This window comes from Dasypus novemcinctus, chromosome 19, assembly GCF_030445035.2.
Source record: "Dasypus novemcinctus isolate mDasNov1 chromosome 19, mDasNov1.1.hap2, whole genome shotgun sequence".
NCBI lineage: Eukaryota > Metazoa > Chordata > Mammalia > Cingulata > Dasypodidae > Dasypus > Dasypus novemcinctus.
This window is the reverse complement of record NC_080691.1, coordinates 61684609-61756697: the sequence shown is the minus strand read 5'-3', so window position 1 is coordinate 61756697 and position 72089 is coordinate 61684609. Positions and strand designations below refer to the sequence as shown.

General features: G+C 38.0%; 1 pseudogene; it reads left to right on the top strand.

Moving 5' to 3' along the window:
• Positions 1-43125: 43125 nt before the first annotated feature.
• On the top strand, positions 43126-70688 carry LOC101437643 (polycomb protein EED pseudogene; annotated as a pseudogene).
• The last annotated feature ends 1401 nt before the right edge of the window (positions 70689-72089 follow it).

Below are 72089 nucleotides of genomic sequence, written 5' to 3'. Positions count from 1 at the left end.
TGGTCTATAGAAATCATCTATTTCTTCTTTCCTTAAGGTAGACTGCTTATGTGTTCCTAGGAATATGTTCACTTCCTCTAAATTGTCCTTCTTGTTGTAATATAACTTTTCTTTCTTTTTATTTTACTTTTTTGGTTTACATTGTGGTTTATATTTTAGACTTACACATTTTTAAATTTTTTTGTTTCCTTATGTTTTACATTATGGTTTGCATGTTAGCTTATAGACTTTTATACACTTTTCATGTAAGTCAATATGTCCTATATCCATCATTACATTATTTGGTGGAGCAATTCCATTGCCTCCAAGTTGCCCTGACTCCATCTATTCTACACTTCTCTCCCCTCGCCCCTCAGGGCCCACAGTGACAATCAATATTCACAACTTGAGGAGCCAGATTTACAGATACTTGCAACAATGCTGAGGGCTTGACATACCAGATTGCCCTAACCCATTGGGAGCCACCAATTTTGTAAAGAGACACAATTCCCTCTGTTTGAGAATATCAGGTATCCCCAAGATGTGGGTACACATTCATACTCATTGTATGGGTCTCCACCCAATGATATAACACACTGTGACAAAATGAGCACTCATACACTCCCTAGAAGCCTGCATGCTCCCCTTAAGCACTTTAAACAATTAATCCTCCCTTATTGTATAGGCTGAAGACTTTTATCAACATTATAGTTTCAACCATATACCTGATGGTCTACCATATTCAACTATTCCTACCAGCCCTTCCCCCAATTCCTTGGACAATCTGACCCATGCTCCTGACCCTAGGCCCCTCAAGCCCACAAAGCCCCAAGCAAAGGTATCCCTATGCCCCTATCTTATCCCTTCCCTGTACAAATATTACCTTGAGCTTAATACAGACTTCACCCATGTAGGCGTCAGCTAACAACCTTCCTCTCCACCCCCCAAATAACTTTAAGCCTATCTTCCAGTCTCTAGTTCTCTGACACAGCTTGGTTTGCTTGTTTCATATCAGAGAGGTCATGTAGTATTTGTCATTCAGTGCCTGGCTTACTCCACTCAACATAAGGTCGCCAAGATTCATCCATGATATCACATGTGTTTGTACTGTATTTCTTCGTATAGCTGAGTAGTATTCATTTGTAGGTTTACAACACATTTTATTTATCCATTCATCTGTTGATGGGCATTTGGGTTGATTTTAATGTTTGGCAATAGTGAATAATGCTGCTATGAACATTGGTGTGCATATATCAGTTTGTATCCTTGTTTTCAGTTCTTCTGGGCATATACCCAGCAGTGGAATTGCTGGGCCATATGGCAAACTATAGCTAACTTTTTGAGAAACTGTCAAACTCTCCTCTAGAATGGCTGGATCCTTCTGCATTTCCACCAACAAGTGATGAGTGTTCCCATTCTTCCACAACCTCTCCAGCACTTGTAGTCTTCAGATTTATTTATAGTGGCCAGTCTTATGGGAGTAAGATGGTATCTCATTGTAGTTTTGATTTGCATTTCCCTAAGAGCTAGTGATTTTGAGCATTTTTTCATGTGCTTTTTAGCCATTTGCATTTTAGAGAAGTGTCTGTTCAAATCTTTTTCCCATTTTAAAAATGGGTTTTGGTGACGGACTGGGCCCAGTGGTTAGTGCGTCCGTCCGCCACATGGGAGGTCCACGGTTCAAACCCTGGGCCTCCTTGACCGGTGTGGAGCTGCCCCATGTGCAGCGCTGATGCACACAATGAGTGCCCTGCCACGCAGGGATGTCCCCCACATAGGGGAGCCCCACACGCAAGGAGTGCGCCCCATAAGGAGAGCCGCCCAGCGCAAAAGAAAGTGCACCCTGCTTAAGAATGGCGCCACCCACACAGAGAGCTGACACAAGATGACGCAGCAAAAAGAAACATGGATTCCTGTGCCGCTGACAACAGAAATGGACAAAGAAACAAGATGCAGCAAATAGACACAGAGAACAGACATCCAGGGTTGGGGAGGGCAGGGAAGGGGAGAGAAATAAATAAATAAATCTTTTTAAAAAATAAAAATGGGTTTTGTCCTTTTATTTTTGAGATATAGGAGTTCTTTATATATGCAAGCTATAAGTCTCCTATCAGATATATGGTTAGCAAATATTTTCTCCCATTGGGTAGGCTTTCTTTTCACTTTCTTGACAAACTCCTTTGTGGTGCAAAAGGTTTTAATTGTGAGGAAATCTCATTTATCTACTTGTTCATTTGCTCCTTGTGCTTTAAGTGTGAAATTTATGAAGCCATTTCCTATTTCAAGTTCCTGTGGATACTTCCCTACATTGTTTTCCAAGGTCTTTATGGTCTTGGCTCTTACATTTAGATCTTTGATCCATTTTGAATTGATTTTTACATAAGGTATGAGATGGTAATACACTTTCCTTCTTTTGCATATGGAATTCCAATTCTCTAGGCACTATTTTGTTGAAGAGGCCATTTCCTCCCAACTGAGTGTGCTTGCTGGCCTTGTTGAATGCCAGGTGAGTGCATATATGAGGATCTAAATCAGAAATCTCAATTTGGTTCCATTAGTCAGTGTGTCTATCCTTGTGCCAATATCATTCTGTTTTCACTACTATAGCTCTATAGTATGTTTTGAAGTCAGGTAGTGTGAGTCCTCCAATTTAATTTTTCTTTTTCCATATATCTTTCACTATCTGGGGCCTCTTTCCTTTCCAAACAAATTTCATAGTTTTTCTAATTCATTAAAAAATGCTATGTTGATTTTTATTGGAATTGCATTGAATCTGTAGATCAGTTTTGGTATGATAGATATCTTAATAATATTTAATCTTCCTATCCATGAACAAGGTATATTCTCCCATTTATTTAGGTCTTCTTTGATTTCCTTGAACAGTGTTGTGTTGTTTTCTGCGTATAAGTCTTTTACATCTTTAGTTAAATTATTCCTATGTATTTGATTTTTTAATTTACTATTGTAAGTGGTATTTGTTTCTTGATTTCCTCCTCAAATTTCTCATCATAGGTATACAGAAATGTTACTGATTTTTGTGCAATGATCTTATAACCTGTTACTTTACTGAACTCATTTATAAGTTCTAGAAGCTTTGTTGTAGACTTCTCTGGGCTTTCTATGTATAGGATCATGTCATCTGCAAATAGTGAAATTTTTACTTCTTCCTTTCCTATTTTGATCTCTTTTATGTCTGGTTTGTGCCTCAGTGCTCAAGCAAGTACTTCTGACACAGTTAAATAGAAGGGGTGATAGTGGGCATCCTTGTCTTGTTTCTGATCTTTGAGGGAAAGATTTTAGGATTTCAGCATTGTAAATGATGTTAGCTGTAACATGTTAGGGTTTTTCATATATACTCTTGTTCATGTTCAGAAAGTTTCTTTCTATTCCTATCTTTTGGAGTGCTTTTATCAAGAAAGGTGCTGTATTTTGTCAACTGCCTTTTCTGCATCTAGAGATATGATCCTGTGATTTTTTTTCTTCAATCTGTTTATTGGTGTATTATATTAATTGATTTTTTATGTTGAACCATCCTTTCATACCAGGAATGAAATGCACTTGGTCATAGAAATGTGTTGTTGAATATGATTAGCAAGTATTTTGTTGAGGATTTTCACAACTATGTTCATTAGAGAGATTGGTCTGTAATTTTCATTCTTGTGGTGCCTTCATTTGGCTTTAGTATTAGGGTATTGTTGGCATCATAAAGTGAGTTAGGCACTGTTCCTTCTCTTCCAATTTTTTGGAAGAGTTTAAGCAAGATTGGTGTTAGTACTTTCTGGGATATTTGGTAGAATTCACCTGTGAACCTGTCTGGCCCAGGTCTCTTCTTATTTGGGTTTTTTAAAATGACTGATTCTATCTCTTTACTTGTGATTGGTTTGTTCAAGATCATCAATTTCTTCTTTTTTAAATGTAGGCTGTTTATGTGTTTCTAGGAATTTGTCCATATCCTCTAAATTGTCTTTCATGTTTGAATAAAGTTTTTCAAAGTATCCTCTTATGATAGTCTGTATTTCAGTGGGGTCAGTGGTGATATTCCCTTTCTCATTTCTCATTTCATATATTTGCATTTCTCTCTCTTTTTTCTTTGTTAGTCTAAGGGTTCCTCAATTTTATTTTCTCAAAGAACACAACTCTTTGTTTTGTTTATTTTTTCAGTGTTTTCTTATCTTCTATTTCATTTGTTCTGCTCTGATTTTTTGTTATTTCTTTCTTTTTTTTTTTTTGGATTAATTTGTTGTTTTTTTTTTAACTAATTCATCCAACTGTGCAGTTAGTTCTTCAATTTTAGCTCTTTCTTCTTTTTTGATGTATGAGTTTATGACTATGAATTTCCTTCTCAGCATAGTTTTGCTGCATCCCATAAGGATGATGTGATATATTATCATTTTCATTAGTTTCAAGGTATTTATTGATTTCTGTTGAGATTGCCTCCTTGACCCACTGTTTTTCTAAGAGTATTTTGTTTGCCTTCCATATATTGGTGCCAAATATGGGTCTCTGTCCCTTGCAGATTTCCACTTTCATTCCACTATGATCAGAGAAATTTTTTCATATGTTGTCAATCTTTCTGAATTCATCGAGACTTTCTTTGTGGCCTAGCATGTGGTCTATGTTGGAGAAGGATATATGTGCACTTGAGAAGAATGTATATCCTGCTGTATTTGGGTGTAATATTCTGTATATGTCTCTTAGATCCAGATCCTCTAACATATTGCTCAAAGTCTTTGTTTCTTTATTGATTATCTTTTGAGATGCTCTGTCCAATGGTGATAGTGGCATGTTAAAGACCCACACTATAACTATATAGGCATCTATTCCTTCCCCTTAGTTTGCCCAGTGTTTGCCTCACATATTTGGAGGTGCCCTTCTTAGTGGCATACATATTTATGATTGTTCTTTCTTCTTGAAATATTATCCTTTTCACTAATAAGTAGTGTCCATCTTTGTCTTTCACAATAGTTTTGCATTTAAAGTCTGTTTTTTCATATATTACTATAGCTACTTCTGCCATTTTTTGTTTTTTGTTTGCCTATGTGATTGTTTTCCAGCCAATCACTTTCAATCTCCTTGAATCCCTGAGTGTAAGATGTGTTTCCTGTAGACGTATATAGATGGATCATATTTCCTTATCCAATCATCCAGTGTGTCCTTAACTGGTGAGTTTAATCCATTGACATTCAGCGTTATTACTTTCAAGGAATTACTTATATTAGCCATATTTTCTTTGGATTTGTGTTTGTCATATATTGTTTTATTTATTTTTTTCTCTTTTTGTCATTTTAGCCTTTCTTACACTCTACTCCAACTTGTCTCTCCTGTTTTTTTTTTTTCTTTCCTGCTGTAGAACTCCCTTTAGTACTTATTGAAGTGTTATTCTTGTTGGCATACTCTCTTAGTTTCTGTTTATCTGTGAATATTTTGAACTCTCCCTCATTTCTGAATGCTAGCTTTTCTGGAAAATTTTTTCTTCTAGTACCTTGATTACATCATACCACTGCCTTCTTTCCTTCATGGTTTCAGATGAGAAATCAGCACTTAATCGCATGGAGCCTCACTTTTACATGATAACTCTCTTTTCTCTTGGTGTTTTTAGTATTTTCTCTTTGCCTTGTGCATTGGATAATGGGACACAGATATGTCTTGGGGTAGGCCTGTTGGGATTTATGCTGTTTGTGGTGCATTGTTCTTCCTGGACATGTACCTGCATCTCCCTCAACAGGTTTGGGAAGTTTTCAGCCATTACTTCCTCCAACATCCCTTCTGTCCCCTTTCCCTTCTCTTCTCCTTCTTGGAAGCCTGTGATGTGTATGTTTGTTCATTTTGCATTGTCATTCAAGTCTCTACGTCCCTGCTGGATTTCTTCTATCTTTTTATCAATCAAGTCTACTATCTCTTTGATTTCAGATGTACTGTCTTCCGCATCATTAATTCTTTCATCTGCATCTTCAAATCTGCTGTTATTTGCTGAGAGTGTATTTTAGATTTCTTGGATTGTGCTGTTGATTCTCATCATATCCATTTTCTTTTTGTGTATGATTACAATTTCTTCCATATGCTCTTCAAGCATTTTCTTAATATGCTTAATCTCTTCCTTCACTTCATTAAATTGGTCCATGGTACATGTTTTAAGAGCTTTCATTAGTTGTTTGATGTTCCACTCCTCTTCCTGGTTTTTATTTTGTTCATTGGATTAGGTCATGTTTTCCTGATTATTGGTATGATACGTAGTTTGTTGTTGCTGTCTGGCCATCATTTTATCTTGTTGGCTTATTCAGTTGATTAGATTCTTCATCTCTGGGTTTAATTAGTTTTTATCTTTGTGTGCATGTTAAGTCTTCTCTCTGTCACTTTGTCCTTATTCTATTTTCTTGTTCTTGGCTAAGTTCCCTTGAGCAAGCACTAATTTTGTTGCAATCTCTCCAGATTGATGTCCAGACAGCTACTGCTTTGTAGGTTCCTGAAACAGCCTATTCTGGCAGGATTCCATCACCACTCAGCTGGGCCTTTGCAGGAGAGATGATTATGGTGTACTTACTTGGACACCATCTTGCCCCACCCCCAAAACATCCCCTTATAAACTCTTTATTTCTGTGGCATCCATGGTAATATCCCCTTCTTCATTTCATATTTTGTGTATTTGCATCTTCCCCCTTTCTTCTTTGTTAGTATAACTAAGGGTTTCACAGTTATATTGAACTTCTCAAAGAAACAGCTTTTGTTTTTCTTTATTGTTTTTTCTAGTGCTTTCTTATTTTCTTTTTCATTTAGTTCTGCTGTGATCTTTGTTATTTCTTTATTTCTGCTTTCTTCGGGATTATATTGATTTTCTTTTTCTAACACCTCCAAGTGTGTGGTTAGGCCTTTGATTTGATCTCTTTCTTCTATTTTAATATGTGAATTGATGGCTATGAATTTCACTCTCCATACACCATTAGCTGCATCCCATAAGTTTTTATATGGTTTTTTGTGTGTGTGTGTGTGATTTTCTTTTATTTCAATGTAGTTCAAGTGCCCTTTTTAGGTTATTGTTTGCTACTAAATTTTTTTCCAGCCATTCACTTTTTTTTTTAAGATTTATTTATTTTATTTATTTCTCTCCCCTCCCCCCCACCCCAGTTGTCTGTTCTGTGTGTCTATTTGCTGTGTCTTGTTTCTTTGTCTGTTTCTGTTGTTGTCAGCGGCATGGGAATCTGTGTCTCTTTTTGTTGCATTATCTTGTGTCAACTCTCCGTGTGGGTATCGCCATTATTAGGTAGGCTGCACTTTCTTTCATGATGGGTGGCTCTCCTTATGGGGCACACTTCTTGCATGTGGGGTTCCCCTACATGGGGGACACCCCTGCATGGCATGGCACTCCTTGTGTGCATCAGCACTCAACATGGGCCAGCTCCACACGGGTCAAGGAGGCCCGGTGTTTGATCCATGGACCTCTCATGTGGTAGATGGATGCCCTAACCACTGGGCCAAATCTGTTTCCCTAAGCCATTCACTTTCAACATCATTGAACCCCTGCATCTAATGTGGGTTTCTTGTAGACAGTATCTATTTGGGTCATATTTCCTTATTCATTCTGCCAGTCTGTGTCTCTTTACTGGTGAGTTTAATCCATTAACATTCAGTTTTATTACTTTCAAGCAATTACTTACATTAGCCATATTTTCTTTCAGTTTATGTATGTCATTTTTTCAAATTCTTTTTGTCTTTTTATTTGTTCATACTATCTCCAACTCTCTGTCCTATTTTTTTCTTTTCAACCTGCTGACCTCCCTTTAGTATTTCTTGAAGGGCAGGTTTCTTATTGGCATACTCTTAATTTCTGTTTATCTTGAATATTTTGGACTATCCATCATAATTGAATAAGATCCAGTGGAAGCACACACTATAAAACTACTCTTCACTCCTGAGTCAGCATCACTAAGGGCATCTCCAAGAGTGAAATGCATTCAAAGCTTAACAGCATGACATCTGAGGACACAGTTAAGTATTAGTTTGCAAGAAACATGGTGAGGGGAAGTCAGGGTCAGTCCAGAAACAGACCTCCCCTGCATAGCACATGAAGTGACTAAGCTGCTGGTGTGCATGTGATCATGATGGGTACACAAGAATCAACCCCAGGGGCAGGTGTAGAGAGGGCCTGATGAAGTTTCCTGGTCTTGCCTAGGTTTCTTTCTTCTTACTTCATAGCATATAACCACCAGAAAACCACAATTCCTTCTTTTCAAACAGTGCTATGATGAATTCGATATTAAAACACAGAATGTATTTTTATTGATATTCCCATTGTGTGTTCATGAATGCCGGTATATATATGAAAATGGTGGCATTTTTTTCACCTTCCTCTGAATTTGCATGAAAGTCTGCACAAAACTTGCCTTTATCATCTTGTGAAGTTCTCTCTACTTAAATTACTTTTCTGAGAAAGACCAAGTTAAATACTGACTCCCATCAAAACTACAGGCAAAATGTGGGCCCCATGCCTTCAGTGAAGGAAGGGTGTTCTGAAAATTCTGACCCTCTCTTAGGTGAAGAAAGCATGTTCATCACATTTATCCATCTGCCTTATGTAGCATCATTGTCCAAGCCCTCTCCATATTCTAGGTCCCCTGAAATTATGAAACTATTATGTCAAAATGTCAACATTGTATCATATACACTAGATGTCACTATATTTCAACAGAAATATAAAATAAACTTAGGAGGCTTATAATGCACTACTTAAAAAGAACATGCCCAACAATATGTATATTTAATTAATAAATTTTAGATTTCCATGTTTTTACCAATCTCAGCATATTCTTTTTTCCCTAAATTCATAAATGCTTTTAGATAAATGTCATGTAATTATCACAATTATTTTCTTTTAAGGAGTGAGGGTCAGCTCAAATAACTAGGTCACATTACTTATCCTATGCACACATCCCCCCAATTTTAATATAAGCTTTTGTGATGGCCCTCAAAGAGAGACCAGAGCTTTTCAGATGTCTGCTTGGACCTCACATGCTAGCACAAACTTGGAAGCCAGGCATACCTCCAGCTGCCTCTATTCTGCTCTCCATATCCTACTGGAAACAGCTTTTTCTCTGGTGTATTTTGTGTTTAAGGAATGAGAGATATTGTTCTCAGTGGTACAGGCCCAAGTTCACCTAGAGGATCCAGCCCAGGTGCAAAGATACCCTGTATTAGTCAGCCAAAGGGGTGCTGATGCAAAATACCAGAAATTGGTTGGTTTTTATAAAGGGTATTTATTTGGGGTAGGAACTTACAGACACCAGGCCATAAAGCATAAGTTACTTCCCTCACCAAAGTCTATTTTCATGTTTTGGAGCAGGATGGCTGTCAACATCTGCATGGGTTCATGCTTCCTGGATTCCTCCCAACCAGGGCCTTGCTTCTTTCTGGATTCAGGGTTCCTCTCTTCACAGGCTTGCTTCTTCTGGGGCTCAAGGTAGCTCTCTTTCTAGGGGTTGCTTCACTTTTCTCCTTACATTGCTTTCCTTACATTACTTCCTGGTGCTCCTGCATAAGGCTTCAGCATCAAAGTCCAACATCAAAATTCCAACATCAAAACCCCTCAACTCTTTCCTTTGCCATGCCTTTTATCTCTGAGTCCCCACCACCAAGTGGTGGGGATTTAATTCCCTAATAACATGGCCTAATGAAAGACCTAATCATAACTCAATCACACCTAGGTACAGATCAGATTACAAACATAATTCAATATTTATTTTTGGAATTTATATTCATATCAAACTGCTAGACACCCTTCCAGAACCCAAATATCATTTGAATATTAACTGGATTCTTGCCCATGGTGCTTTCAGAATCCATGATTCCTTGAGAGAACCTGGCATGTGAGCAGTTTCAACAGTGGAAGGAATACCATCCAAGTGCCCCTCTCCCTCTGCCAAGGTAATGTTTGGCCTATGATGTATTTCTGATCCTTCCCAGTTGTAGATTGATTTTTTTCCTAATTGTTTCAACCCCAAGCTGCATTGGTTTTCTTCCAGGGTTCTTTAGCTTTGTGTTTTGTTGTCCTACATTTGCAGCATAAAGCTTTAACTACTGAGTGAAGAGAAAGGAGGTGGTTTGGTATTGAGATTCATTGTTGGTCTCTCATCTCCCAGTCTCTATTGCATCCCACCAGTGTCCAAATACACTGGCTTTGTTTATTTCTCCATAATTCTTATGTTCTGTAGTAGAACTAAGAAGGTAGTTTGGACTGCATATCTACAATGGATGGTGTCTTTTCCCCCAAACATTACTGGAGAAGAATTATTTTTCATGGTTTGTGTGTGTGTGTGTGTGTATTAACTCTAGTTCTGAAGGAAAAGCCTGCAAGTATCTAGGGATCTCTTTATGATGTCCAGGAAAACCAGTGCATTGATTACACTCAGAGTTTAGAAATTCATTAATGATATATACTGTAATATTTAACTAACTTATATGCCATCTTCTGTGACCTGTCTCAGGTAATATAAAGATTGGGTCCTATTTCTCTTTGTAGGCACCTCTCTCTTCAAGTTTCATGATTTTTACTTGCTATGTGACTATCATTTTCTGATATGATGAAGAAAATTTGTAAACTACAGTTTATCCTCCTCCCTTGGATCATAGTTTTAATAAGAAGAACAAAACTTTTCTGACTGATCTACATTTCCAAGCTGTGTAATATATTTCATTGTGAAGCCCAGAAATTGGACATAACGCAAATAAAAACCAATAAGGAAAAGCTAAACAAATCTAGGAATGTGGATATATTGGAATAGTGTTTGGTATTAAAATAAATGGTGAGAAAAAGGGGCAAATGGCAGCAGAGTAGCATATTCCTAGACACAGTTTGTTTTTTGTGCAATTAGTAATCAGTCAGAGCTTTCTAAGTCACCTTTTGGGGGGCCCAGGAGAACATAACTGCATCATGCAACATTCTTGGAAGAATAGGAGGAGATTGGCCATCTGCAGTAAAGATTTGTAAGTAGAGGTCATCACACCATGGAGGCCAGTGCCCATCTCCTCCAACAATAAGACAGGAAGCAGATCTTATGGTAATGAAAAGCAAAATAAATGAAATTTAAAATATACTGGAGGCATAAAACAGCAGACTTGAAGAAGCAGAAGATAAGATCAATAAGCTTGAAGATAGTACCTCCTAAAACACACATACAAAAGCAAAAATAGAGAAAAGAATGGAAAAAATTGAATAGGGTCTCAGGGAACTTAGGGATAGTAAGAGAAGGGGAAACAAGTGCCCTCAATGTCCCAGAAGTGGAATGCAAGTAAAAAGGGTCAAAAGGAACATTTGTAGGAATAATGGTAGAAAATGTCCCAATGCTATTCAACAACACAAATATACATGTCCAAGAAGCACAAATACTCCCATCTGAATAAATCCCAATAGACCTACTCTAAGACAAATTAATCAGAATGCCAAATATTAAAGATAAAGAGAATATCCTAAGAGTAGAAATAAAAAAGCAATTCATTATATACAAGGATGTCCAATATGATTAAGTGCTGATTACTCATCAGATACCAGAGGCAAGAAGGCAGTGCTATGATATCTTTAAGATACTGAAAGAGAAAAATGGCCAGACAAGATCTTATATCTGGAAAGATTGTCTTTTAAAAATTATTCCCAATTAACAGAAATTGAGAGTGTTTGTAAACAAGAACACAGCTTTGAAGGAAAAACTAAAAGGAGTGCTACAGCCTGAAAAGAAACTAACAGGAGGGAAAGGCTTAGAAAAGATTTTAGAAATGAAGATTATATCAGTACATGTAACTAAAAGTGCAAAAAGAGGTAAAAATAAGATTTGACAGATAAATCACTAAGGTCAAAAGGGGTGAGCTTAGAACTGCCTTTACATTAATAATATTTAATATTAGTGGATTGATCTCCTCAATCAAAAGACACAGACTAGCAGAAATGATAAGAAAGTATGAGTCATCTATATGCTGTCTACAAAAGGTTCAACTTAGACCCAAGGGTACAAATAGAGTGAAAGAGAAAGCCTGGGAATATATATTCAATGCATGCAATAACAACAACAAAAAAGCTGAAACAGTTATGTTCATATTGGATTCAAAATCAAACCTGTTATTAGAGACAAGGAAAGTCATACATAAAATAGAAAATGCATTGGGAAAAAGTAACAATAAGCCTAATAGACACATACTAAGTGCTCCATCCTGAAGCAACAAGAATTACATTCTTCTCAAGTGGTCATGGATCTTTCTCCAGAACATACCATCTGTTGAGTTCCAAAGAACATCTCAGTAAATTTAAAATATCAAAATTATTCAAGACCCTTTATCTATGTATTAGTGCTGTGTGAAATACTATATTCTTTAGGCTGTGATTGTTACCCCCACTGAGTGATTGTTAGTTTGTGACTATGTTAGTATAGTAGTGAGCATATGTTATGTTATAGTCAATATTGTCTATGTTCTTATGTGTATTTGAGTGTACATTGGTGCATGTGTAAAAGTTATTGTGGTTTTGTGCCTTTTCTCCCATTTATAATAAGATGATTTTATTAAAGGAGGACTATATATTTCTTCATTATAGTTATTTTGTTAACATTTACTTTTTATTTATCCCATCCCCCACTGTCTGCTCTCTGTGTCCATTCACTGTGCGTTCTTCTGCGACCTCTTCTATCCTCATCAGCAGCACTGGGAATCTGTCTCCCTTTGTTGTGTCATCTTGTTGTGTCAGCTCTCCATGTGTGGGGCCATTCTTAGGCAGGCTGCACTTTCTTTTGCACTGGACAGCTCTCCTTACAGGGTGCACTCCTTGCATGTGTGGCTCCCCTACATGACAGGGCACTCCTTGCATGCATCAGCATTGCACACGGGCCAGCACTCCTTGTGTGTGTGACTCCTCTAAGAGGGGGACACCCCTTTATGGCAGGGCATTCCTTGTTCACATCAGCACTGTGCATGGGTCAGCTCCACATGGGTCAAGGAGGCCCAGGGTTTGAACTATGGACCTCCCATGTTGTAGGCAGATGTCCTATCTATTGGGCCAAGTCCACTTCCCCATAATAGTTCTTAACTTTTCAATAAAAACTCAGGTACTGGTAAAGAATACTTGAAAACTTCAAGTTCTAAATGGATGCCATCTCCTCAATTGATTTTCAACATTTTTGTAGAGGAACAACTCATCTTGAGTGCACAAGTATATGAGTAAGCTTTGACTTAATTTACCTATATGTCCACCTCTGTGGGTGCCACACATTTCAACAAACAGGACCTTCATCAGTCTTTGCTAACCTAATGTCCTCTCTCCCAATTTTGACAAAAGGAAGGATGAAGCAGGTCTACCTTCAGATTACTGTTTGGATCAAGCTCAAGACTGGTGGGTCTCACCACATTTTCTCTGGGGTCTGAATTAATTCCTTTAAGAACCACCAGAAAGCACTCTAAAGGGAGGGATTCTGACCACACTTGGCCTCAGAAAATGCCCTGGGGCCCTACATGAAGTAGTCTTAGCAAAACTAATGAGGTATTTGACATTGAGTAGATATGCAATACTGAAATTCATCTTCCAGGATTTTTTCTTGGTTGTCAGTTCTCAAGCTGCATTATGGGTAAGATTTATTGGTAGGACTTGGATTCTGAGGACTGGCTCACAAAATTTTTCAAAATGATATAACACACTATGAGAAGATGAGCACTCACACACTACCTAGCAGCATGCCCCTGTGCCAGAGGTACTCCATTAAGCACTTTAAACAGGTAACTGTTACTATATTTTCTAAAAAGTTTTCTCAACATTATAGTTTCAACCACATATCCAACAATCTTCCATATTCATCTGTTCCCCCCACCACTCCCCCTAATTTCTAGGGCCATCTGACCCATCCTCCCAACACTAGCCATCCTCAAGCCTGCAAAGCCCCACCCAGTAGTGTCAATATGACCCCATCCTATCTCTTCCCTGTACAACTGCTTACCTATAATTTATCACACATTTCACCCATGAAGAGTGGAGACCCATACAATGTGAGTGAAGGTGTAACCCCACCCTGGGGAGGACTGATGATCTCAAATATAGGGAATTGTTTCTCTCAAAAGAATTGGTGCCTCCCAATTGGGGAGGACAGTCTAGTGTGTCAAGCCCTCAGCATTTGTTGCAAGTATCTGTGAATTTGGTCGTTCAAGCATTAAAGTGTGGTTGTCATTGTGGGTCTTGAGAGGAGGGAGAGAGAGGAATAGAATATATGACAGCAGGGTAACTGGGGGGCAATGGAAGTGTTCCACAAGATCATACAATGATGGATATAGGACGTGATACATTTCACCAAAAATGTATAAGTCTATAAGCTAAAATGTAATCCATAATGTAAACCATAATGTAACTAAAAATTTAGAAAATTGTACAGTCTAAAATATAAACCATAATGTAAACCAAAATGAAGCCATTTTTTTGGTAGCTATGTTTCAATATCTGTACATAAGCTACAGAAAATATAACATGAACATGTAAAAAGATCATTGCTGGGGAAAGGGGAAAATAGTTTGATGTTGGATATATGGGAGTCCCCTATATTGTATATGTGACTTTACTGTGATCTAAAACTTTTTTAAAGATAAAATTAAAAATAAAAAAAGGATGTAGACACTGAGGTAGGAATGAAAGAAATTGCCTTGCCACTGTACATACAGGGCAACACCTATTTCAGTGATGAAAAGCAAAATGTCAAAAACAAAGTTTTAGGATATTTTTCATTTTTAAATACCCCAAGTCATTTTTTAATTTATTTTAGTTTTTCTAAATTAGTATGCATTCTATTTCTAATTTTTAAACCTATCATTACTGTTTTATTTTCCTAACAATTATATTTGGCAATATATTAGGTTTCCTTTTTGAAGAATTTTTGGGCCACAGAAAGTTTCAAATATGGCAGGGGAGGAACACTGGCGTGGGGTGTTATTGTTGGGGGACACATGGGTAGGAGGGAGTTTTCCAGGGCATGTATATAGGGTATATAAAAATATTTGGATATTTCTTGGGTATTTTCATAGAAGTTACAGTTACAAAAGACAACTGAAGAAGTGCTGAGTTCCTAGCCAGGGAAGCTCTGTCACATTCCTCAATGGAACAGCAACAATCCCCCAAGTACAAGGGCAAAGACCAGTGAAGAAGGATGGTTCAATGATGAGCCTTTCATACTGATGATTATGCTTATGTGTGTGTGTGTCTGAAATTTCAACTAGGCTTAGAGCTGCAGGATGTCTAAGAATTACCTCTTGATAGTGACCATGTTACTCAAATGTGGCCACTCTCTAAGGCAAACTCAGCATGTAAATGCATTATCTCCTTCCAGCATGGGACATGACTCCCAGGGATGAGCCTCCCTGGCACCAAGGGATTACTACCAATTAATAGATGGTGATGCAAATAGAAGAAGAGCTTGAATAAAAGGGGGAAATGGTATAGACAAATGAGTTTACATGGCTAAGAGTCTTCTAAAAAGAATTGAGTGGTCATCAGAGGGATTGTGCTTATGCATGCCTCAGCAGGATCACAGAGACAGCCAAAGTAGATACAACACCAGGTACTGGTGCTCCTGAGGGCTACAGAGACACACAGGTTCTATCATCATTGCAGATGGATCTGGAGATCAATGTCTTACCTGTGGGCCCTACTTTGGAATTAGTGTTCCTGAGTGTGATGGATTTGGACTCAGATGTGACCTTTATATACCTGTCTCTTCCGTCACCTTTACTGAACTTGTGGTTGCTGCTGGGGGTTAGTGTATACTCAGAATACTTGAATCTCTGGACTGGCCATGTGCCAGCTGGGCTCTGTGCACCAGCAGAGATGCAGCTCCTATTCTCCAGTTTGTTGGTCTTACCCAGGTCAGCTAAAAGGGAGGTGAAGATGATAAACCATCACACCAGGGAACCAAAAGTGCCTAAAATCACAAGTAGAAGAATCACACCCATACCACGTGGGATCTGTGCCCCCTCTCAATATGGACTCATCACCATCCCAGATTCCACAAGATGGAGGAATAAAATATGTATTAGAGTGGACTTCCTGGCATTCTACTATAGAACTATTGTGACTAGTAATGGAAGAAATTGCATCACTGATGTGGAGAAAGTGCCCACAGTAGTTGCGGAGGGCAGGGAGTGGGAAGAAGAGATGGGATGTGGGGGCATTTTTGGGACTTGGAGTTGTCCTAAATGATACTTAAGGGGCAGATGCTGGACATTATATACACTGCCATAGCCCACTGAATGGACTGGGAGAGAGTGCAAACTCCAAAGTAAACTATTATCCATTCAGTGAAGCAGTGCTCCAAAATGTATTCACCAAATGCAATGAATGTGCCACATGATGTAAAGGTTGTTGATGTGGGAGGAGTGGGGTGGGTTGGGTGTGGGTATATGGGAACCTCTTATGTTTTTTAATGTAAAATTTTTTTGATCTTTGTGTCTTTCAAAAAATACAATTAAAATACTCTTCAAACCCTCCTGACATGGATATTCAGTAAGAATCATGGGTGATCATGATGGTCAGAGAGGCAACACATATTTATAAAATATCTTTCAAAACAATGAATGCCTGTATTTATATAGTTAAATAAAATCTCATTATTAGACATGTTCAGAAGCAAAGAACAGCAAAAAAAAAAAAAAATGTTTACTATGTAATGACTATACCTGCAGGTATAAATGGAAAGCAGATTTCATGTTGATCTCTAATCTCACACTTGGTCCACACATGATTTTACACAAATACACATATATAAATATAGTGGTGATATAAAAATTAGTTCAAACTGCCAATGATATTGCACAATTTTTCCTCTAAAGAAAGCTTCAGGCATTGCTACAAACCACACAGACTTTTAAAAAGATCATAAATTTATACCATGAGAAGTGTACGATAACAAATTAGGAAAATAGGTGAAAATGGAAAAATTCCTAGAAACACCTGAAAGCCATACACTGACTCTAGAAGAAATAGAAATTCTCAATAAGCAAATTACATAGGTATAGATAAATTCAGTCACTAAAAAATTCCCGAAAAGGACAATCTAAGGACTGGGTGGCTTCGCAGGAGAATGCAACTAATCATTACAAAAATAAATGCCAATCCTACAAAAGCTCTTCAAAAATTGTGAACAGGATGGAACATTACCTAACATGCCACAACATGGTTAAAACTTGAAGAAATTATGCTGAGTGAAATAGACCATACACAAAAGGAGAAATGTATGATTTCACTGATAGGAAATGTCTAGTATAGGCAAACTCAGAGTTAAAATCTAGAATATACATTCTTAGGGGCTGGGTTGGAGGTAGAGAATGGGCAGTTATTCCTTAATTTGTACAGAATTTCTATTTACAATTATATACATCATTCAATTTGGAAATGCATAGTCATTATACTACCAGTTTATTGATAGTGTAGTTAGCAGCACTGAATGATATATGTGACTGTGTTTAAAGGTAAAATAGTAGATAATGGGTATTTTACTAGCATAAAAACTAAGACTGAAGATATCACCACGGACCCCACAGAAATAAAGACTATCATAAGAGGATACTTTGAAAAACTATATTCCAACAAAAATGACAATTCAGAGGAAATGGACAAATTCCTAGAAACATATAAGCAGCCTATATTGATGAAAGAAGAAATTGATGATCTCAACAAACCAATTACAAGTAAAGAGATAGAATCAGTCATTAAAAACCTCTCAACTAAGAAGAGCACAGGGCCAGACAGCTTCACAGGTGAATTCTGCAAAACATTCCGGAAAGAACTAACACCAATCCTGCTGAAACTCTTCCAAAAAATTGAAACAGAAGGAACATTACCAAACTCATTCTATGATGCCAACATTACCCTAGTACCAAAGCCAAACAAAGACACCACAAGAAAGGAAATTACAGACCAATTTCTCTAATGAACCTAGACGCAAAAATACTCAACAAAATACTTGCTAACTGTATTCAACAACACATTAAATGAATTATACACCATGACCAAGTGGGATTCATTCCAGTTATGCAAGGATGGTTCAACATAAGAAAATCAATCAATGTAATGCACCATATAAACAGATTGAAGGAAAAAAATCACATGATTATATCTACAGATGCAGAAAAAGTATTTGACAAAATACAGCACCCTTTCTTGATAAAAACACTCCAAAAGATTGGAATACAAGGAAATTATCTGAACATGATAAAGAGTATATATGAAAAACCCACAGCCAACATCATTTACAATGGTGAAATCCTAAAATCCTTCCCTCTAAGATCAGGAACAAGACAAGGATGCCCACTCTCTCCCGTTCTATTTAATATTGTCTTAGAAGTACTTGCCTGAGCACTGAGGAAAGAACCAGATATAAAAGGCATTCAAACTGGAAAGGAAGAAGTCAAAATTTCATTATTTGCAGATGACATGATCCTATACAGAGAAAACCCTGAGAGGTCTACAGCGAAGCTTCTAGAACTCATAAATGAGTTTAGTAAAGTCACAGGTTACAAGAGAAATGTGCAAAAATCAGTAGCATTTCTGTACACCAATAATGAGCAAGATCAGGAGAAAATCAAGAAACAAATACCATTTATAATACCATTTACAATAGTAAATACAAAAATCAAATACCTAAGAATAAATTTAACTAAAGAGGTAAAGAACTTATACACAGAGAACTACACAAGACGGTTCAAGGAAATCAAAGAAGACCTAAATAAATGGAAGAAGATTCCCCGTTCATGGACAGGAAGACTAAATATTATTAAGATGTCTATCCTACCAAAACCAATCTACACATTCAATGCAATCCCAATAATCAACACAGCATTCTTTAAGGAACTAGAAAAACTAACTATGCAAATTATTTGGAAAGGAAAGAGGTCCCAAATAGCCAAAGACATATTGAAAAAGAAAAATGAAATTGGAGGAATCACATTGCCGGACTTCAAAACATACTACAAAGCTACAGTAGTAAAAACAGCACGGTATTGGCATAAGGAGAGACACACAGACCAATGGAACCAAATTGAAAGTTTTGATATAGAGCCTCATATATATAGCCATATAATATTCAATAAAGCCATCAAACCCTCACAACTGGGAGAGAATGGCCTATTCAACAAATGGTGCCTGGAGAAATGGATATCCATATGAAAAAGAATGAAAGAGTATTACCATCTCACACCTTGCACAAAGATCAACCCAAGATGGATCAAAGACCTAAATATAAGAGCCAAGACCATAAAGACTTTGGAAAGCAGTGTAGGGAAGCATATATAAGACCTTGTAATAGGAAATGGCTTCATGAAATTCACACCAAAAGCACAAGCAGCAAAAGAACAAATAGATAAATGGGACCTCCTCAAAATTAAAGCCTTCTGCACCTCAAAGGAGTTTCTCAAGAAAGTGAAAAGGGAGCCTACACAATGGGAGAAAATATTTGGTAACCATATATTGGATAGGAGACTTATAACTTGCATATACAAAGAAATCTTATATCTTGAAAATAAAAAGATAAACAACCCATTTTAAAAATGGGAAAAATATTTAAACAGACACACATGAAAAAATGCTCCAAATCTCTAGCTATCAGGGAAATGCAAATCAAAACTACAGTGAGATACCATCTTACTCCCATAAAATTGGCAGCTATGAAAAAAACTGAAGAATACAAATGCTGGAGAGGATGTGGAGGAATGGGAACACTCATTCACTCCTGGTGGGAATGCAGAAGGATCCACCATTCTGGAGGACAGTTTGGCAGTTTCTCAAAAAACTAACCATATATTTGCCATATGACCCAGCAATACCACTGCTGGGTATATACCCACAGAATTGAAAACAAGGACATTAATCGATATATGCACACCAATGTTCATAGCAGCATTGTACATTATCGCCAAAAGTTGGAATCAACCCAATGCCCATCAACAGATGAATGGATAAATAAAATGTGGTATATACATACAATGGAATACTACTCAGCTTTAAGAACAAATACACTGCAAACACACGTGGTAACGGATGAATCTTGAGAACCTTATGTTGAGTGAAGCAACCCAGGCATTGAAGGACAAATACTACATGACCTCAATGATATGAAATAAGCAAACCAAGCTGCCTCAGAGAGCTAGAGACTGGATGATAGGCTTACAGGAAATTAGGGGGTAGAGGAAGGATGTAAGCTGTCATCTACATGGGTGAAATCTATGATAAGCTGGAGGTAAGTATGTCTACAAGGAAGGGATAAAATGGGGGCATAGGGTTACGTTTGGGTCAGCCTTTGCGGGCTTGAGGGGGGCTAGGAATGGGCAGATGGGTAATATTGCCCAAGAAATTGGGGGAAGGGTGGGGCAACATATGAACATGGGAGATTGTTAGGTGTTCATTGAGAGTACAATGCTGAGAAAACCTTTTCAAAAATATAATAAGGAAAGTTACCCATTTAAGTACTTAAAGGGGATAATCTAATGCAGGTCAGACTCCTAGGGAATATGTGAATGCTCATTTTGCCAGAGTGGGTTATATCATTGGGTAGAGACCCAGATAATGAGCGTGAAGGTATACCCACATCCTGGGGAGGATTGATGCCATCAAATAGAGGGAACTGCATCTCTCAAGAGAAATGGTGGCTCCCAGTGCATTAGGGCAGTTGAGCATGTCAAGCCCTCAACACTGTTGCAAGTATCTCTAAACAAGGCTCTTCAAAAAATGAAGATTGACTGTCACTGTATGCCCTAAGGGGAGGGGGAAATAGGTATTGAATAGATGGAACCAACGTAACTGAGGGCAATAGAAGTGTTTCACAAGAGTACACAAGGATGGGTATAAAACATGTAAAATTACACCAAAAATATATAGGGGCTGATAGGCTAAAATGTAAATCACAATGTAAAACACAGGATAACTAAAAATTTAGAAAATTGTGTAGCCTAAAGTATAAACCACAATGTAAACACAAATGTTACCTTGTTTGAAAGCTATTGTCTCAATACCTGTACATCACTTTCAGTAAATATGGTATGAATATGTTAAAAGATTATTGATGTGGAAGGGAAAAGATTTTATGTTGGATATGTGGGAGTACTGTATATTGTATATATGAATTACTGTGATCTAAAACTCTTGTGAAGAGAAGCTTAATAATTAGAAAAAAGAAAAGAAAAAGATAGGATGTAGAATTTTTCCAAATTAATATGTATTCTATATCTAACCTTTAAACTCATCGCTATATTCCATTTTACTAGTAAGGGAACCTGGCATTATATTGGGCTTTACTTTTCAGGAAATTTTGGATCACAGAGTGGTTCAACAATGACAGCAGAGGAATACTGGTGTGGGATGTTATTGACAGGGGCCATATGGTTGACAGGGAGTCCTACAGGGCATATATCCAGGGTACATAAAAATGTTTGGATATTTTCATAGTGGAAACAATTAAAAACAACAACTGAGGGAGCGCTGAGTTCCTAGCCAGGGGAGCGCTATCACAGTCCTTAAAGGAATAGCAACAATCCCCCCAGTGCAACAACAAAGACCAAAAAGGAATGAAGGTCCAACAATGAGCCCCTGAGACTAATGAGTATGCTTGTGAGCCTGTGCACCTGAAATAAGAACAAGGCCTAGAGCAGCAGTGTGCCTAAGAGTTCCCTCCTGATAGCCTCCGTTTTGCTCAAATGTGGCCAGTCTCAAAGGCAAACTCAGCATGTAAATACATTGCCTTCCCCCCAGCGTGGGACATGACTCTCAGGGATGAGCCTACCAGCACCGAGGAATCACTACCAAGTACCAGCTGATGACATAACTAGAAAATGACCTTGAATGAAAGGTTCAACTCAGACCAGCAGAATATCCCTGTCTACATATAATTACAGCAGTTAAAAATGCTTTTTGACCTAGATCAAGGGGGAAATGGAAAGGACAAATGAGTTTATACGTCTGTGAATCTCTAAAAGAGAGTCTGGAGGTTATCAGAGGGGTTGCTCTTATGCAGACCTGAGCAGTCTCAGAGACAAAGTAGATAAAACCCTGGGTATTGGTTCTTCTGAGGGTTACAGAGACCCACAGGTTTTATGGTCATGGCAGATGGAGATCAGTGCCACATCAGTTGGCCCTTCTTTGGAGTTGGTGTTTCTGCGTGATGGAGCTGGACTCAGATGTGATCGCTTTTCACAAGCCTTTCCTGTTACTTTACCAGAATTTTAGTTGGTGCTGGGGTTTAAGATATATCTAGACTGATCATATGATAGCCAGGTCCTGAGCCTCAACAGACTTCAATTCCTACACTCTGGTTTATTGGACTTACCCCACTCAGCTAACATGGAGTTGAATAATGTCAACCACCATACCATGGAGCCAAGAGTGCCTACAACTGAAAGCAGGAGGATTGCATCCAGCATCCAGGTGGAATCTAAGCCCCCTTTTGACATAGATGTGGAATGGACACAACCAATCCAAGGTCCACAGGATGGAGGAATAGAGTAAGGATTAGAGTGGACTTACTGATATTCTATTCATGAACTATTGTGGTTAGCAATCAAAGAAAATGTGGCATTGGTGTGGAGAAAGTGGCCATGGTGGCTGCTGGGTGTGGGGAATGGGAGGAAGAGATGAGATGTGGAGGCATTTTCAGGACTTGGAGTTGTCCTGGGTGGTGCTGCAGGAACAATTACTGGACATTGTAGATCCTCCCATGGCCCACTGGATGGAGCGTTGGAGAGTGTGGGCTATGATGTGGACCATTGACCATGAGGTGCAGCAATGCTCAGAGATGTATTCACCAAATGCAATGAATATGTAATGTTGATGGAGGAGAATGTTGCTATGGGGGTAGTAGTGGGGTGAGGGGGGTGGAGGGTACATGGGGACCTCATATTTTTTTAATGTAACATTTTTTAAAAATGAATTAAAAAGTAAATATAAAAAACCTAAAAGACAAAAATAAGACTGTATAATACAGACAACCTATTGTAAACCATGAACTACAGTTAATAGTACATGAATAAAATAATCTTTTATGAATTAAATAAATATACCACAGTAATATACAGTGTTAAAAATATGTATATGTATGGGAAAAATCACTGAAAATAAACTAGAGCACAATTTTAGTATTCTTTTATTCATTGCAACACACCTACAATACTAATGCATTGTCAACAATGGAGTGGTATAGTTGAACACTGAACTTTTTAAGCTTTTTTTCTGTAAACCTACTACTCCAATTAAAAGAAGAAGAAAATGTCAAGTTTGTTTCCTTATTTTAATGAAAAATATACAAAATATCCAAGACAAAATCGTCTCAGCTATAATTTCTATAACATCTAATTAAGAAATGACTTCTGTCTGACATTTTCTCTGTCCTACAGAGTATTCTTTACCTACAGTAATAGTCATCATTATAAATACCATTCTGTAAATCATGGAGGAATCTTTAAGAGCCTATAACATGATTTAAAATAACAAAGGTGAAATTGACAACTCTATTGGCATTTTTCCTTCAATATTTGAAAATAGTTTTACAACAAATTGTACATGAAAAAGGTTTTGCACTAAAGATAATAGTACAACCATCATCATGACTCTATATGTAATATTAAAATAGAATAAATTCTTAATTTTCAGGCCCCATTCACAGTTGCTGAGTCATTTTAATGTAGAACTTTGTATTTCCTACTAAAATATTTCTGCTTAATCAGAAGAAGATTTTAAAAGAACTGCACCATTATTAAGGAGAAAATGTTGTGGGGGAACATCCAGTATACAACTCTAATGTATATAATTTGTGTGAGCATCATCTGACACATCTGGAAGGCTCTGAGTATTTCCCTCCATGATCCATTACTTGCACATTTCCAAATGAAAGACAAATCACGCTTACTAATAGCTAAACCCAGCATTTATTTTACGTGTTGTGTACTAATGGAATCTTTGAAACTAAGTCCATGTTTTACATAATTGTGCCATGACAAACTTGTTACTGGATTATCATTTAAATTTTGTGAACTTATATTGTGGATAAATAACTAAATGTAGTTTTCCTTTGCAATAGTTTGAATGATTTTTAAAGAATTTTTGTTTGTTTTTCATTATTTTGTTGTTGTTTTTTGCAGTTAATAAATCAGCTACATTTCTTAGATACAATTTTACTTTTACATGCAGATTTTAGAAATGTGTATTGTGTAGCTCTGGGCATATACATGTTTTTATGTATTTGCATGTAGCTGTGTGAGTTGAGCTTTCCTGAGAGCGGTGGTGACATTTTAGTGATGTTATATATGACCCATTTGACTACTCAATAAAACTTTTATCATATTTAGTAATGTTTTCCTGCCCCTGGCAATGAAAATCAACATAAAAAGGCCCAGAGTATAAACCATATTCCTGAAAATTATTAAAGATCTATGGTTTCCCAACACTTCAAGATTGGCAAAGATCATATTTGATGGAAGCCGTTCAAAATGTTTAACCTCCATAATGTCACAGAACTCATAAAGATAGGCATAGGGGAGCATAAACAAGTCCAGGAACCATCTCTGGGGCAGCCACAAAGTGAGTCTGGGAGAAAACTTCCTATCAGCCAGCTGTTCCCCTGAGAATTCTCCATGCCAGCTATCCAGCACCTCTATTCTTTCATAGAATGAGAAGAAGAAAGGCACACATGCAATCATATTTCTCAGAAAGGCTAACTCAGCACAATGACAAGGATGGGAATGCATGAACTCACCTTCCAGATTGGAAATGTGTGTTCACACATACTCAGACTGAGCGGATTCATACTGGCTTTCTCAAACAGTGAAGAAAAATGATTTATGAATTGATCCTATCTTATTTAAACAGTTCCCTCCCATTAACTCCTTATCAAAGAAAGGGTAGAATGGAGCACACTAGATTGTATCCTTGTCTGCACACAAGAACACACCTCTCTGTCTCTGAAGGCAGGAGTAAGACTTTTATGTCTTGTTCTCTAACCACACTACTCAGTGACTGTAATGCCAAGTGTTAGGATACCTGGGAAGAATGTGCAATTAGAGGATCCTGTCTCTTGGAATTGGAGCCTCACAGGCTTGTCCTCTCCAATCCATAGACCATTCCAAGAATTTTGGTATCAAGAGTCCTTCTTTGGAAATGGAGGGGGTGACCACCCTTTTAATCAGGACATAGGAGTCCAGAAGTAAGGGTTCAAGGAAACTTTACCATATATGTGGTTCTTTACTGTGTCCTACATTCTGAGCCCATAGAGGTCAGGACTATATACAGAGATTGCAAATCTCCCCAACTCTATATTACCCCAGGTTGATTTTGAAAAGCTTGATCACTGGTCCTGTGCCCATGACTCCTGGGCTCCACCATGGGCAGCCTTTGTTCAATTCTCCTGCTGCTGATTCTCCCTTCCTGTGAGTTCTATGGACAGAGAATCCCACAGGGATGGAAGAACTCCCCATCTCATGCTGAACCACCTTCACCTTCTTCTGCTTCCTCCACAGGGAAAACTGCCCAGGTCACACTGAAGGATTCTGGTCCTAGCATGCAGAAACCCAACCAGACCCTTATGCTGACCTGTACCTTCTCTGAGTTCTCACTCAGAACTTCTGGAATGAATATTGCTCATATCCACCAAACCACAATGAAGGCACTGGAGGTCTTTCAACTATGTATTGGGATGATGATAAGCATTATGCTCCATTTCTTAAGATCCAGCTTGGAATCTCCAAGGACACCACCAGAAAAAAGGTGTTCCTAGAAATGACCAACACGGATCCTGTAGAAATAGCAACATACTATAGTTCATGGAAAGCACAGAGGCTCAACCTTAGGGTCCTTTTGTACAAGAACCAGGACAGATTTTCTGCTGTGCCCACACCTCCACAGAAAAGAAGTTCAGTGTGGATGTTATTTTCTGTTATTCTCTTGGGTTTCCTGTTCCCATCCATCAGGCCTCAGGCCTAGGCTTCCTTTCTCTTCCCTACTGAGAAAAATCATTCCCTTTGTAAGTTCTTACAAGCAAGATGCTCTATTTCCTTTTATAAAGATTCACCCTGACAGGGTTAAATTACATCAGTAAAATGGATTGCAGCCTGTTGCATGAACTCATATTCCTCCAAGTGTACAATGCAAATAAAGACAATATATGTTTTTATTAAATTGTTGAAAGTAAGGATGGAGAAGCATCAACAGGTAATAAAGGATGAATAGCTGCAGAAATGCAAATATTAACTTATTCTGTATTGAAGAAGAAGGAACATATTCAAAATTTGCAAAATTAATATCAGATATATGAAATGATACAACAAAATTAATTGACTTCCAATCTTAGAGTATCTGGTTGTGTTGGTGCAAAAATGAAGTTTTAGGTCTTTTACATGTCAGTTGTGAGTTTTAACCTCAGGTCCAGGAAATAAATACATTCCCTGGTTATCCATATGTACAATGATAAGAAGCCTAACACCTGAGAAAGTACACACAATATTTACACCAAGGAACAAATCTTATTAAATCAAATAAACTATGTGATACTATTTCACAAGAAATCTAAATTTCAAGTTTGTTCAGAAAAATCACAATTCTCCTAATTTTTCAGAAATTCTTCCCATGAAACATAATGATCACAGTAAAAAGTAAAGGAACAAAAGATCACCATTGATCTAACAGATATCAATGAGTGAGGAGATACCATTTTTACAAAACAAGAAAATCAACATCTTTGGGGAGCTTTCAACATTTAAAACACTGAAAATTGAAGAATAATCATGAAAAGATATAGTTGAGAAACGAATATTCCTAAAATAAAAAAGTGATGAATTAGACCTTACCATACACAAACATTTGTCTGTCTATAATACATTCAAGAAATTGAAGAGTCTAATTACAGACAAGGACATATATTTGCAAATCCCATTTCCATCTTTTAATTAAAATCTGAATATAAAAAGATCACTTAAAGCATAATAATAGAAAAAGAAAAGTTTCAATTATTAATTAGGTACAAATTCAAAGACCAGATATAGATTAAAAGATAAGCAGATGGAAACTATGCACATAGAAATATAATCAACTTAATTTTCCATTATAGAAAGGTAAGTGTGGTGGCTCAGAGCTATGAAGCAAAGTAAAATATGTTCATTGTCTTAATCTATTCCTGTGGGTTTAAAGCATTTTAATTAGGTGTTGTGATGAAATTACTTCATTAAAAGTATGGCCCAATTGAATCAGGATAGGTCCTATTCCTATTACAGAAGTCTTTATATTCAGAATAAATTAGACACAGAGAGAAAACAAGAGGAAACAGCCAGAAACTGGAAGTCAAATGGAACTCAGAAAAAGTGAGAGGCTAGCAATGGTTGAAATGTACATTGTTATTTATCTTAAAAGCCAAGGACATATTAGACTTCATTTTTAAAAAATTTTCAGACCACAGAGAGATTCAACTATGGCAGGGGAGGCACACTGGTGTGGGGTGTTATTGATAGGGGGCACAGGTTTGAAAGTTCTCCAGGGCATGTATACAGCATACATAAAAATATTTGGATATTTTCACAGTGGTTCCAGCTAAAAATGACAACTGAGAGAGTGCTGAGTTCCTAGCCAGGGGACCTCTATCAGATTCCCCAATGGACCAGCAACAAGCCCCCAAGTGCAATGGCAAAGAGCAGTAAAGATAGATGGACCAACAATGAGCCCTTGATACTAATGGCTACAATTATGAACCTGTGCCCCTGAAACATGAACTAGGCCTAGAGCTGCAGGGTGCCTAAGAGTTACCTCCTCAGAGCCTCCATGTTGCTCAAATGTGGTCAGTCTTGAAGCCAAACTCAGCATGTAAATGCATTACCTTCCCTCCCATGTGGGACATGACCCCTGGGGCTGAGTCTCCTGGCACCAAGGGATTACTACCAAGCACCTGCTGATGATTTAACTAGAAAAAGACCTTGAATAAAAGGGTCAACTCAGACTAGTAGAATATCTCAGCCTACATGTAATATCAGGTGTTAAAAACTGCTTTATGACTTTGGATAAAAAGGGGAAATGGAAATAACAAATGAGTTTATATGGCTATGAGTCTCCAAAAAAGAGTTGGGAGGTCCTCAGAGGGGTAATGTTTTACACACACCTCAGCAGGGTCCCAGAGACAGCCAAAGTAGATAGAAGTCCAAGTACTGGTTCTCCTGAGGGCTAGAGAAATATAGTTTCTATGGTCATGGCAGATGGGCTCTGGAATTCAGTGCCATGTCAGTTGGCCCTACTTTGGAATTTGTGTTCCTGAGAGTGATAGAGTTGGACTCAGATATGACCTTTCTACATATGCCTCTTCTGTTACTTTTACCAGACCTGTGGTTGATGCTGGGGTTTCTGTATACTCAGGAGACCTGAATCTCTGGACTGTCCATGTGATACCCAGGCCCTGAGCCTCAGCAGACATGCAGCTCTTACCATCTGGTTTATTGGACTTACCCTGGCCAGCTAATGGGGGAGGTGAAGAAGGTAAATAACCACACCAGGGAGCCAGGAGTGCCTAAAACTGCAAGGAAGAGAATTGCATCCATCATCCATGTGGAATCTAAGTCCCCTCTTGATATAGAGGTGGAGTGGACATAATCATCCCAGGGTCCACAGGATGGAGGAATAGAGTAGGGATTATAGTGGACTTACTGATATTCTACTATGGAACTACTGTGCTTAGTAATGGAAGAAATTGTAGCACTGATGTAGAGAAAGTGGCCATGGTAGCTGCTGAGGGTAGGGAGAGGGAAGAAGAGATATAATGTGGGGACATTTTCAGGACTTGGTGTTGTCCTGGGTGGTACTGCAGGGACAGATGCTGGACATTTTATGTCCTACCATGACCCACTAGATGGACTGGGGGAGAATGTAAACTACAGCATAAACCACTATCCATGTGGTGCAGCAGTGTTCCAAAATGTATTCACCAAATGCAATGAATGTGTCACAATGAAAAATAAAATAAAATAAAATAAAATCCTGTCCAAAAAAAAAGATAACCATTTTCACAGTTTAGTAGTTCATATAAATGAAATTATCTGTGCTTCTTCTTTTTGTCTCTCCTGTCACAGAATGTTATGTTGGTGCTATTTCTTTTATTTATCATAATTGTATTTAATTTGTGCTAATTTCTGTATTTTATTTCATCCTGTGGAAGTTCCACAATGCATTTGTCAATTTTAGGTTTGGTGATGTCTGAGTAGTTTTTGTATGTCTGTTTGTTTTGTTTTGTTTCAAATATAGGGCAAATATAAATGACTACTTATTTTTGTTAAAAAAAAAAGGGGGGGGGGATCAGTCAGCAGCTTGCCCCAGAATTCCATATATTCTTAAAGAATGCATCACCTTGATGACACCTTTGTTTGGAACTTCTACTGCCTTAGTATTTTGAGCCAATAAATTTCCTTTGTTGAAGCCAACCCATTGTCTGATATTTGATTTAATAGGCAGGTAATAAAAACAACAATTTAAAACACAGTGAGATTCCATTATTAGAAGGAACACTGATCAGTGATGATATGCATGCCAAGCACCTAGAATTTCATGCATAACTGATAAGAAATTGAAACAGTTATGCTGGAAAACAATTTGGGATTTTCTTTTAAAGTTAAATGTGCACTTACCACAGGACCTAGCAATCCCATTCATGACTATTAATTCTAGAACTCTGAAATCTTATATCTACACTAAAATGTGTCCAAAATATTTATTACATCTATTTCATGTTGTTGGTAGAAGCTGGAAAGAACCAAAATGTCCCTCAATGGTGTATGCATTAACGATATGGTGGTATACCCACACAAAAAAAAAACACTATACAACAGTGAAAAAGGAAAAGTATTGGTTCACACATAAATCCATAGGGATCTCAGACATCATACTCCTTGAAAGAACCCAGTCATAAAGATTATGCATTGTATAATAGTAATTATATGATATTTTCAAAAGATTAACCAATAGAGATAAAAGCAGATGAGTGGTTTCCAGAGTGAGGAGTGTGCGGATGCTGTGACCATAAATGCATACCAAAAGGGAGTTTTCCTTCAACAGAACTTTTCTTCATTCTGATAATAAGGAGAGATCCAAGAATATACACATCTGTTAAATTTAATGAATTTTATGTAAAATGAAAATAATTTAATTTTTAAAACATTGATCTAAATGTAAAATCAAATTAAAATTATATATTAACATCCAAGAAGCCATAAAAATAAAGAAGGCCAAATAACATTATTGTTGAAATAGCAGCAAATTAATTTGGTTAAATTAACGAATGGAAAAATCTGGAGCATGATATATTGACCAAAAGCTATAAAATTGATTTATCCCTTCATGTAGAAAACATGATGAAATAAATAAGCTGAAAGAGTAAGAAGAGTAAAGTGTAGAGTAATAGTGGAAAGAAAATATGTCAAAATATGAATGGGTTTGCCAGGAGAAAAGAAAGAAAAGCTAGGGAGGGTATAATTATAATCAGAGAAAAAATATTCCAGTATTGTTGAGGAATTCACATCTTTAAACTGAAGAATCATGAAGGTTAAGAAGTAAAAAATATCATGACAGAAAATTTCTGGTAAAATTTCAAAATTTAAGAAACTAGATAATCTATAAATATGATGAGATTCAGTGTGACATCACATGAGCCTACAAAACAAAACAAAACCAAAAAACATGATACCATAGACAATTTCTAATAACTTCAAATATTTTAGAATGATAAAGAATGACTTACATATGAAAGATAGTACAATAATTAAAACTGTAAAATTCTTAAGACAATATAAATTAGCCATAAGAAGCAACATGCATAAAGGATCATACAGTATGATCAAGTGCAACTTTCCCTGAAACTGAGGGTTGGTTCACCATACAGAAACTAAGCAAGATAATATATCATATTAAGTAATGAAGGGAAAAACCACATGAGTATCTAAAAACCATTTGTCCAACACCCTTCCATGAGAAAAGTAATCAGCATGCTATGAATTAAAGAGAAATTACTGAACCTGCCATATATCATCTTTGAAAAATCCACATATAACCTGATTCATAATGGAAAGACAGATTGCCATTCCATTAAGATCAGGAATAGCACAAACAAGAAAAACAACAAATGATGTCTGCTCATTCCACCTACAGAATATAGAAATACACTCTAGCCAAAACACTTAGGGAAAAAAAGGTATAGGACAAAGAATGGTAGGTGTAAAACTCTCTCTTCTCACAGAGACAAAAAAAAAAAAAATCTGTCCTTGTGTCAGCTGGGCCCTGAGCCTAAGCAGAGTTGCAACAATTACTCTCCAGTTTGTTGAACTTAAACCCAGGTCAGCTAACAAGGAGGGACACCACACAAAGGAACCAAGAGAGTTTACAACTGCAAGCAGGAGAATCCCATCCATTGACCATGTGAGATATAAGGCCCCTCTCAATTGAGAGGTGCAGTGGGCATTGCCATCCCAGGGTCCTCAGGATGGAGGAATAAAATATGGATTAGAGTGGACTTACTTGTATTCTACTACAGAATTATTGTGACTGTAGCAATGGAAGAAATTATATCATTGATGTGGAGAGAGTGGACCACAGGTGTTGTTGAAGGCAGGGAGAGGGAAATAGGTGTGAAATGGGAACATTTTTGGAGGTGTCTAGAATGATATTGCAGGGACAGATGCAGGACATATTATATCCTGCCATAGCCCACTGAATATATTTTTAATGTAACATTTTGTGTGATCTATGTATCTTTAAAAAAGAAACAAAATGCTGAAAATAGAAAAAAAAACAAAAAAGCAAACAAAGAAAAACTTGTAAATGAACACCTTAAGGAACATAAACAAGCACACGCATTAAAAAACAACTAAGCAAATTGCAGGATATGACATAAAAATATGAACTCAAATGTTACAAATAACACTTGAAATTAAATTTAAAACAAAACTTACTCTAGCAATATTAAGAATAAAATAGATAAGAATATATTTGACAAAAATGCAACACTTTATGACATTACAAAATAAAGCTATCATAAAGTTTGTTGAATGTAATTAAAAGGGACCTAAAAAGCTGGATAGTTATCCAGTATTCATGGATTGAAAGAATAATGTTAAAATGACAAAAACAATCAATTATTCTACAGTTTCAACACAATCCCTACCAAAACACCAAGTACAGTATTTTTTTCAAAATCTATCAAACTGATCCTTAAATTTATATAGTATTTGTATTAGTTAGCCAATGGGGTGCTGATGCAAAATAACAGATTTGGTTGGTTTTTATAAAGGGTATTTATTTGGGGTAGGAGCTTACAGATCCCAGGCTACAAAGCATAAGTTACTTCCCTCACCAAAGACTATTTTCATGTGTTGGAGCAAGATGGCTGCCAACAGCTGTGAGGGTTCAGACTTCCTGGTTTCCTCTGGGCTCTGGTCTTCTGTTTTCTCCACAAGATCAGCTGTAGACTATACGGTGAACACCTCTTTCCCTCTCTCCCAGGGTTTCTGCCATGTCTGAGGAACTGTCTCTATTCCTCTGTATCCTTCTCCTGGCTCAGGTCCTTTCTTCCTGGGGCTGACTTCTCTTTCCTGTTAGCTTCCCAGGCCTCCAGCTTCAGGCTTCAGCATCAAATTCTAGCAGCAAAACTACAGCATCAAAAACCCTCAACTCTGCCCTTTGCCATGCCTTTTATCTGTGAATCCCCATCCACCAAGGAGGGGACTCAACACCCTTATTATGTGGGCCAATCAAAGCCCTAATCATAACTTCATCATGCCCAGGTCCAGACCAGATTACAAACATAATCCAATATCTATTTTTGGTATTCATAACCATATCAAACTGCTATACTCCACCCTCTGAATTCCAAAAAGACATTACAATATTTTTAAAAATCCTTAAATCAGTAATAATGTAAATGCTAAATCATGTCAAAATTAATTTAAAGAAATACGGTTTGGCTTGGGGCAAAGTCCTGTCTGCTCTAGACCTCTGGAACTTATAAAAAAATTCATCTACTTCCAGTATGCAAATGAACAGGAAAAGGGTAAACATTTTCATTACAATGAAGAGAAATTTGTAGGGAAACATGAATCACAGGTCTTTCATAGTTCAGTAAACCTACAGTGCTGTTATTAATCCCGCCCAGTTGGGGCAGGCTGCCTGTCCATGAGGTAAGTGACGACGGAGCCCCGGTATCACACAGCCGGGTTAAACACACAGTAACCACTCCGGAGACGCAGGCTCGTGGCGCAGGTCTAGTTTATTGGGGAAGTGGTACAGCTTATATAGGCAGGGGTGGGGGCTTGAGGTGACGTGTTAATTATGGATAGGCTAGGGGGGTTGGGGTAATTTGAAATGGCTACTGATTGGATGAGGCAGGTTTGAAGTTGGCGCACATGGGCTTCTCTGGTGGGAAAATGGCGAGGAAGAAGGGCGGTGCTGTTTGTGATAGACATTATGTATGCTTAGTGGCCATTTTGGCTAGATGTTACTTGCTAGCGAGCTCACCAACACTACAGGGCATCCTGCATTTGATTTCAAAATCTGGAAGTCATTCTTAAGCTGATGGTTTCTTCTCCTTGGTGCCTTATGGGAACCCACCATTTCCACATGTTTGCCAATGGCCATTTTCTTGGTTCCACCCTCACAAAGCATCTGGAAGTCAACCAAGATCCAGACTTCTCCCTCCAAGAGTGTTGGGGTGATGGCCACAACTTACCCAATCTTGGGGTTAGAGTCTTAACTCCCTAGTACAGTAACATGAAGACAACATTCCCCCTAAACTTTGGCCAACAGGTTTAACCCACTTAGACCAATGAATTGACTACCCGCTCTTCACTAATCTTCGGCAAGCAAGCTCAACTATCTTAGAGCAATGAGTTGACCACCTGGCCATCCCTAATTCATGGGGGACAGGTCCACCCCTCTCAGACATGTGGGGTGCTTACCTTAACCACCATAATCATTCAGGGATGTGCTTCAACCTCTCTATACCCTGGGGCAGCAAAACTCTCCCAGAACATTAGGTGGGAACATCCACCCTCTTCAACTGCTAATGCAAGCTCACCCTCTCTGTACACATGGGTGGGGTTCCTCTCTTGGCCCAAAGTGATGTCTTAATTCCAGAGCTCACTTTCCATGGTTTTCCTCTTAAAGTTTTTTCTCCTTCGATCTCTCCTTTCCATGTCCCTTTTCGTCCAAGGTGACAGTGGTTTTGTTCATACAGTTCTCTCAAAAACCTTATAGATTTAGCATTCAAAAAGCAGGGGTCCAAACCATCACACAGTAAGACTTTCCACAATTCTTTCTGAGATAATTGCATCTTCCAACCTGATTTAAAGTTCCAAGTTTAGTTAAGTCCTCCAGGGGGCCCTTTTTCTGTGAGCTTTAATTCCAAAGGCTTGGAATTTCCAGAATTAGTTTCTGTTTACTTTGTGCCTGACAGTTCAGTCCTCAATATATCTCTCTCATCTAGCATCTTGCTATAAGCTGCAACCAAAAGCCAAGCCACATTCTCTAAGTTTACCTTGGAAATTTCTTCAGCCAAGTGCCCAGGCTCATCATTTTCAAAGTCTGCCTTCCATACAACACCAAGAGTTAATTTTGCTAAGTTCTCTGCAATTTTAAAACACAGATCACGTTTTCTCCAGTTTCCAATAATAGTTTCATCATTTACTTCTATGGCATCATAAAAAGTCTCTTTAGCATCCATATTGCTACCAACAGTCTCTTCAAAGTGATCTAGGCCTTTTCCATCAAACATCTCATAATTCCTCCAAAAAATACCCCCTACCCATTTATAAAATCATTCCAGTATTATGGTAATTGCAAAAGCACTTCCCCACTCCTTGGTACTAAATTCTGTATTAGTCAGACAAAGAGATGCTGGTGCAAAATACCAGAAATTTGTTTGGTTTTTATAAAGGGTATTTGTTTGGAGTAGGAGCTTACAGATACCAGGCCATAAAGCATAAGTTACTTCCCTCACCAAGGTCTATTTTCATGTGTTGGAGCAAGATGGCTGCCAACAGCTGTGAGGTTCAGGCTTCTTGGGTTCCTCTGGGCTCAAGTATTCTATTTTCTCCACAAGGTGTTCTGTAGATAATCAGGTGAACACCTCTTTCTCTCTCCCCCAGGATTTCTGCCATGTCTAAGGAGTCAACTCTATTTCACTGTGTTCTTCTGGTTCAGGCCTCTCTTCCTGGGGCTGGCTTTTCTTTCCTCTGTTAGCTTCCCAGGGCTCCAGCTTAAGGCTTTAGCATCAAACTCCAACATCAAAACTCTAACATCAAAAACCCTCAACTCTGTCCTTTGTCATGCTTTTTACCTGTGAATCCCCACCCAATCAGGGGTGAGGAGTCAATGCCCTAATGATGCGGGTCAATCAAAATACTAATCACAACTTAAACGTGACCAGGTACAGACCAGATTACAAACATAATCGAATATTTATCTTTGAAATTCATAACAAAATATCAAACTGCTATACTATTTCAAGATGAATTTCAAACATGAAGGTAATAGGGGTATCTGAGCACATGATTCACTGACTCAGTTTAATCCTGTTGTCCTTTACCAGAAACATGATCCTCTTCTGAGCAGATGGAACCCAACAGGGCCAACTTAAACTCTGTGCCAAGCTGCGGATTACTCCTGATCATTTACCAAGGTCATTTTTATGTGTGGGCCACAGTGAGACTGTGTGTGCACCAGTGTTTGCTTCTGTATGATTCACCTTGTACACTGTGCCTCTGTCCTTAGAGGCATCCAGTATGAGGTGCAGCTGGTGGAGACTATGCATGATTCTGAGACAGCCTGGGTGTCTCTGAGACTGTCCTGTGAAGCCTCTGGATTTGCCTTCTGCAACTACTGGATGAACTAGGCCTACCAGGCTGCTGGGAAGTGGCTAGAGTTGGTGAGTTTAATAAGACACCCGTCTGGCTTCCTCATTAGGGAATATTCTGCCTCTGTGAAAGACAATTACCTTATTTCTAGGAATGATTAAAAAACACACACACTGTATTTGCAAATGGACAACCTGAGAGTCAAGGGCTTGACCATGCATTGCTCTGTGAGAGACAGCATCTTTAGGTGAGCCCAACCAACCCTCTCCAACAGGGTCCAAGGAACCTAGGACATAAATCTGGGGCAAGTGCAGGTGGTGGCTAGTAGGGACTTACATTCAGAGTTTGTTTTCTCTTCTCATTTAAGAAAATGACAAGATGAAGAAAAATCCTTAAGGGACCCTATTTACATTGCTGCCTGTGACAGATAATTTCTTAGCTTTAGGTATAAAAGAGCAGTTTTTCTTAAATATATTGGCATGCATAGAAAGGAGGCCACAGTGTTTATGATGGACAAGCCAAATTTTGAAATTATTTCACCATTCAATATTTCTGTAGTGAGTAAAGGAAATCCTCCTGGTTTTTGTTTTTGTTTTTATTTTTGTTTTTAATTCTCATTCTTTCATCATTCTTATTGTTTTATCCCAAAATCATGTTTAACCCTGGGACAATGGGGAGGAAAGGGTGAGGAGATGTCTCTGCTCTCTGAGTTCCCTCTGGTTGAGCTACCACAGCACTGGTCAAGCCTGACATGAGGAAGACACAGCACACTCTTGGCTAGGAATGAGGTGAAAAAGCACGAAGAGGAACACTCTTGCTAAGAATTAATCAATTGGGAGGGAAATGTAGACTGTGTCTTTGTTACAAGGTTTAAATCATTCTCTTGGAGCTAAAGGTCACCCAGAGACCCATAGAGACATTGGATCATCTTCTTTCTTCCCCTACCTCAATCAGATTAGCTTTATCTGTAGTGTAGAGAGACTTTCATACAGTTGAGCTAAGGATAAATATTAAGATTCTTTGCAAATTATCTAACAATACTTTAGAAATTTGTTATTTAACCACAGGCTATTGAGTTTTTTTAAGTTCTCCTGGTTTCATACCATTTATCTCTAGTAAGAAACTCTATCAGTAGGACTCATTCATTCAGGAAAATATTATTTATTGCTAGAAGAATGGATATCAGTGAGAAAAATATACCAATTTCCAAACAATACCAAGATAGGCTTCAAAACATACAGTTAAATGATGACTTCACTTCCACTGAGGCTTGCATGTATGATAAATTATGCTACCTTGCCATAAACTGAGATCATACAACAGAGAAGAATATAAAAATAGGTCAAAGGAAGAAGGTTTGAGAAGAGGTGGGTGTAAAATCTTTTATAAAAAATGTTTGGTAGCAGAAGAGAGACATTTCTCCAATGTCAACACTGCAGTAAACCCTCACCTCTATGGGCAACCTGTTTTTGACAAGCCTACCAAATCCACTTTACTGGGGCAAATGAGTCTCTTCAAGAAATGGTACTGGGAGAACAGGATATCCATAACCAAAAGAATGAAAAATGACCCCTACCTCACTTCCTACACACAAATCAAGTCAGAATAGATAAAATAACTAAATACAAAAGCCAGGCTCATAAATCTCCTGAAAAACAATGAAGGGAAATATCTTAAATATCTTTTGGTAGGTGGGGGTGTCTTAAACCTTACACCCAAAGAACAAGCAATAAAAAAATAGATAAATGAGGCCTCTTCAAAATTAAACACTTTAGCACCTTCGTAAAAAGGTTGAAAAGGCAGCCAAGTCAATTGGAGAAAATATTTGGAAATGACACTTCTGATAATGTTTAATATCATGATAATCATGATATATAAAGAGATCTTACAAGTCAACAATTAAAAGACAACCCGATTTTAAAATGGGCCAAAAACTTGAATAGGTATTTGTCCAAAGAATAAATACAAATGTCAAAAGGCAAATGAAAAAATGCTCAACATCACTAGCAGTTAGGGAAATGCACATCAAAGTTACAATGAAATATAATTTCACACCTACTACAATGGCCATTATCAAAAAGAAGGAAAATTACAAGTGCTGGAGATGATGTGGAGAGATAGGATTATTGATGTGATTTTAGAATTTTGAATGTTACCACTACTATGTAAGATTCTTTGAGAGTTCCTAAGGAAATTAAATATAGATTTGCCAGGTGATCCAGCTATACCACTTCCAGTTTATACCCAGAAGAACTGAGGGCAGTGACAAAAACAAACATCTGCAGACCAATATTCATAGTAGTGTTATTCACAATTACCAAAAGATGGAAACAATCCAGGTGTCTATCACTGATGAATGGATAAACAAACTGAAGTATATACATATTATTCACCTGTATGAAGAAATGAAGTATATGATGACCTGGATGAGCCTGGAGGACATAACGTTGAGTGAAGCAAGCCATACACAAAAGAAAAAATATTGTATGATTTTGCTATTATGAACTAAATATATTGAGCACATTCATGGAGTTAATAACTAGAATAGAGGTCACCAGAAATTAGGATTGGTTATGGAATGGAATGTTGCAGTTAAATCCATTCAGAATCTCCATAAATGTTGTTCATTAATCTTTGGAAATGAAGAGAAATAGTGAAAGAACATCACAGTGTTTGTAACTAGAAGTGCTAATATATGAGTATGATGGTGGTTGAAAGTGAAAGTCTAAGTTCTGGCATATCACTAGAAGAAAAGCTAAAAAAAAATGTACTAAAAAAAATGTACCATAGGACTGTATACATAGTGAATCTTCATGTGAAAAATGAGTATGTGTAACATTATACATATAAGACTGTGTCTCTTTGAAACAGAATAAATGTATGTTAGTGTTACAAGATGTTAATATCAGGGTAATATTGGGTAATATCATTTTACCCAAATGATATATGGGTAAAAATATGACCAAAGCAAACTATGGACAGTAGCTTATAGGAATACATTAATATTTTTCCATGCTCAGTAGAAAATGGCTAAGTGAAAGAAATTAGACACAATGTACTACAAATTAACAACATCTATTCAAAAAATAAATTCAAATAAATTAGAGAGACAAAATTGAATAGCAGTTATATATGTCAGGGGAAGGTTAGAGAGATTGAGAGATGAACAAAGGATAGAGCTTTTTGTTTGTTTTTACACTTTGGATGAATTGTATGCTTTAATAAAAATGTATCAAAATAGTATCAATAAAATTAATTCATTTAAAAAAAATCCAACGAAGGACAGAGTTTGGGAATCATCTCCTAATTCCACAGCTTCGGGAAAGAGCAAGTCTCTGGAGATGAACAACCATCTCAGCTGCCACATGGCTCCTCTTGACATAGAGGTGCAATGGACACAACCAAACCAATGTCCACAGAGAAAAGGTGGCATTGGAGTGGGAAAAGTGGACAGGTGGCTAATGGGTATGGGGAATGGCAGGAAGAGACGAGATGTGGAGGCTTCTTAGGGACTTGGAGCTGCCCTGGATGGTGCTTCAGGGGCAATCACCGGACATTGTAAATCCTCACAGGGCCCACTGGATGGAATGGGGGAGAGTATGGGCCATGATATGGACCATTGACCATGAGGTGCAGAGGTGCCCAGAGATGTACTTACCAAATGCAATGGATGTGTCATGATGATGGGAATGAGTGTTGCTGGGGGTGGAGTGGTGGGGTGGGGGTGGTGGGGTTGAAGGGGTCCTCATATATATTTTTTTAATGTAATATTTTTACAAAATCAATTAAAAAATAAAATAAAATAAAATAAAAAGCAAAAAAAAAAAGTGAACTTTCAACTGGAGGACTGTTTATGGCTGAACTACAATGCCTCAGTCCAATGTCACAGGTTGAGAAGAACCTGCAAGCTCATCTGAGCGCCCGTGTACCAGCCCCCAGCCCCAGCTCTGTAGTAGGCTCTGCTGTCCCTGATTTCCTAGGTGAGGAGGCAGAGTGCAAAAGTGGTCAGGATCAGCAGATCCTTGTGCCATGCCTGGAGCCACTCCACCACCTCCACCTTGGGCACACCAGGCCCAGCAGACAAGCACAGTAGGGTCACAGGACGTGGGGCCCGGGCAAAGGGGTGAGAGAAGTCCACCTGGGGATGCTGGCCAGGGCTAGGCCTGGGGGACCACAGCGTGGGGTAGGTGTTGGCACTGTGCCAAAGGTATGCCTCTGCCGCCGCGGCCTGGAGTCTCTGGCCTACTAACACCACCCCCTTGTCCCTGAGGTGTTCTCCTCTGGGGCCCAGGGTTATTCAAGTAGCTACTCCTTTGCCTACTGCCATCAAGTAAAGGCACATAGAAACATCAAATGTTAGCCTTTGACGGTTGACAATCCCTAACATTTCTTAGAACAAAGTCCTCTGCTCTGTTTGCTAGAGAAGTAAAACCCACGGGCCTTCGGAGCACTCTGCAGGAGGCCCCCCGGCACCTACGGCACCTCTGGTTTCTTGGCAGATTCAGGACCCCTGCTTCCCACCTGCAGCCCATGAGACGCTTCCGGGCAGACGGAAGCGCACGGACCCAGCCCTCGGTGCGTGAAAAGCACCCCTGGGGACGCCCACGGAGACGGGGCCCACGCGCCACTTTCTCGCCAGGCCCTCTGCGGAGCCGCGGCGACCCCCCCCAGACACCCGGCGGGCTGCGGTGACCTCCTTCCGTCCTCGCCGGGGTCGTTATCCGCAGGCGCGCAGCGGAGGCTAGGGCACCTCCCTCGGGCCTCCCAACCCACCAGTGCGCAGCCTTCCTGCCCCTACCCACCGACCAACCATGCCTGACGCCAGGGCCTCACTGAGGAGGAAGCGAGCGCCCCAGTCCCCAGGCCCGGCACAGGAGACCCGCGCCGCCAAGGCGACGTTTCCCACCCTGGCCTGGTGCCGCACTCACCACACCCACAGGGTGTGGTGTGTCCCAACCCCGGTTCCCCACCGGCTCCTCCCAGCGGCCACTGCAGGGCCTGTTTCTTTTTTGTTTGTTTTTGTTTTTTAAATTACTTTTCGGAGTAATGAAAATACTTTAATATTGATTGAATTGATGAATGCACAGCTATGTGGTTAAACCAATTATCAACTTAGTCTATCTTCTTTATATTGCCTAGGCTACTGTTGTCCCTTTCCACTCTCCTGAACATTTGACAATTGTTTGTGAATATTGACAACAGGAACTTTTCACGGGGACCACATTAAAATTACTCTTACTTTGTGGGAAATATCCTGTTACACTATTTGGTCTCCTAATCCATGAACCTCTAAAGAAAAAAAAAGATCACCTCTTAGTTATTATTCAAGAAAAAAAATTAGGGCAACATTGCTCATGACTCTAGATGCAAATTTTCAATAACCATATATAATATCAAATGCATAATATATCATGACCTAAATAGCCAATTGAGCTTTTATTTCAAGAATGAAAGTTTAGTATATTGTTAAACAAGAAATTAGTGTAATTTAGCACATTAATAGAACTGGGAAGATGAAATATATGAACAACTCAATAGATGCAGAAAAAATTAAGTTGAGAACATTTTCATGCTCCCTCTTCATTAAACAATTTTAGAGATTATGTTACTGTATTGATGTGGGCGATGGGTGGGAGGCTGTTGTCTCTTCATTGATAACAAGCCGTGTCCTGACTCCTGTGGGTGTGGGATTGTAAGAGGCTGCAATTCTGTCCTTGGTGACCATGGAAACGACTCCAGTCCCAGGAAACAGTTTAACAATGCAAACTCTATAAACTTTATCCAGGAAAAATGCAAACCAAATGTGCTAAAAGCTTATCTAGAATGTATAAAGTCCATGCTAAAAGCTTACAAAGGATGTGGAAGATTATGCTAATTCAAGCCTATTGAGCACTGAAACAAAAAAACGATTTGACCTTTGCTCTCTGTATAAAAAGAACTCAAAGTTCTTGCTGGGGGCCTGGGTTTGAAACAGAAAACTTCTGAGTCTGGCTTGCCATCAATAAATCATTTTTTCCTTCTCAAAATCATTCCTGAGTCCTGGCATTTGTATACGCAAATAATTGAACCTTTCTCTCGACTTCTACAACAGTTAAAACTTTATTACTCAGTAAAATGTCATTTGCATAGACTTTGTAAAAACAGAAAGGGGGAAATGTGGGAAACTGGCTTACCTGTTTGTTATTGTAGATGTTACACCTGTTAAATGTAGCAGTTGTTAGATGTTGCAGTTGTTCCCCTTTATTGTAAATGATGTTGCAGTTCAGATAGCAAACAGCTGCTTGTAGTTTCCCAATAAATGCAATGGGAAAACTAGGATTGAGGCTGTCAGTTCCAAAAGCTGTGAGTCTCCCGGTCCCTGGTTTGTCTCCCCTCTTGCCTCTTCCACATTGCCTTCCTGTCAAGCAACCTATTGTGAGCTGAATGAAGCATGCTTTAACTGTGAAAACATCCAAAGGCAGACCACAGATCTCTACTGAGTGTCCTGGTGAGGACCTGAGGGTGACAAGAAGGGGCTCTCTGTAGAGAATTTAACAGCCAAAATCCCCCCTCAAGTCTGCTGCTGGGATGGAATTCATGGCCAAACTCAAGAATCTTTGTCTCTATCCACACAGACCTGACATGGGTATGATCTGGGCTATGGGTGAGTGGCTGTTTATCCCTTTGTGTCCTGACTTGGGGGTGTGCGACAGTGAAAGGCTGCAGTCCTGCCCTTGGTGAGCATGGCCACTCCTGTCCTGGAAGGCAATTTAGCAATGCAAACTCTATATACATACCAGTCAGTCCAGGGAAACTCTGATGGTGATGATGCCAAAGCTTAAGGGAACTTAAATTTGAATGGGAAATATAATATAGCCTGTGCACAAATTCAAAATCATCTAGTTCTGTATCCAAGTGTGCCTAGTCTCTAGAAATCCAGTTAAGTGAAAGGGGTTTAAATGTTCAGAAAAGATGTAAGACTGAATGTGTATTCAAAGTTGCATCCAGATGGAATGTGGGCAAAATGGTAATTCAAGCTCACCTGAAATGTGGGTGATATGTTAATTCAAAACCTATCTGGTACTCAGGCAAACACTTAACTAACAAAGAAAGTAGTTTTCTTTGATAAAAGCACCATTTAACTCCCCACCTTGTATAAAAGGAACTTGAAAATCTTGCCCAAGGCTCGGGTTTGAAACAGAACTCGAGTCCCACCAGCCATCAATAAATCATTTTTCCTTCTCAAAATCATTCCTCAGTCCCGGCCTTTCTATATACAAATAATTGAATCTCTCTCAACTTCTACAACAGGTGAACATGGCCATGCTGGAAGCCATCCCTGATGCTCCTCTGGTGCCAGCTTTCTGCCTCTTCCTGCTCTTTACAGGGAAAAATGAGTCCAGGCAGCACCTGGTGGTCATCCTCCATGTAATTGTTCATGTCCACAAAGATGAAACTTTCAGTTGGATGCTGCCTACCTCAGTTTCCTTGGTGCATTGGCTCATCAAGTTCAAAGTGAAATCACTTTAACTCCACCCAAGCTAAAGCTGAGTAAAATAAGGTCTTGAGAGTTGGGTGTGTTATATGTAACCAGGAATATGAGGGAAATGTTTAAATGTGTACCATGGAATAAAGAAGATATTTTGAAGCACTGTTATAATGTAATTTACTTATAATGTAATTATCCACAACATGTATTATTTGTGTATGTTTGTGTGTGCAAGTTGCTGCATGCAAATGCCCACAAAATTTGAATCTTAAAACAATACCCATTTATTATTTCAGTTTCTTTTGATCAGAAGTCTAGGAATGGATAGCTTGTGCTCTGCTCAGTTTTCACAAGGCTTTATCTAGGTGTCATCTCATTTTCATTACAGAGTTATTAATATCCAGAATATATAAATAACCACTACAACTCAAAAATGAAAGACAAATATCCCAATTAAAACTGGTCAAATTGTACAATTCTGTAGTATTAAATTTAAGCTGTATACATACTACACCAATAAAAATTTTAATAATAAGGTCAAAGGCTTGAATAGACATTTCCCCAAAGATGTTATACAAATGGCCAATAAGTACATGTGTTGTGGAATTTAAGAGAAGTTCAATTATTTGAGTATAGAGAGGCCAGGACTCAGCAATGATTTTGAGAAAGAAAAATGGTTTATTGACGGCCGGCCGGACTCGGGAGCTTTCAGTTTGAATCCCGAGCCCCGAACAAGATTTTCAAACGTCTTTTATACAGAGAGGAAAGGCCAAATGGTCCCTTTGTTTCAGTTCTCAATAGGCTTCAATTAGCATATATCTCTTTCACATCTTAGGTAAGCTTTTAGCAAGGACTCCAGACATTTTAGATAAGCCTTGGTTTTTGCATTTCCCCTAAATACTTAAAGTTTATAGCCCTTGCTTTGTTAAACATTTCCTGGGACTGGAGCCTGCTGGTCCCTAAGAGCAGGACTGCAGCCTCTTACCGTTTCACACCCACAAGTCAAACAACTTAGTTATCTCTGAAGAGACAAAGAGCCTTCCACCCATAGCCCACATCATTCCCCCCTTTCTGCCAAAGATTAACTTGCTAAGCTTTGGCATAATTATTGTTGTAGCTATGAGGTGGATGACTGTTTGTTGTCTTGACTGATTATTTATCAGTCTTTAGTACAGCATCAAGGACCGTTTTTAGAAGTTTAGAACTTTTCATTCTGGACAGCAGAATCTTGGGCAGGGGCCTCCCGCAGTTATTCTGCTGCCACTGGCACTCACGTGGATTTCCAGTCAGGTTCCAGATCCATCTATTACTTTTATTTTACTCTTAAAGAGTTTACACCTTTAATTTAAAAGGGGTGCTGAAGGGAGACGATCTCTTTTCTGTAACTGCTTCCTGCTGGCCATGGGCTGTAGTCATTGCCTAATAAGGTGTAAAACTCTTTAATTTATTCTAACTGGAGGAAGATGGATCTGGCATTCTGTACGAAGTTGGATGAAGTTTTCATATGGTTAATAAGATGTTCACTCTGAAAGAAACAAACTTAATTAAAATTTTGGAATACCTGTTTTTAAAAGAGGACACATTGGATTACAGAGGTAGACAAGGTTAGGTGCCTATAAAGATGGCATTCCTTAAAAGCTGGTGGGAACAGCATATATGTTCTTTTTTAAGTTATCCATCTTTAGAGAGAAATTGCAACAGACACTTAGCTTTGTCTGAAGACACATTCCAAGCTGTTCAATGATTGACACTCATTCGCTTTGTCAGATGCTCCTGGTGAACTGGCACTCCTTGGGCAACTGGCTTCACTCAGGATTAGAACACTAATTTGGAAATATTCTTAGTTTTCACCTGTGGGAGTGATCAGAACTACAGAATAAAGATTTTTACACCTTGGTTTTCATTGTACAATTTCTAGCAATTTTGACTTGTTCAATAGGTGACTCACCATCAGCAAGCAAGCCTCACTTTTGCTAACTGAGACTGGCTGAGACTGCCACCTTATTCTATAGACATGTTATTAACTGTTTAGAAAATGATTTTACCAGGAATTTAACATGTCTAATATACTTCTGCACTTGATCCAAAATAGAAAAGATAACATTACAATTATTAGGCATATATTTAGTACAGGATAAAAGTACAGCACTTAATATTAACTAATGTATTACTTAATGCATAAGGATTCAGAGTTGCCATTATTAGTTTTGAGTTTCAGGTTTGTAATACTTTACATGTTATCTCTCCATGAGAGCAGGCCATAATGCCAATTGTGTTTAAGTTTTACTTACAGTCTCCTGGTATCATGGCTCCACTTAGCATGTTCTTCAACGCAGTGAGCAAGTTGCAGCATCCTTCCAGTATTCCAGAGATTTTCCAGTATTCTACTAGCCTGGTGCATAGTGCTCTCTGGCACCATGGAACAGTGCCAGTCTGGAGGCGATATCCATTGTACACTTGGCTGTACCGAGTCATTATTGCTTGCAGGAGCTTGAAACTACAATATAGTTTCCATCGACTTCAGGAGCAGAACCAGAGACTGATATAGCACATATTTTTAATTGAGGGGTCAGTGACCAGCCTAGCCAATAACTCACATGGAGAGGCCACCTGTAATGTATACAAGGCCTGGTTCGAATGCACAAGAGTTTGACAATGTTAAAGTTTATTCCTTGCTTTATATATATTTTAAACAACTTAATGCAATACATATATCAAATGACTATTTACTTACACAATTTTACTATGAAGATAATAGTAGGTACTTTACTTTAGTAATAGAGGAAAAATATTATTTTTCATTGTTAGAATGAAAACAGAATATTTCCAATAGAATCAAGACAACTTTTTATTACCATTTACTTAAATGTGTATTTTGCAGTGGCCTTCAGACAGGTTTATTATCATGAAGTTATTTCTGCTACCAATACCAATCTAAGTTTCTTTAGTTAACAATGACTTCTACAACTAGAACTATTTAAACATTTTCAGTTTGGAAGATGTTTTACAAACTCTTTATAATTGACTATAACCACATTGACTAGCCACCTCATGTTTAAATAAACTTACTAAATTACAATTACCAATGAAAGAAATTTACTCTTTATTTAAGAGAGCATATCTACAATCTTTTTCCTTCAGCCTAATTTCACTCACTAAAGATTTCGTACATAATGTTAATTTAGTTTATAAATTAACTATGGGAGATTACACTCAAAAATAAAATTGAAACCATAATAGTTTATGCAAGGAATGTTCTCTTTTTCCCTTACAGGAAGCTAAAAACTTCTTTTCTTTAAGTTATGAAAATTATTAATTTAAAAGCATAACTGACTACCAGGTTTTAAAACACATGCATACTGACTACCAGGTTTCAAAACACATTACACAATTACTTAATTTTTTTAAAATCATAACCCAGGAAAGATCTCTCCATAGTTTTTATGGACTTTCCTTTACTTACTGAAATTTGTTAATAGAGCCACTAATTACCTTATTTTGTTGGAAAGAAATCTTCTGGAAGAAAATAAGGCTCACCAGATTGTGGAGAAGAAAATACTTTATTCTCAATCTTGCAAGAAGGGGCGCAGAGCCAGATATGGCTGGTGCCCCGAACAAAGAAAAATGACACAATTTATACCCCTAAGCCTAGCATGCAAGCTCTTCCTGTTTTTCCATAGATTGGATACTTCAGAAGTTACAGCTTATCTGAGATTTAACTTTCCCATGCAAAAGTTTGATTTAACTGCTTCTTCTATCACATTCCAACCATTTTAGTTTTTACCTGCTCCCCCCTTTGTCAAATAAGGAATAGAATTTACTGCTGAAATGGCACCGACTTAGTTAGCTCCTTCTTGGGCATCCTTCCACTGCCCATAGGACTGGCCTAAACTGGTCTCCTCCACTGCTGTCCAACCCGGGAGTGGGAGACTGAGGCAGCAGGCCGCCGGGTTACATCAACATTTTTCTTCTGTGAAAATTAACCTAATCTTTGTTTTGTTTTTTTTTTTTTTTCCAATTTATGGCTGACAAAGGTTTAAACTGGGAAATTACCTGGCAAACTGATTCTTAATTCCCTAGCCTAGTAGATAGGTTTAATCTGCCACACCTAGTCTTGCCTTAAAAGCTCTTGCAAAGAGGAGGCCCTTTCCCAATTGTTTCCATAATCAGATTTCTATGACTTTTTCATCCTGCTTAGTTCAATTTGGGCTTTAAGAATATTTATAAATATAACTGCATATTTAATTTTTAACAATTTGAGCAAATAGGCAGATATGAATAGTTTGACACAACAACATGACTTTAGTTACTTTAAACTTTTCAAAGACTTTTGAAACTCTTCTTAATTTGCACTATGACCATGCAGTTTACCACAAGAATTTTCTTTCTTACTTAATGGATTGTAATAACCAAAATGTTCTCAATGCCTTAGCACCATTTTGTTTTAGAACTTCATATTTTACCTTGAAATTAGCAGAATTTTGGATAAGCAACAAGATTAATTTTATATATATTTACTGAGGCTATTTGAAGCCTCAGGGAGACAGACTGCTTTCTCTCATGAATTGCCACTCTTAGGAACACTGACCGTCAAGGCAGGAGACTTCTCCCCCTCCACCCCCCTTTTTGTTTTTGGAGATAATAAAACTCCAGTGGCCATTTAACCTTATTCTATCAGGCAGCAATTTAGTTAGTTTACACTTGAATTCATGAGAGAAAGGGTTACTAATACCAGGAGAGGAGACAGTGATGTCCCAGCTCTTCTCAATTATGAAATAACCATAGGCAAAGGCAAAGGGTGAGGTTAGGCTTGAAGTAACCATAAACAAAGGAAAGGTTAGTGTAGAATTTACACTTAAATAATAGTTTCAGGCTAAATTCACCCAGCTATAATCTTAGTTATTGTCTTTCCACTGTTTTATAATATAAATGCATTTATAAATGATTTTAACTCTTAGTTACAGTTTTTATTAATTTTTTTAAAACCTATTAATTTTATAACACCTTTAAATACCTTTCATTCAACTTATAACATATTAAATGAACTTAACCATTACTTTAATTTTTCCTTTAAAGTGAAAGAATAAATCTCTTGCAGTTAGTTTGAAATAAAAGGCTACTTTTCAGGATTTGATTTCTAGAACATAAAATGTTCTTTTAAAAGAGGTAAGACTCTTCTTCAAACATTGAGGATATGATGAGGTTAAAGCACAAGAAGCTATTGATAAAATATTTTCTTTGTATATTGATCTTACTCAATTTAATCATAAAAATTTCCCTTCCACAAACCTTCTACACTTTCAGTATTCATTCAGGTTCTGTCCCACACTCTACTCTTTCCAATAATCAATCATTTTATCTTAGGACAAAATCACCTTCTGTTACCTTAACAATAAAAACACACTCCATATATCCCACATACTAAGTTACCAGGCAAACTTCTTACAACATATAATTGCCATTAATACTAAACAAGTTTGTTAAAATAATGAACTTTTCTTCACTTTAAATACTTAGTAGCATGTAATACCAGAAACAGTTTTTTTTGGAAGCAAGTTGGCAGGGGAGATTGGCTGCCGAATAAGTTTGTTATAAAATTGCCTTTTATTATTATTATCAATTCAGTTTTGTTAAATAATGACTTTCTGCAATTAGCCACTTAAATACCTTAAACAATGCTTTGTAAAACTTTTATAATTATTTATACCCTTAATACAAAGTTTACCTTCACAGAACACATTCTCTTACTTAAGGTTACTACAATACCTTCTAAGAACCTGAGCAGAATGCAAACGTATTTTGGCTTTGACACCCTAAGGAGGGAACTTTACTGCATTTATTCTGATTCTGCTTTTCACCTCCTTCACTTCCCCCCCTTCCAGGCAGTCGGGTGCACAACAAACAGGAATGCGGCTTATGAATAGAAGGGTGGACTCACTGGAAAGGGGCAAGCCGCTCCCCCCTTTCCAGCTTTCAGCCAAAATGGGCAGACAGAACCTACTCAAATTTGGCAACTCTCCCAGGAACCCAGCCGCCCTGACTGGGACATTCCCAACAGACTTGGGTGCTTGGCGCGGACACAGATGGCCTCCAAGCCCCGGCAAAGGGCCAGACCAGAGACAAGACACCAGAACATGCACAAACATCTAGACTCCTCAGCTTTTGCCCCAGAATCATTTCACCCCCTTGCCAATGGCAAGGGAGGGCTCCAGCTCAGCTGTAATTCTACTTCATGTAAGGACACAACTCCAACACTAACATTGAGCTGACACAGACAGAAGCACAAAGGTCACTAATCTGACTCACAAGTTTATATATTTATTTTCACCACGGCTGCCCCCACAGCCATCACAAACCTCAGAACACTTAACATTTGGTATAAAGCAAATTCATTCACAAATTAGCACCATAACAAAAGATTCCAGCTAGACTTTTCCACTGTTTAAACTTTACACCCAGACCAAGCTCCACCAGAAAAGCCGATCCATTTTCCTGTAACCAAGTTTTGTTTTCCTTAATCTAGACCAATTTCCAGGATATTAGGACTCGAACCTATAAATACCCTTCCTATTAAAATCGAGACTCCACTCCTTTAGTGCATATAAGACCAGTACCAGATTCTAACATGCAGTTAGACAAACCCAAAACACCAGGGCTTTTCCCCGGTTTTCCTCCTTTTCCCAAGCCTAGAGAGAACGGCTTCCCCCCAGCCTTCTTGGGCTACTAGGGTTCTCTCGGGAGGTGATCAGCCTCCCCTTCCTAGCAATTAAAGCTAGGGCCTTCCAGACTCTGCTCACCCGGGGAGTCTTACCTTCTTCCATGTTCGGAGTTCTTTTTCGTTCCCAGAATCTTTCTCTTCAGACCTTCCATTGCCCTCGATTTTTGTCGGGAAGATTCTGGTGGAGCCCACATCTTTTCTGGATTAAATTTAATCCAGGGGCGCCCAGATTTGGGGTTCACCCGAGTCCTCCCGGCTTCCTCGGGGATTTGGAAGGGGCAGCAAAATGCTACCGTCTCTGGCCTTCATTTATTGTCCCTTCGTGGTCGCCATTAATGTTGTGGAATTTAAGAGAAGTTCAATTATTTGAGTATAGAGAGGCCAGGACTCAGCAATGATTTTGAGAAGGAAAAATGGTTTATTGACGGCCGGCCGGACTCGGGAGCTTTCAGTTTGAATCCCGAGCCCCGAACAAGATTTTCAAACGTCTTTTATACAGAGAGGAAAGGCCAAATGGTCCCTTTGTTTCAGTTCTCAATAGGCTTCAATTAGCATATATCTCTTTCACATCTTAGGTAAGCTTTTAGCAAGGACTCCAGACATTTTAGATAAGCCTTGGTTTTTGCATTTCCCCTAAATACTTAAAGTTTATAGCCCTTGCTTTGTTAAACATTTCCTGGGACTGGAGCCTGCTGGTCCCTAAGAGCAGGACTGCAGCCTCTTACCGTTTCACACCCACAAGTCAAACAACTTAGTTATCTCTGAAGAGACAAAGAGCCTTCCACCCATAGCCCACATCACATGGATATCTATTCTTTTCCTTTGATTCACTTTTGCGGAGTTCTTTACTTTCTCTCATAGTCACAAGCCCCAAGCAAGTGAAGACAGTTGATGTACAAATAATTAGTTTCATTCAAGTGGCTTTCCCAAGTTTACTTATTAAATTTTTGTACATTCCTTTAGAATTTCTGTAAGCATAATCATGTTATTTAGTATATAAGAAGAGTTTCACTTTTTCCTTTGCAAACTTTATGACTACTTCCAGAACAATATTGACATTAGGGGAAATCTTTCTATATTTTAACATTAACATACAATGTTAAAATGAAGACAGCTATAATAGTTTACATATATTTTACAGATACTGTTGTAGAAGTTGAGAGAGAGGTTCAACTATTTGTGTATAGAAATGCCAGGACTCAGGAATAATTTAGAGATGGAAAAAATGATTTCTTGATGGCAGGCCAGACTCAAAAGTTTTCTGTTTCAAACCCAAGCCCCCAACAAGAATTTTGAGTTCTTTTTATACAGAGAGCAAGGGCCAAATCGTTCTTTTGTTTCAGTGCTCAATAGGCTTGAATTAGCATAATCTTCCACATTCTAGGTAAGCTTTTAGCATGGACTTTATACATTCTAGATAAACTTTTAACACATTTGGTTTGCATTTTTCCTGGATATTTAAAGTTTACAGAGTTTGCATTGCTAAACTGTTTCCTGGGACTGGAGTCGTTTCCATGGTCATCAAGGGCAGAACTGCAGCCTTTTACAGTCCCACACTCACAGGAGTCAGGACACAGCTTGTGATTGATGAAGAGACAACAGCCTCCCACCCATAGCCCACATCATAACAACAAACAATAAGACTTCCAACTAGCAGAATAGACTTTCATTTCTCATGGCCTTAAAATTTCCAACAGGCAAGGCTATATAAGTCAGTACTCAATATTCATGTTGGCCACATCCAATTTACAGGCTAAATTAATACACACTCTTACCCAGCCGAACAGCGCTTAATAATTTGATAGAGTAGCAGGGACCTTACAGCATGTCCCAATTGTTTGCCTTTTTCAGGCCCTTAATATCCACAGGTTTCTTCTGATGTTTCTTAGGGTGACTGCCACAGGTTTCTTCTTTTCAGCCAGATTCATTGCCATCAGGCCAGGCTAGAAAACCTTGAGGAACTGCAAAAGTCCTTTGTTGACCTTTTCACAAAGTTTTTGCACTTTTTGTATTTATTCAGGCTTGTTTTACTTTTACAAAATACATTATCTTACTGAATGCTACCACAATACATTTACAACTTGCTATATGCATACTAGTTCTGTCCCACATATCGCCATATTAACCATTTTATTTTAGGACAAAATATACCTTATTAAATTTCAATTAGCATCCCCTCAAACTTTTTACCTTTTTCAATATTCATTTAACTTCTACATCTTTCCTTTTATCCTATGAAACAATTTAAGCAAGAATTCTATTAATTAAGAAACGTAAATAATATAAGTGCTATATGCATACTAGTTCTGTCCCACATATCTCCATATTAACCATTTTATTTTAGGACAAAATATACCTTACTAAATTTCAATTAGCATCCCCTCAAACTTTTTACCTTTTTCAATATTCATTTAACTTCTACATCTTTCCTTTTATCCTATGAAACAATTTAAGCAAGAATTCTATTAATTAAGAAACGTAAATAATATAAGTGCTTATTTAATTTTTGGCCAATTGAATAGAGCTCTTTTAGATCACATTATATAAAAATATAACAAAAACCATTACTACACACATTGAAAAATTACAACATACACTGACATTGAACAAACACTTTTCTGGGCTCCTGCCCTCTTGGGGCACCTGACCTTTTTTTTTTTCTTCACATACACTAACATTGCACAAACACCCTTTGGGCCTCTTAGGACCCTGGGCTCTCGTCTTCTTGGGACACCTGCCTTTCTCTCTCTCTCTCTTTTTTAAAAATATTTATTTCCCTCCCTTTCTCCCCGCCTGTTGTCTGCTCTCTGTGTCCATTCACTGTGTGTTATTCTGTGACTGCTTCTCTTCTTATTAGCGGCACCGGGAATCTGTGTTTCTTTTTGTTGCTTCATCTTGTGTCAGCTCTCCGTGTGTTCAGCACCATTCTTGGGCAGGCTGTACTGTCTTTCATGCTGAGTAGCTGTCCTTATGGGGTGCACCCCTTGTGCGTGGTGCTCCCCTATGTGGGGGACACCCCTGCATGGCACGACACTCCTTGTGTGCATCAGCACAGTGCATGGGCCAGATCCACATGGGTCAAGGAGGCCCAGGGTTTGAGCCATGGATCTCCCATGTGGTAGGCAGATGCCCTATCCATTGGGCCAAGTCGGCTTCCCCCTTCTCTTTTTTTACACACACTAACATTGAACAAACACCCTTTTTCACTAATATTGAACAACCATACAAACACAAAAGCAGTTTTAAATTTACTAATCTAGAATTTCTTCATTGCTTCAACATTTCTTTTCCAGTTCTCTTCCTCTCAATTTCTTTCTAAGTCTCTTTCTGTCCCCAAGTCATATTTGCTTTATGATGCCATGCTTGAACAAGTTCTGTAGTTTAGATACTTAGAGGTAGAGCCATTCTAGTCTTCACAATGAGACACAGCCATGCAATTTCCAGCATCAATCTCTCCCTCTGCATGACCGGAGATTCTGGGTCCCACAGGAACTTTTGTCGTTTCTTGGCATTCATGGCATTCATGGTATGGTTTTATCCAATGAGCTGGTACCTACACAGAATGTTCTTTCATTTCTCAAAACAGCCCTGGAAGTCCTTTTCATAGCATTTCTGCACAGAAATGCTCCCAAGCTGCAGCATGCATGCCAGGCGGCCCCGCAGCCTCCCCACAGCTGCTGGTCTGGAAAGATTGTCCCCACAGTCCCACAGCCGCTGCCACTGGTCTGGAAGGTGTAGATTTTGCTCTCTGTCTCCTGGCGAAATACAAGAAACCCTCAAGGACTTCGAAGCTCTTTCCAAACTGCTGTAGAAGTTGAGAGAGGTTCAATTGCTTGTGTATAGAAAGACCAGGATTCAGGAATGATTTTGAGAAGGAAAAATGTTTTATTGATGGCTGGCCAGACTCAGGAGCTTTCTGTTTCAAATTCATGCCTCAAACAAGATTTTCAAGTTCCTTTTACACAGGGTGGGGAGTCAAATGGTGCTTTTATCAAAGAAAACTACTTTCTTTGTTAGTTAAGTTTTTGAGTACCAGATAGGTTTTGAATTAACATATCGCCCACATTTCAGGTGAGCTTGAGTTAGCATCTTGCCCACATTCCATCTGGATGCAACTTTGAATACACATTCAGTCTTACATCCTTTCTGAACATTCAAAGCCCATATCACTCAACTGGATTTCTAGAGACTAGGCACACTTGGATACAGAATTAGATGGTTTTGAATTTATGCACAGGCTATATTATATTTCCCATTCAAGGCCAAGTCCAAGTTCCCTTAAGTTTCCACATCACCACCATCAGAGTTTCCCTGGACTGGCTGGTATATATATAGTTTTCACTGCTAAATTGCCTCCCAGGACTGGAGTCATTGCTATGGTTACCAAGGGCAGGACAGCAACCTCTTACTGTTCCACACCCACAAGTCAGGATAGACAGCTTAGGTTATCTCCAAAGAGGCAAAGAACCTCCCACCCATAGCCCACATCAAAACCATTCAAGTCTTTGCACTTTTACACAAACTTTAGTTTCACTCAAGGCAATCCTTTTTGTGTCCCTGGTCTGGCACCACTTGCTGTGGACCTTCTTTCCCTTGAGCCCCATGTTGGGTGCCACTTGCTGCATTCAGCTCACAATAGGTTGGCTCAAAGGGAAGGCAATGAAGAAATAAAGGTAGAGACACAAGAGGGGAGACAAATCTGGGACCAGGGGACTCACAGCTTCTGGAACTGAGAGCCTCAATCCTAGTTTTCCCATCACATTTACTGGAAACTTCCAAGCAGCTGTTTGCTATCTGAACTGCAACATCATTTACAATAACAGGGAACAACTGCAACATGTAATAACTGCTACAACTAACAGGTGTAACATTTATAATAACAAACAGGTAAGCCAGTTTCCCACAACAAAAGCAAGTGCCCCTCTTCAGAGCAGAACATCAGGTTATACTGTCTAGGATGAAAGTTTCCAGGTAGCATGAGAACCTGAAACAGAAACTTCAGGGGACATGGAGGAGGACTGGAGGGGGAGGAGAGTCTATTGTGTGTGAGATATGCATCATGGTTGGGAGAAAGCTTGTCACTGCCACAGCTCCTAGACTTCAGGTGACACTTCCCTGATAATCCATTTAGCTGCCTTGAATGACTGATCCTCCAAGTAATGGACCTGCCTTGGGAATTGAGAAGAATCTCACAGGGTCAAACACAGCTGGGTCTTCATCCTGTCCTCTGTTTGCCTTCTAAATGGGGGCAAAGGAAACAATTTATGATTCCCCATTCATAAGGCAGCTGTTGGCCCTGAAACACTGATGTGCTGTGAAATAGAAGGAAACATTTTTGCCTGCACACAAAGAAGAGTGTCCCTTATAGAGACAGAATTTACTCTGCCAGTGGTCAGCAATGTCAAATTTTGAGGAACCATATGAATGTGAGTGTTTTAAAATCAAACACAGAAACAGGACCTCAGCTGGGGTAAGCAAGTGAAGACTGGCTTTGGGATTCATGTTAGGACCATGAATAAAGTTATGCCATGGTTAGTAACCATAAATCCTCATGAATTCCACATTTTATTTTATTTTCTTCTTCACACAAATATGTGCATATCATTCTCAGCAATGGCCTGTCTGTCCATTTCTCTCCTTTTTTTCTCTCCTAATTTAGCTAGGTCCTCAGGATGTCCTGGTGTCATAGTTGTCCATCAAAGGAATCCCCTCTCTCTTAGGAAGGGTCCTGCTTATGTATAGTCCCAAACTTGATGGCAATAGCTCTTGGTCCCATGTCCTATGCACAGACAAGTTGATATTCTTAGAGAAGAGCAGCTGGGTCAATGTTCCAGTATGTCCTTGTAGGTGAAAATAATGGGAGGCATAGTCTCAGGCCTCAGTACATTATATACTTCTTTTTATATGAGAAAACATGTTTTACCTTGATATTTTTATTACATTTTTAACTTGATATTTTTTTGATTACATATTAGAGAAGACATGGGATGTGAAAACAAATTTGTGAGAGTTTTAATTTCATGAATCTCAAAAAAAGCAAGATTGTGTTTTTGAACTAATCTACCCCTGTAGGTGTGAGATCCTTATTTTTTCAATTTTTATTTATTTCTTTCCCCATTCCCCCAGTTGTCTGCTCTGTGTCCATTTGCTGCATGTTTTTCTGTGTCCGCTTGTATTCTTGTCAGCGGCACTGGGAATCTGTGTCTCTTTTTGTTGTTTCATCTTGCTGCATGAGCTCTCCATGTGTGCAGCACCACTCCTGGACAGGCTGCACTCTTCTTGCATGGGGCAGCTCTCCTTTTGGGGGGCACTCCTTGCATATGGGGCTCCCCTGTGCAGGGGACACCCCTGCATGGCACAGCACTCCTTGCATACATCAGCACTGCACATGGGCCAGCTCACCCCACTGGTCAGGAGGCCCTAGGTTTGAACCCTGGACCTCCCATGTGGTAGGCAGATGCTCTATCAGTTGGGCAAAATCTGCTTCCCTTGACTGGACTAAATCCATGGGGTGTGACTCAGGATGTGTTTCTGCCCTGCTGCTAGAACTCAGAAAAACAGGAGCACACACAGAGAAACAGGAAATGAAGAGCACTACCAATGGTTTTTAGCTTTTAAAAAGACCTTTATTGTAAAATTATAAAATAAATAGAAAAATAGTTTGAAAGAAATTTCAAATTTTAAAAGAGAGTGCAAGGCCTGGTTAGATTGAATATAATCAATGATAAGAAATAGTAACAATCAGATATAAGTGTAATGTAAGTCTTCATTCTAATATAATAGATATTTTCTTATAACATAATTTTAATTTTCGTATTACAGCTCTATTGACAAAATCTTAAGAATGAAATACATTATTGGTTTAGTTATTTAATATCCATTTAGACCATAATTCTTTCTGGATAATCACGTTCCTATTTAAAATCCTTCACATCTTAGGGGAATGAATTACAGCAGATAACAATATGCCAACTCAATATAAAGCAAGTGTTTATTTTGCATGAAGAAACATACAGGATCCTGATTACATGAACAACTTGTTATTTGCACTGAGTAATTATTGTTCATATACTATAAACTTTGTTATTTTGCAATTATCTAACTCATAATTTTATGAGGCAGAAAAATTCAAAATCTCTTTCAACAATGTCATTCTAAATCATTATTGACCCAAATGTATTATTTTAATTAATGAGTATGCATAAGAAGGGGTTAAAGAAAAATGAAGTATCAAAAAAAATTTCTTCTACAGTCCTCCTCAATATAAAACAAGTGTCTATTTTGTAAGAAGAAACATACAGAATGCTGATTACATGAACAACTTGCTGGTTGCACTGAGTAATTATTATTCATATACTATAATCTTGTTATTTTACAATTATCTAGTCTACTTCAGCTCATTTTTGGTTATTATTTGCATGGAATACCTTTTTCCAACCTTTCATTTTAACCTGGTTGTGTATTTATGCCTGAGTTGAATCTCTTGTAGGCAACATATTTTTTGTATGTCTCTTGTAGACAACATATGAGTGGTTCATATTTTTTAATCCATTTTATCAATCGATGTCTTTTGATTGGGGAGTTCAATCCATTAATGATCAGTGTTATTACAGTAAAGGCATTACTTCATTCATTTTATCCGTCAGTTCTCTATCATACCATTCTATTGCATGTCTTACACTTTAATCTTCCTAATGATCTTCATTTCTAAACTCTTCTCCAAATCTCTCACACTTGTTTTTTTTTTTTCAAGCTGCAGCACCCCTTAATATCTCTTGTAAATCTGGTCTTTTAGTAACATATTCTATCAGTTTATATTTTTCTGTGAAGACTTGAATTTACTCTCATTTTTGAAGGACACCTTTACGAGATACATAACTTTTGCTGGAAGATTTTCCCTTTCATTACCTTAAATGCAATATGCCACTTTCTTCTCTCTGACATGCTTTCTGGTAACAGGTTGGCACTTAATATTTTGAGTTTCCTTTGTATGTGGTACTTTGTTTTTCTCTTGCTTCTTTCAGAATCCTGTTTATCTCTGATATTTGTCATTCAGAAAAGTAGGTGTCTTAGGGTAGGTCTATTTAGATTTATCCAGTTTCAGATGTGTTGTCCTTGGATATTGATATTTATGTCCTTCATAATTGTTGGGAAATTTCAGTCATTTCCTCAAATATACTTTCTGCCCCTTTTCTGTTCTTTTCTCCTTCTGGGACACAGATAATGCAAATGTTTGTGTGTTTCATATTGTCATTCAATTCCCTGAGATTCTGTTCCATTTTTTTCCATTCTTTTCTCTTTCTTTTATCCTGTGTTATCCAGTTCAGATGTTCTGTCTTTTAAGTCACTAATTCTGTCTTCAAGCAATTTAAATCTGATCCTATGTGCCTCTACTGTATTTTTTCTTCTCTACTTTTTTAATTGCTACATTAAAAAATATGAGGTGCCCATATACTCCCACCACCCTCACCGCACTCCTCCCACATCAATAACCTCTTTCATCATCATGGCACATTCACTGCATTTGGTAAATACATTTTGAAGCACTGCTGCACCACATAGATAATAGTTTACATTGCAGTTTACACTCTCCCCCAGTCTAACCAGTAGGCCATGGCAAGACATAGAAAGTGCAGCATCTGTCCCTGTAGTACCATCCAGAAAACTCCAAGTCCTGAAAATGCCCCAACATAATATCTCCTCTTCCCTCTCCCTACCCTCAGCAGCTACTGTGGCCACTTTCTCCAAAACAATGCTACAATTTTTCCCATTACTAACCACAATTGTTCCATAGTAGAATAACAGTAAGTCCACTCTAATGCATACTCTATTCTCCATCCCGTGGACCCTGGGATGGTTATGTCCACTCCACCTCTATTTCGAGAAGGGGCTTAGATTCCACATGGATGATGGATGCAATTCTCCTGCTTGCAGTTTTAGGCACACTTGGCTCCCTGGTGTGGTTATTTATCTTCTTCACCTCCCTGTTAGTTGGCCAGGGTAAGTCCAATAAACCAGATGGTAGGAGTTGCAAGTGTGCTGAGGCTCAGGGCCTGGCTGTCACATTTACAGTCCAGAGATTTGGGTCTCCTGAGTATATGCAAACCCCAGTGCCAACCACGGGTCTGGTAAAAGTAACAGAAGAGGCATGTGTAGAAAGGCCATATCCGAGTCCAACTCCATTACACTCAGGGAGACAAACTCCAAAGTAGGGCCAACTGACATGACACTGAAATCCAGAGCCATATGCCATGACCATAGAACATGGGTCTCTGTAACCCTCAGGAAAACCAGTACCTGGGGTTGTATTTACTTTGGCTGTCACTGGGGCACTGGTAAGGCATGCGTAAGTGTGACCCCTCTGAAAATCTCCCAACTCTTTTGTGGAGACTCATAGCTCTAAAAACTCATTTGTCCTTTCCACTTCCCCCTTTTATCCAAAGTCATAAAGCAGTTTTTAACAGCAGATATTACATGTAGGCTGAGATATCCTGCTGGTCTGAGTTGACCCTTTTATTCAAGGTCTTTTTCTAGTTACATCATCAGCTGGTGCTTGGTAGTAATTCCTCGGCACCAGGGAGGCTCATCCCCAGGAGTGATGTTCCATGCTGGGGGAGAGGGAAGTTTACCTGTTTAAGATGCTTAAGTGAGGACATCTGACACAGGGCAAGCTTCTAGGGAGTATGTGAATGCTCATCTTATCATAGTGGATTATATCATTGGGTGGAGACCCATGCAATGAGAGTGAAGTTATACCCACACCCTGGGGAGGACTGATGTTCTCAAACAGAGAGAATTGTATCTCTCAAGAGAACTGGTGGCTCCTAATGGATTAGGGCAATCAAGTATGTCAAGCCCTCAATATTGTTGCAAGTATCTCTGAATATGGTCCTTTAAGTAATGAAGATTGATTGTCACTGTGAGCCTTGAGGGAAGGGGGAAAGAGGTATTGAATAGATGGAATCAGTCTAACTGTGGGGCAATGGAAGTGTTCCACAAGATCATGCAATGATGGATATAGGACATGTTAAATTACACCAATAATGTATAAAAATCTATAGGCTAAAATGTAAACCATAATGTAAAACATGCAATAACTAAAAACTTAAAAATTGTATAGTCTAAAATATAAACCATAATGTAAACCCAAATGCAACCATGTTTGAAAGTTATTGTTTCAATATCTGTACATCGGCTGCAGCAAATATAATATGAGCATGTAAAACAATCATTGCTGGTGAAGGGACAAAGTGTTTGATATTGGATATGTGGGAGTACTCTATACTGTATATGTGAATTACTGTGATCTAAAACTTTTGTGGAAAGCAGACTTGGCACAATGTATGGGGCAAACACCTACCACATGGGAAGTCCGCGGTTCCAACCCCAGACCTCCTGACCCTTGTGGAACTGGCCCATGCACAGTGCTGATGCATGCAAGGAGTGCTATGCCATGCAGGGGTGTCCCCCATGTAGGGAAGCCCTACATTCAGGGAGTGCTCCCTGTAAGGAGAGCTGCCCAGCACAAAATAAAGTGCAGCCTGCACAGGAATGGTGCTGCACACACAGAGAGCTGACAAAACAAAAAGAAACACAGATTTCCGGTGCTGCGGATAAGGATAGAAGTGGTCACAGAAGAACACAAAGCAAATTGACACAGAGAGCATACAACTGGGGGGGTAAGGGGAGAAAAATAAATGAATAAATAAATCTTTAAAAAAATAAAACTTTTGTGAAGACAAACTTAATAAGTAGAAAAAAATAGAAAGAATGCAGACACTGAGGAATGAATGGAAGAAATTGCCTTGCCACTGTACATGCAGAGCAACACCTATAGCAGTGATGAAAAGCAAAATGTCAAAAACAAAGCTTTTTCATTTTTTCATTTTTGATACCCCAATTTATTTTTACTTTATTTTTTCTAAATTACTATATATTCTATATCTAACGTTTAAACCCATCATTATATTCCATTTTACTATTAATGGAACCTGATAATATATTAGGCTTCATTTTTAAAGAAGTTTTGGACCACAGAGAGGTTCAACTATGGCAGGGGAGGAACACTGGTGTGGGGTGTTATTGATAGGGGGCAAATGGTTGGGAGGGAGTTCTCCAGGGCATGAATACAGGGTACATAAAAATGTTTGGATATTTTCATAGTGGTTTCAGTTAAAAATGACAACAGAGGGAGTGCTGAGTTCCTAGCCAGGGAAGCTATATCACATTCCCCAATGGAACAGCAATAATCCCCCAAGTGCAATGGCAAAGATCAATAAAGACAGATGGTCCAACAATGAGCCCTTGATACTGATGGCTACGATTATGAGCCTGTGCACCTGAAATATGAACTAGGCCTAGAGATGCAGGGTGCCTAACAGTTACCTTCTGAGAGCTTCCATGTTGCTCAAATGTGGCCACTCTAATGTGTTTTTAATCTCATCCATTGTGTCTTTCATTCCCATAAGGTCTGTTACTATTCTTTACAGACTTTCAAATTGTTCCTTATGCTCTCCTTGTGTCTTCTTAATATCCTTTACTTTTTAGTCATATTTTCTATAAATTCTTTGAGTGATTTAGGAGAGTTGTGTGATTATCACTGGTTGTTATAAATCCTGTATCTCTTCAGGATATTTGGTTTCTTCATTTTGCTTTGTTCTTATGATTTTTTGCTGATATCTAACCATCTGAATATGTTGATGAATTTACTCTGATGACCACTTCCTCTCTCTCACCCATTTTTTTCTCATAGCTTTTCTTTGATACTTGATTCAACTTATTCTCAGTCTTTAAATTTTCTGAATTTAAGTTTTCAAAATTCAGTCAGGGACTCACTAGTAGGGTGCAGATTTTCTCCCAAGGGTTCAACACAGAGAACATGAACAGTTTTTATCCACAAAATTTCCAGGCTGGCCAGCTGATGGTTCTAGTTAGTGCACCTTTCCACTGAGGTATTTAAGTCTCAGCCTACCTGTGTTCCTATGTTGAATCTTCACAGTGGAGATTCAAAGTGGGCTCTGCTTGCTGAATTCACTGAAGTAAAGCACTCTGACCTCCCCTCCCATTTCCCTTGAAATAGCTGACAAGAAGGAAGATGTCTGTTCCCATTAGTCAGCTGCAGCAAGCCCACATTTTTATTCCAGCTTAATAATCTTGGTGGTAGGGGAAGGGAGTCCTCCCTGGCTGCCACAGTGGCTTGGTAACTCACAGTTGTCATTTCAGCTTTTTTGTCTCTCAGTCCCTCACCCTCCTGGGAGTTATGTAGCACTGTTCTGATCTGTTCTTTTTCTCTATTATATCATTCAGCTCTGCTTGTTGGCCCATCAGCATCTTCACCACTGCCTTTTTTTTATCCAGCTATGAGAGAGACGACTCCAGGATTTCTCACAGCTAAAGCTTAAGTATGAAGCCCGCAAGAGGCTCTGCTTACAGAGCAGTGAAGTCTGAGAGAGGAGGACCAAAAAGAGACAAGGTCTATAACTGTTGCCCACAGCTGAGATATGAGAAACAGTAGATTCTGGAGGAGAAGGCAAGGACCTGAGCAGAGATTAGCAGCCATCCTCACCTGTGGTAAACTCCAGCCTCAGCAGTAGCTGATTTTGGTGAGAAAGTATCTCTGCTAATGCTTTGATTTGGACATTTCACACTCTCAGAACTGTAAGTTTTTACCTGAAATAAGTCCCGATTAAAAAAGCCAAAACCTTTCTGGTAGTTTGCATCAGTAATCCTTTGTAAAACTGAGGCATTATCTATCTTCCACAATGCACTTTCTTCCTTTATGCTGGGTTATGCCATGGTACTTAAAGATGTCTTTCTCCTTAGCAAATGTTCCTTGTAGAATAGGACTTTGAATAGGATTATGTGTTCCCATTTTCACTTGTTTTTCTCCATGGACAGATATACTGAGTAGAACAATCCAGCCCTTTCCCCCACACTATCCTTTACTTTCCCCAGGGTAGGAGCAGAAAGTAACCTAAGCACAGGATGTGAGGGAAAGGCTGATCCAGACCCTCTGCACACATAATAGCTCCACTAGAAAGTGGAGTTTTATAGAGTCATGGGAAGATCTTGAACTGCCCTGCTGGCAAATGAGTGCTGCCTAGACTCATCTTATTGTGGAATTATCATTGGGAAAAAACCTTTAAAATATCACAGCTCAGCTATGTTCTTACCATCATCAGAAAGAGAGGTAATGATTTGATCTATAAGCCCTGAAGACTCTTACTCTTTGTTATTTATTATAACTTTGTTTAGAGAATAGTGTCACTATTAATTTGCTCCAATCTAACCTAAGAATCTACTAAATTGATCTAGGAAACTCAAATATTGGACAGTGGGCTCTACAATTTTCTACAATGTATATATGGGGGAATTTTTACACATACATAGTATGTAACATAAGTAGTGGGAAGAACTACAAATATCTAAACATTTGGTCAATATATTTTATGTGTATCAATGTAAATAGCCCTAAAGATTGTATGCTGAAATCTGCTCAAGCAACCTTATAGGCTCCCATATTTTATTTTAATTAATTTTAATTTTAAATCACCAAGTTTTTTCCTTGACCCTGAGCATTTCCAAAAACATTTTTAAATCCCTTTGATAATTTTCCAGAAATGCATGTTGTTAACTGAGATGTAAATTTTAAAGATGATGAAATTTTAATTAATTATTTTCCAATAAGTGAATATGCTATATTTTTCATTTACTTACATCTCCATTGATATCCTGCAGTATGCTTTACAGTCTTATGAGGGGATTTTTAAATATGTTACTTTTTTATTCCTAAGCATTAGATATTTTTGGAATATTTGTTATTTGTGGGGCCTTTGTTTTGAAATTAAATGTATTTGTTGCTGATATATAGATATACATTGATTTTTAATTGATTTAACCTGATTATTAACAAGGCTTATTAATATGTGAGATTACTGAATTACTTTATTAATTTTTTTCCTTTTGCTGTATGTTTTCATGCCTTATGCTTGTTCCATTCATTACTTCTAAGGAATGCTCTAATTATTTATCACTTAATGTATGATCTTGATTGCAGATTTTTTTTATTAAATGAAGATTATCATCTACTCCAGTTGATGATTACATCATATTTCTCTTAGACTAATTGTTTTTGTTGAGTTTTGAATGTTAAAGCTCTGTAATATTAACTAAATAAATAATTTTTATGGTATTATCATTTTATAGGTAGTACATTTGGTTTGTGAACATTTCCTTAGGGTTTCTGAATCTACAACCGAGACACATAGGTCTGTAATTGTCTATTCCCATGATAAGTTTCCTGTTTCTTTGATCGGTGAGTATCCTTTTATTTTCTATTCTAAGGAAAGTTTTTGTGAGCTCTGATACGACTAACTTATTAAGTTGTATTAGGTAATAAAATATAGACATTTTGAAGATATTAATGCCCAATGAATATTTAAAAACTGAACTTAGCATGTGACCAGGATGCATAACAAGTAGCATGCTCTTATGAGATACTAGAGAGACCTCATCCACCTATATTCAGGGCTCTTCAGTGTGTTTCCTAAGGCCCCTTGTTGTTTTCTGTGGTACTGATGTGGGCTATGGGTGGGAGGCTCTTTTTTTCTTCAGAGATAACCTTAACCTAACTGTCTGTTCTGACTTCTGGGTGTGGGATGGTAAGAGGCTGCAGCCCTGCCCTCGGTAACCATGGCAATGACTCCAGTCCCAGGAAACAGTTTATCAATGCAAACCAAATGTGCTAAAAGCTTATCCAGAATGTACAAGGTCCATGCTAAAAGCTTACCTAGGATTTGGACGAGATATGCTAATTCAAGCCTAATGAGCAGTGAAACAAAGAACAATTTGACCCTTCCTCTCTGAATAAAAGGAACTCAAAATTCTTGTTCGTGGCTCAGGTTTCAAACAGAAAGCTCCTGAGTCTGGCCGGCCATCAATAAACCATTTTTCCTTCTCAAAATCATTCCTGAGTTCTGGCCTTTCTATATGCAAATAACTGAACCTCTCTCAACTGCTACAACAGTATTAGTCCCTTTGTGCCCCTTTCTGCCAAACTTTCCAGTTTGTAACTATGCCAGAAAATCAACTGATGCAAGTTAATTGAAATTTGCATGTATCTCTAATGTAAAGTTTTATACATACATTGTTCATAAAAATATGAGTAGTATCCAGAGGCTATGTAGTGGTGGCTTCATTTTATTAGATATTTTCTGCCAGCATTTCATGAAGAAAAACCATAGCACATTTCCCCTGAGCCCAGGTAACTCCATGGCAATGAGTGGGTGGGCAGGGGATGGGCTACTGGACTGTCTCTTCCCTGGTCCTTGCTCGTCCACTTCGAGCAGCTAAATGTGCTCTTTGAGCAGCTAATTGAGGCAATGATATAATGATTACTCTTTGAAGCAGATATCCAGAATTGATTTCCACTCTATTGCAGAAGTAATATTTCACATTCTCTGTGACTACAAAGAAGGAGTTAAGGGGATGGAAACTAGTTTCTGTCTATCACACTGTTCTACATTTCATGATTCCTGGTTCATTTCATATTCCTGGTTCTTCAGAAGAAAATAGACAATTGGTTGAAGAGTTGTTGAGGACATTCAATTCACAAGTAGTGGCAATTCAGGCTGCACAGAACTTTAAAGACAGAGTCCATGTTTACTTTAGCAAGAGAATCCTTGTGCTTCATTAGGGTCATATGTTAACCTCAAATTTCTCATCTTTTGTGTACTCATGTTCCTCTCCTCTTCAGAGAGAAAAGTAATTATTTTTTGGAAGTTTATTTGAAAGTTTTCTTCACCCAAACCCTTGAGTTCACAATAAAGTAATGAAGACCCCAGCTCTAAGCAGCGTTCATGGCCCGAACAAACTCTAGAGGTCACTTACACAATTTTGTACCAGAGCATCTCATGAGTTATTTCATTAGCAACCCACCTGGAGAAACTTCCTGAAAATTAGTGTGTTCCATCTTCCTTCCAGATATAGTTTGTATATTTCTATTCACAGGAAAAATGAAAGAGTTAAGTACAGTCCATATCTGCTGGTCAATCAAGTTTGATTTTCTCTTTAACTCATTATAACTTTTGGTGTCCTGAACTGCTATGGTGAGTTTGACAAGCATTCTTCCTGTCAAAACAAATTAATCTTCTTCATGTTTCATTTTTCACAACTTTCTTTAGCTTGAAATGCCATTGACTTCTTTCTATTTCTTGAAATAATATCTTCTCTTGCTTTATTCTGGCTTGGCTTTGTATAATTCTACCAATTCTTTGAAAAATTATTCCACATCACACAGAGAGGTAAATGTTATAATTAATTTCTAGGGCATTATCTCTTATAAAAGGTTGATAACAAGCTAGAAAATGTAACATTGTAAAGTTAAAGGAAATGTATTTGTATTAAAACTAAGCAACCCCCTTCAAGCTAGGGAAAGCCGTGCTGATGGTCTAGAGAGTCCAGGGAAGTCAGAGTTGAATGATCACATGGTCCATCTAGTATTTCACTACTAGTGCTGGTGCCCACTATGTTCATATCTAGGATTCCTCCAGCTTGTACAATGGAGTGTGAGTAGGGCTGCCTCCCACCAAGCCTGAGTTAGTTCCTCCCATTGAGTGTATGAGCTGAAAGAATGTCTGTCACCATGACTGCATTGTATTAGTTTACCCTCCAGGCTTAGACTGACAAGTCAATTACTTCAGACCACATGTATCCTTATTTGAACTGATGCCTATTTGTATCTGGCTTTGCTTTGATAATCAGCCCATCTTCTGAAAATACTCTCCAAGCTATTGAAGACTGATTTCCTAATAGGAAATCTTCAACTATGTCATCTGAAGTCTAACAATCTGGTTGCTGTTGAGGGATCAGACTGGGGAACATGATAACAGTTCCCAGTCACCATCATCATATTACACAAAAGCAGCTGGACCAATAGAATAGACAGGCATACATATTGAAGGACATAATTTTAGAACACTCTTACAGTATAAACACAGGTGATTTCAAACAAATCTAAAATAGAGATAATTAACTGACAGTGTGTGTGTTATGTGTGTGTATGAGTGTGATTGAAAAGATTAAAAATATAAACTTATTTCACTTCATAGAATCTAAATTTTGATATGCTAAAAGATCACATAATGCAAAGTAAATGAAAAATCATGGAAATATTTTTAATTGGTGATATTGTAAGGCCTAGGGAAGTTAGACATATGACAGTAATAATTGGCATAGTGCCTAAATCTGTTGGGAATATTGTGCAGTAGAAAATGTAGTTTACAGATAAGTAGTAAAAAATACTAAATTCATAATCACTCATGCTCACTATTGGTCAATAAAATTCTAAGAAGAGAAATATTTCACACATTGCATAAAAGAAAGGAAAATAAATAAGTAAATAGCACTTCCATCTGTGGAGTTCAGAATTATGTGTTTTACATATATTGCTGATGAAAAAATGTACTTGTCATCTTTGTGATAATAATTTTTAAATATGTATAAAACTTAAGTTAATAATATTGGATGCAATATAATTCCAAGAAATCTATTCCATAATTAAAGTGATTTTCATTCTGATGGTAGTGTTTTTATCTTATAGAAAATTTTTATGTCAACTGATGTTAGATTTACATGAAAATTTCAAAGAAAAAATATATAAAACTATTCCAGTTTTACCTAATTTTAACATATTACATACTATGGTACACTTCTCCTAATTAAGGAATTAGGATTGGTACATTTGTGTTTACTAAACTTGTGATATTTAGTAAATATTATTTACTAAATGATATTTGAATCATTTCAATAATTGAATGATTTGAATCATTTTCCTTTAACAAATCATTTTGGAAATTGAATTATTTTCATTAATATAATTTATAAAATTTTTATTAAAACAGTTGTAGTTTTACTGAAAAAAGTGCAAATAATACATAGTTCCCATATGCCCCCTCACACACACATTTTCCCCATTATTAGCATTTTGCATTAGTGTAGTGACTTTCTTACAATTGATTAAACATTATTATAATTATATTATTAACTATATTCCAGAGTTTACATATATATACATATATAGAGGTTAACTTTTCCATTTTTCCATTTTCAATTATTCCATTCAATGGTGTTTATTACATTCACAATATATTATGACTATAAAAACATCCATTTCCAAAACTTTTCCATCTCCCCAAACAGGAACTCCATTATAATTAAGCATTACCTTCCCATTTCCACCCCCACCCAGCCTCTGGTATCCTGTATTCTAGATTATGACTTCATCAATTTGGAGAGTGTAATTATTTCATATATTTGCTATTTTTTGTCTGGCCTATTTCACACAAAATGATTCCTTTGAGTTTCATACATGTTGTAGCATGTATCAGAACTTCATTCCTTTTTATAGCCTAATAATATTCCATAGTATGTGTGTATCACATCGTGATTACACATTCATCTGTTGATAAGTATGTGGATTTTTTCCAACTTTTGGCAATTGTGAATAATACCATATGTACACAAATGTGAGAATGTCTGTTTGAGTTCTTGCTTTAAATTTTTTTAGGTAATTACCTAAAAGGGGGTATGCTAGGTCATATCAATGATACCGTTTTTTGTTGTTGTTGTGGAAAGATTGAATGTAGGACACCACAATAGATTTAACTATCATATCTCCTAATCACTTTCACTTTTGGTCACTGATAGTTTGTATATTATATTGTTTTTCAGTGGATTAATATATACGTGGAAATTGGATCAAGGAGGTTTAAAATACTGTTCATATTATCCATGCATGCCATTGTTAGCATCCTAGTTATTGAATAATTGCAGAGAGTGGAATGTTGATGTTTCAAACTATGATGTGCATTTGTTTATTTCAATTACCAATTCCATCATTTGGGATTTGGAAAATCAATCCCTTCATGTCTACGTAATAGCAATACTTAATACTAATAATCTTCATTTGGGGATCTCTGTCCAAAAGCAATACTGAGACTCAAATTTTCTTTTGGTCCATGATTTCATGGTATATATTTTCCAAATAAATTTTTAACCTTTGAGATATTTAAATTTAAAGTGATTTTCTTGCATTTGCTGAGGGGGGAGGCGAGCGGGGAGCAGCCCACGGCGTGGGGGTTTCTGCGCTCAGTCAAAACTTAGGTTGACAGCAGCTCCACGGTTTCTCGAAAAGCGTTATCCTCCGAGCTCAAGATCTAGGACACGTGGCACACGCCGCTAAAGCAAAAGGATGATGCTGTCAGTATAGAAAGTGGTACAAACACTGAACGTCCTGATACTCCTACAAATACTCCAAATGCACCTGGAAGGAAAAGTTGGGGGAAGGGAAAATGGAAGTCAAAGAAATGCAAATATTCTTTCAAGTGTGTGAATAGTCTCAAGGAAGATCATAACCAACCATTGTTTGGTGTTCAGTTTAACTGGCACAGTAAAGAAGGAGATCCTTTGGTATTTGCAACTGTCGGAAGCAACAGAGTTACCTTATACGAATGTCACTCACAAGGAGAAGTCCGGTTGTTGCAATCCTATGTGGATGCTGATGCTGATGAAAACTTTTATACTTGTGCATGGACATATGATAGCAATACCAGCCATCCTCTGCTGGCTGTGGCTGGATCCAGAGGCATAATTAGGATCATTAATCCCATAACAATGCAGTGCATAAAGCACTATGTTGGCCATGGAAATGCTATCAATGAGCTGAAATTCCACCCCAGAGACCCTAATCTTCTGTCTGTAAGTAAAGATCATGCTTTACGATTATGGAATATCCAAACAGACACTCTGGTGGCAATATTTGGAGGTGTAGAAGGGCACAGAGATGAAGTTCTGAGTGCTGATTATGATCTTTTGGGTGAAAAAATAATGTCCTGTGGTATGGATCACTCTCTTAAACTTTGGAGGATCAATTCAAAGAGAATGATAAATGCAATTAAGGAATCTTACGATTATAACCCAAATAAAACTAACAGGCCATTTATTTCTCAGAAAATTCACTTTCCTGACTTTTCTACCAGAGACATACATAGGAATTATGTTGATTGTGTGCGATGGTTAGGCGATTTGATACTATCCAAGTCTTGTGAAAATGCCATTGTGTGCTGGAAACCTGGCAAAATGGAAGATGATATAGATAAAATTAAACCCAGTGAGTCTAATGTGACTATTCTTGGGCGATTTGATTACAGCCAGTGTGACATTTGGTACATGAGGTTTTCTATGGATTTCTGGCAAAAGATGCTTGCATTGGGCAATCAGGTTGGCAAACTTTATGTTTGGGATTTAGAAGTAGAAGATCCTCATAAAGCCAAGTGCACGACACTGACGCATCAGAAGTGTGTTGCTGCTATCCGACAGACCAGCTTTAGCAGGGACAGCAGCATCCTCATAGCTGTCTGTGATGATGCCAGTATTTGGCGCTGGGATCGGCTTCGATAAACTACTTTTTCCTTTTCAGAATTAGAGATAGTTGTATGTGTATAATAGACTCTTTTTGATGTATCTTGTTAGTAAGCGCACATAGAGCATTTAGAGTTGTCTTTAAGCATTCAATCAGGCTGAGCTGAATGTAGTGATGTTTACATTGTTTACATTCTTTGTACTGTCTTCCTGCTCAGACTCTACTGCTTTTAATAAAAATTTATTTTTATTAAAAAAAAATAAATAAATAAAGTGATTTTCTTGTAAGTAGGTAGAAAACATGTCTATTACAACAAAGAATTTTTTTTTTAAATTTTTGGTTTGTCCAGCTTTTTGATGTTGTTATAAAAATAAGAGAAAACTTCTCAGATTTCTATGTAATCCAGCTGAGCAGTAATTTATTTTCTGTAAAAGTTGAAAACTGGAATCTTTCCAAGTTTCTCAAGGTGAATAGATATATTGTGCTTTAAGTATCAGCATCAAAATCAGTCAGTGACAGATACCCACTAAAAATGGTGCGATCTAAAAAATTGTTTTGAGAGTTAGAAAGTAAAGTATATACTGTACAATTTAATTTATATAAATTCTAAAAGATGTAGATTAAATAAAAAATAATATCAGTATATACCTTCAGAGTAGTAGTAGGGAAAAGTTTGGAGGAAGGACTTAAAGGATATAAAATGAAACTTTGGAGGCTGATGGACTTGTTCAATCTCTGGATTGTGGCTATGATTAATGGGTATAGACATATGTTATTACTTACAAACTGGAAACATTACATCTATACAGTTTATTACATTTAAATTATACCTCAATAAGTGTGTTGCAAAACAAGCACATAAATTTATTTTCACAGGAAAAGCAATAGAGAGAGGTAATGTCATTTGAAATATCAAGGACTCCTGAAAATTCATCTTTGTGAAATCTGCTTGAATCTAAGTAAATACTAGAATACAAAATACATCATAATCAAGATAGGCTTTCTGAAAACCTCACTCAGAATGTCACAATCTGTCCTCTTGCTTTTTCAGGGAAGTAGTCATGTCCAAAGGCGAGGGGCACAGACCCAGACCCTGGCTCTCTCTCTCTTCAGGTGTGAGCTCTTGGGCATATCAATACCACACCTGCATGTTCCTGTTTGGAGATTGACATCTAGGAAATGAAGGTAACATTGCCAACTATATTACATGATTTGTGGGCTTTCATAAAAAAATATAGAAAAGGAATATCATCATATTAATTATCATGATGTTAAATTCTTTGTACGTTTTACTTTCAGGATCTGGATCACATATTATGTTCATTCTAATAGCTTGTATATTAAGACTGTTTTCTTGCTTTTTGATTTACCCTAAAATTTTTGTTGAAAGCTAAACCTGTTGCCTAAGATAGTAGATATTATTGTATCATTCTATTTTCTTTATTTTTTTATTATATTCATATTTTCCTGCTTTGATGAGATCATACCCTATCTTTTGCTAGGCCTTAATTGTGAGGTTTCCATGAGTGAAGTCATAGTTGATTTAGAGTTTACTTTCACCGTGTCTACCAGAGTTGAATTTTTTTCTGCCTTGGGTAGCAATTTTTTGTTTCCTCTAGTGATACTTTGTTTCTCCTTGCCAGTTTGTCTTGGCA